This window comes from Rhinopithecus roxellana, chromosome 3 (genome assembly GCF_007565055.1).
Source record: "Rhinopithecus roxellana isolate Shanxi Qingling chromosome 3, ASM756505v1, whole genome shotgun sequence".
Classification (NCBI taxonomy): Eukaryota; Metazoa; Chordata; class Mammalia; order Primates; family Cercopithecidae; genus Rhinopithecus; species Rhinopithecus roxellana.
Window position 1 is genome coordinate 132,762,643 of NC_044551.1, and position 72,089 is coordinate 132,834,731.

At 34.6% G+C, this 72,089-nt stretch overlaps 1 long non-coding RNA gene across 1 annotated transcript; it reads left to right on the plus strand.

Annotated features, from left to right (window-relative positions):
- Positions 1-2,905: 2,905 nt before the first annotated feature.
- LOC115896551 lies at positions 2,906-34,766 on the plus strand. Its single transcript, XR_004056467.1, has 2 exons — positions 2,906-3,014; positions 34,276-34,766. It is a non-coding gene; the product is annotated as an uncharacterized LOC115896551 (long non-coding RNA).
- Positions 34,767-72,089: the final 37,323 nt, after the last annotated feature.

A 72,089-nucleotide genomic window follows, 5' to 3' on the forward strand; every position in this document is an offset into this window, starting at 1 on the left:
GTTTTTAGAAATAAAGAGGTCATATAAATGAAGGAGATTTAAGAGATATTTGCTGATTCATTAACAAAATACTTTATAACCTTTACCATCAGCTCCCAATCTAGAAAGAATCATCCTGAATATGGAATTGTATGGCTTGAAGACCTGGAGATTAGTATGGGCAGTTTAGATCAATATTTGGATTGGCTTTCAAAGTTTTGTGATATGAACTCCCCAAAATGCCCAGATTAATGCTTATTCTCACTGTAAAAATTTTTTCTGTTATGCAGCATTTCGATCAAAAAGGATTTTATATACTTATTAACATATTGTATTATAACAACAAAGATGATGCCACTTATAGTTTGCTGAGTGGGAGTAATATTTACATTCTTAATTTAAAACACTGTTTATTTAAAGAGTGTGTACTATTTGAAGAGAATGGGAGTTTAGGGCTGTACATTACTGCTTTGCTGCATGCAGTTGGAACTAAAAAAAAAAAAAAAAAAAAAGGCAGCCACAGCACTTTCTGTCTAAACTGTCATCTAGATGAAGCTCTGGTGTCTCCTTCATTTCCCAAATTGGGTAATTGCAGCCATGAAGAAATACTGAAGTTTCCTCAGTGTCAAGGAGTCAATAACATCATCTTCATATACAAAGCACAGCCCATAAATGCTAAAATTTCACTGTGATTTTCTGTGTAATTCTCTTTTCATGAAATGAACTTTTACCCACCAGAGCAAACAAACACTGAACCAGCTCTTCATATATACAGCAAGGGAAAAGCATGTGATTATTTAGCATTTGAGGCTTAGTTGTCATCTGCTCTTTCAACTATTTGTCCAGATTATTTCTTCTATGTTCTCTTAGGCTTTCTTATCAAATAAAACAAAAGCTTTAAAAAAGAAGCAATACAATTTTATGATAAACAGAAATTAAAGAAAAACCAAAGGGTAGAAAATAAAAACTATTGAAAAGCCCATCATCCAGAAATAACCATTAGTCTATTCTTGTGTATTTGCTCACATTAATTTATATGTATGTATACGGGTTTATAAAAGTTTTATTTTATTTGAATTGTTGATGACCTGCTTTTCTGTTAATAATGTACTATAAACATTTTTTATGTCATCAAATACTCTGTAGTAGTGTCGTTTTTATGGCTACCTATATCCCTTTTACAGATGTGGCTGAATACATTTAGCCAATACCTTATTTGTGGTCATTTGTGGTGTTTTAAATTTTTATTCTGTACCATACAATGTTGAATATAGGCTGAAGTATAACATATTCTTAATTTTTCTTCTGATTCTTGCCTTCTTATTCCAATTTTGTGGGTTTATTAGGGTTTTTGTATATTTATATATGTAGATAGATACATACATACACATTAGGCATAGTTCCTATGTTAGTACTAGCGTTAAGCTGGATAGCCATGAATCCATGACCCTGTATATAAAGCTACTGGGGCCAAGCATGTTTTCATGATTTAGAGTTTTTAGCACTAAGAAAGATAGTGCAGTGCATATACATCACATTGCCAGTGAGGACCGGGACAGTACCCTCAAATCAAACTTATAACCATTTCTAAAATAAAATATATGACCATTTCCACTAAGTGGATAGATGTTGATTTGAGTCAGATTTTGCCACCAAATGTGTTTTGGAGTTACCGTTTGAAAATACTTGGTTTTCAGATCTTTTAGGGTTTTAAGATTGTGGATAAAGTACTGTGAACCTGTAGAACTGATAAAATGCATTTCAAATACAAAGTGATACAGAGTTAAGTGATGAAACGATAATGCATTTGCATTTTACATTTTCATATTTCAATAATGCAATATTAAAAATTCCTGGTAGAAAAAAGCTACATAACACCTCTTTTATTTTTTCCTAAACTTGTTTGTAGGAAAGAACACCATATCTTTTTTGGTCTATATTTAATTGAAATCACAGGAGCTTCTGAGCTTCTTAAACAAGTTTTTGTTGTTGCTATTGGTATTTAACCCTAATCTATTATAATATAATTCTGTATGGTACATAAACTTTTCAGATTAGGAATTACGGTATTTAAGGATACTAAGCAAAATATATAAAGATGAATAGCAGGTAGGAGAATAGAAAACCCAGTTGAGTGTTACGCAGTACTAGCTACCTGACATGGTATGAACAGAACTTACAGGAAGAACCCCATCCACCACCCCAGTGGATGGGGCTATCATCATTAACAGGAGACTCAAACCAGTGGTCACACAAAGCTGTGTCTACTGGGGAACCCTGCAGAATGTGGATAAAGGTATGCCCTAGCTGCTGGAGTAATGAACCCAAATAAATGCCTATAAAAATAATGCAAGACACCCAAAGTGCAGCCCTTTGGAGCATCTGCAGCATCAGCAATAACATGCAATGAGAAATAGGCTCTGAGTTGCTGCTTCATGGAGCATATCCCCAGTCTAGCCTGCAGCAGAACTAAGCTTTTCAGTCCCAGCAGAAATGAATGGAAATCCTAATATTCCCAGGGATAAAATAGGGAAGATCAAATGGGCAAACAAGACTTTTTTTTTTCTTATAACTATATGGAATGGGAGGATTAGATCACTGTTTGGTGTGATAGAGATGGCATGGATCTAGAAGTTGCTCACTGTCTCAAAATAATTCGTCGTGAACATCAGAATCTCATCTAAAAGCTTAAAAAAAATCTTAAGAAAAAATAAGGATATTAACACCCAAATATCTTATCTCTTTAAGGGGAGAACTTGTTTATTCCCAAATGCAGATTTATGAATCATAGTTAATAAACAGAAAAACATTATCAATACTAATGTAAGTGAAAAGATTGAATTTCTCAAAGAAAAAATAATGATGCAAATGCCATTATCTTCTTATAATATACTATGCTACAATATAACATGATTCTATTATATTTAGAAGGGACTTTTCACCCATGTGGCTGTGATCAGTTCCTAAAGCAGAGGAATCTGCAACCTAATGACACATCAGGAACTGATGGAGCCCCAGTGGACAGCTTCCATGAGGTGTGTGGGTGGCAGATGTGAAATCAATTTAAAAAAAAGAATATGTATATATTTTTTGTTTTTGTTGACTATCATGTACATTAAAGCCGTTAAGCCTCTTCCAGTGTATATGTATGAGTAACTTTCGCAGTAAAATCTGGATGAAAAATCAATAGAAATGTAGAGTCTTTCTTCATAAGAGCTGTATGATCACTTTGGCAGAAGGAAAAATAAACACGTGAAAACAACCTCAAGTCAATAAAATGTATGATCAGTAACATATGATTAGTATGTAAGTTATAGCATGGATAATGTTGACTCTAGCTAATTACCTTTGAAATTGAGGCAGGGCAAAACCAGTTATGAGCTAGAGGTCATAAGTAACTCCAGGAACTCCAAGTTGAAAATCTCAAGGAGAGAGGATTGCACATTGGCACTCCTGTGGAATAGAGAATAGAGAAGTCATTCCAGGCAGGGGAATGACAGGCAGAGGGGAATATTGGGTAACTAGACTGGGCTCATTCTAAGTGAGCAACACATGCAATTACAAAGACATCTACACTCTTGTGTCTCCTGCTGCAGAAGTCTTGATGCTGTGAATGATGACTAATATATCTTTGGGTCTCCAAAGTGATTTAATTCTATCATTTTTGGAGGCAAGGCTTTATTGTAAGCTACACGAATAACTTCAAAAAAGGTATTAAATTAACTGTGTATTATTTACTGCAAGTGCATTTCTCTGGTATAAATCTGTCTTATTTATGCATCAGGATGAGAAAACAGTTTATTGCCATTATATATTGTTCAGGACTGAAGGTTACAATCTGTCACAATATCTCTTCAAATCCAAATTCTGGCTAATTGATTCTTTTTATGATAAATTTTATTTTATGATTCAATTATATTTTATTTTAAAAAAATTAACATAATAAATGAATATAATAAATACCATAAGAACAAATATTTATTTTATGACTCAGTTTTGTTACATGATTCAAATTAGTCATGGCGTTCCTGATAAAAGCTCCCTTAATTTTTTTAATTAATAAAAAAAGATGAGATTGCTGAATTGATTGTGATTAAGGTATAGTAAGATGTCTAAGAATACATCAGAAAGGCTTGAGTTTGAATCCCAAATTCATTATTTGCTGGTCTATACTTCGGGCAAATTACTTGCCTTGTCTTCAGCTTTCTTGTCTATACAATGGAAACAATAATAGTACCTATTTTACAGAGAGTTGCAAGGAAAGTCAAATGAGATAAGGAGTGTGTAATGTGTTGCCTTCACCATACTATTTTTAATAAGTACTAATTATTTCTTTTGTTATTGTTGTGAAGATGTTGATGATGACTTTAGTTTTATTCTCTGTTGAATCTAGTGACTTTATAAATTATTTGACTTCTTTAAGTTAAACTTTCTTCAGTTGTACAATTTTACTAGATGTTCTCTTAGGTTCCTTTGCTCTAAAGTTCTGTAAATCCATTTTGAAATTTCCAAAAGTCTTCAACAGAATCCTAAAGGAAATGGAGATAATGACGTATAATAACATAATAAATATATTTTGACATTTGTCCTTTTTATCCCCTAAACGAAAAAACGTGATTGGATGATAACTGCAACTCTTTGGGGAGTAAGGTAATAAAAATGTAAACGCTAAGTAGCTGTGAAGAATTTTTCATTGTTGTTAGCAACTAAATGTGCTCCATTCTTTGCAGGTTTTGCTGATTTTATCAAGAATCTGGATATTCAAAATTAACCTTCTTAGCATCTTGAAATGACTTAGTCAACATCATTACTCACCATACATCATATTGTTTTATTGGAAAGAAGTATCCATCAGTGTTCACTCAGAAACCTTTTATTTGGAGCCAGGCAGTATGGTGGCTTTTTAAACAAGATATTTGATTCAGTGAAATCAGTTATCGCACTGAAGAGCAAAACTACCATTCGCAGAATCAGTAAGCTTAGTAGTTGCATACACGGACCCAGGGACCAGACTCTGCATGTTTATTCCAGGAGTACCCTTTACAGTCATTCAGGGCAAGTACCTTCCTTAATATCTTTCAAAAGATACACACAGATATACGTGTGTATATATATGTGTACCTATATCGGCTTTATTGAGATATAGTTTATATACCATACAATTTGCCTATTTAAAGTATATAGGTCAATGTTTTTTACTGTATTCAGAGTTGTGCACAACCACAATCATTTTAAGAACATTTTAATCACCTCAAAAAGAGGGTATCACCTCTTCTTAGCAGTCACCCTCTATTTCTTCTAACCCCCTTAATCATAGGCAGCCATTGCCTGACTTGCTGCCTGTAAGGATTTGCCTATTTTGGACACTTCACATAAATGGAATTATGTAATATGTAGTCTTTTCTGTCTAGCTTCTTTCACTTGGCATAATATTTACAAGACTCATCCATGTTGTAGCATGTATCAACACTTTAACCCCTTTTATTGTCAGACAATATTCTATTGTATGTTGAATACATCGTATTTATTTACCCGTTTATCAGTTGATCGACATATGGGCTCTATCCACTTTTGGACTATTATGAATAATGCCGATATGAACATTTGTATAAGTTTTTGTGTGGACATGTGTTTCCACTTCTCTTGTGTATATACCTCGGAGTAGAATTGCTGAGTCACATAGTAACTCAGTTTGACCTTTTAAGGACGTCTCAAACTCTTTTCCAAAGAAACTACGCCATTTTCTTTTACCGGCAGTGTATGTGGGTCTCAATTTCTCCACATTCTGGCCAACACTTACTATTATCTGTCTTTTTGATTATGGCCATTATCGTAGTTGTGAAGTGGTATCTCATTGTGGTTTTAATTCGCATATGTGATATATGATTTGCAAATATTTTCTCCCATTCTGTGGTTTGCCTTTTCACTTTATTATAGATAGTATGCTTTGAATCTCCCTTAATGTAAAATGAGAAAAATAATGAATTTCTATCTCATAAGTTTGTTTAGGAGAATTAAGTGAGCACATTAAGTGCTTGGAATAGTGTTGGTATATAGTAGATGTGCAATAATATTAAGTACTAGTATCATAACCTTATTTGAAATTATGCTATTTCACTTAAAAAAACCTACAATACTTAAAGGCTTCATTTGGAGAAAAAGAGATGACTAAGGGAACTCAAATGCAAAGAGGAAATGAACTTGATTTTTTATGGTTTCTTATTCATGTTTAATTGTTTTCTCTCCAGGGATTATTGTAATGGGTTTAATTAAAATAAATTAATAAGAGTTTTTATACTCTTCTTTCTTTAAAATAAATTCAACTTAGTGGTTGAAAGTCATTCTAAAAATAAGCTGTTGCTGTATAGAAGAGAAAGGCAATTTAATGAATAGATTTGTTTATCATGATAAAAAGATTTTTAGTAATGGAAATGAAATGCTCACTTTATGCATATATGTTAAAAACATAAACTCTTCTGAGGCGAAAATGTTTTACTTTAATAAGTGCAACAAGCCTTTTTCTTACAACTATTCCAAGTTATGAAATTTTTCACTTCTATTTTATAAATGCAGAACAAGATTCTTTTTCAGAATGCTGACACATCATAGAAGGCATAAATTAAAGTCATGTTTACAGATGCAAGCTCTATCATTTTTAAAATAAAGTAGAATATTTTTGTTTTTAGCAAAATCATTTCCTGTATAACTGTGATGATCACAGAAAAAAGATGAAATGAGCATTTGGAGTCATAGAAGGTAAACGGGAATAGCCATTAGCTACTAATGGAAAAAAGTTCAGCAGGGGCATTAAATCTGTATCACAGAGCCACCAATTTGTATTTTATCATATTGATAATGAATATCAACATTACCATTGAAACGAAACCAGGCATTCTCTCTTTAATCCCAATGGGGAATTTAAATCAATAATGCCCACATTATCCATCTACGTGCATATCTATATATGCACATGTACTCTTAAACTACAAAATCATATAATGCGTTTCACTTTCATTTCAAATCTTTAACACAGTGATGTACTTTTCTATTCTTCCAATCAATTTATTCTGTTAGTGTTTTTCAGCATTTTAAATCCCTAAGCTAAGTCAATAATGTTGATTACTTACCATAAGCACTGTAAATGCTATTCTAATACAGGTTATTTGCAATTTGACATCCTCATCTACATGCATTATTCTGTAAGGAAAATTAAATGAAACCCTTGATTTAGAATCTGAAACACTTAGAAGTAATGATCCTGTTTACTGATTGACTGAAGTTGTGGTTTTTAAGCACTACTTAATAGAGGAAACAAAAAGCAATACTCAAATAAAATGGAAGCATCTGAGTTACTTTAGAAAGCATTTGTAGTTAAGAAATAATAGACTTTTATTTTTCCCTGTTTATGCCTCAGTGCTACTTAGCCAACATTGTTATTTAGTTTAATGTTACTCATTTTTTGAGATGCCTGATCTTTCCAAATTTAAACTTAATGAATCCTATTAGTAATTCAAAGATTAGTAGAACGTCATTCACATAAATCAAGTTTTCTATCATGTATTTGTTTTAATTACATTATTGAAAAAGATTTCTAAAATATCTTTTATAAAGGGTTAGCTTTATTTACAATATTAATTTATCTTTTAAATATCATATATTTGACAGTTTAGGGGCAGTTGTCACAGTTCCCTTCTTTCTGAATTAAGTGAAAGGCCATAAAGTAATTTTTATAAATGTTTGTAGAAATTTTCAAATCAATTAAATTGCTGCAAATCCTTCCATGAAAATTGAAACATCTGAAATGCTTTGCCTTCCTTATCTTTTATTTGGACAGTTAGTCTCAAGCCTCTATTTCAAACGAGAATCTCCTAATAAAATCAATCAATCAATCAATCAATCACTTTTGGATGGTCAGATATTAGCATTCAACTTAGCCTATGTTTGTATTTAAAATTAGGAATGAGTAAACTTATTTCAGATAAAATAAAATAAAAACAAAGACCCTAAAGTATTTCTGGTGTTTTGGACTGAAAGAAATGTAAATAATGAAATAATTTGAGAAAACAAAATAATTGAGATTTTTTTATTTGGTTCTAATTTTTTTTCTAAACAATTAACATGAATTGGGCTGAAATTTGGAATTTCCTGCTCTTTCCAAATAGTAAAATATCTTTCCTTTCTTAATATCTTCCAGCTGAAGTGCATTACACAAAAATAGAGATATTAGACATTGTTTTGTATATATGCTGCCATAAAAAATTTAGTAGACAATTGAACACTTGAAGCAACTGAAATACTAATAAAAGTATGTTAAACATCAAATGTAAAAATTATCATTTCTAGATACATAATATTTGGTTTATGTAGTTTTAATTAGTTTATCAATTTCAATAATTTTACTTTAATTTTTTTTTTAAACAAGTAACTTTAGTCTGTTCTGGAGACATGAAAACAATTCACATGACATATACTTAAATTCTGGTAAACAATCATTATGGATAGATAATACTCAGGAGGACACCTTATAATGAAGTATATGGGTTTTTTTATTTTATTTTTTTAGTATATGGTTTTAATGTTTAGCAAATATGTAGTCAATATACCTGTTCTCTCTCATTAGGATACTATAAGGAATAAAAGAATAACTTTAATGCGGAAATGTGGAATCCTCACTAAGGAGTGAGGGAGTGACAAAAAATATCATTGAACTTTACCTGTAACATAATGTTGAAAATATTTGAAGGATGTTTTTAATTTATGTTTAAATGTACTACTTGTCCATTTGGATCTTCTACTGACATTATATTGAAGTGAGAAGTTAGAGTAACTACAAGCACACATATATGTATACGTGTATGTATTTCTTTAATTTCCAATATACTGGGTCAAGAAAACAAAGATTTAGCATAAATAAGGCAAGACTTTCTAAAATAATTCAGAAGTTACACTGTACACTGGAACATATTTTATACAAACCCACATACGTATATATATGGTATATTTTCAATTTCTAAAATGGTGGGTTCAGAAAATGAAGATTTACTATAAATAAGTCAAACTTTTCTTAAACAAACAATTCAGAAGTTTAAACAAACTAAATTAGAACATGATTAGTTGATGATGACAGCATTTCTTTTCAACACCCTTAATGGAGAAAAATAAGATTAGGAGACACCTAACCATTGCACTTCAGGCTTTGAAGTGGAAATGCCTGTAGGGGTTCTGTATAATGTTAAGTACTTAAAGTTGATCAACACCCTAGACATGATAAGGAGATTAAGTGCTGATTAAACTCCTATCAGTAGAATTCAAATAAGTGATCTGGCAAGACAAGAGCTCTAATCAAGTACTCTTGTTTGTCTGTCATTGGCTCTATATCAGATACAATCAGTCATCTTTTTTTTTTTTTTTTTTTTTTTTTTTTCTGTTCTAAGCACAGCTACTTCAACTTTGATTGTTTATACATTAATTTTGAAAGTACTCATTATGGTTAGGTGTATGGATTTCATTTATCTGTGCTTAGGTAAGATTATGGCACTGAATTATAAGGAGAAATCCTTGGATAGAAGATGTCTATAAAGATTAAGTTATTTTCCCCCTTTCCCAACAATTAGCAACACTAGACTGTTTAGAAGAGATCAATTGTAATTGAGGAACTGAGAAAGGGCAATAAACAAATTACGGTGCTTTCAGTGCTTTCACTGAAGTCTGAAGCCTGTTGGTTTACAGAACCTCTGTTATTTAATCCAGAAGCCCTGTAGGTTGTAAATTATCCATTACAGTTGTCACTAGACCCTTAAACAGAAGTTATGTACTAGTTTAAAGATACAGGAAAAGAGAGTCTCCTGGTCTTTGTTTCACCCAAAACAGACTGCACAGAATTAGATCAATTTTTTAAATATTTAGGACATCAAGCTTTTCAAATAACTTTAAAAAGTTTACCTTTCCATCACATAAGAAAATATAATTGGAGCTATTTAGTTCTTGTAACCAAAAATCTGATCCAGACGCTTCTTAAAATGTTTATTTTTTGACTGACTCCATGATCTTATGATTTCACTCAAGCCTAGTAGTAAAATAATAATTGTGAATTTCAAATTGTTTAAGATTTTATTTTATTTTATTTTATTTTATTTTATTTTATTTTATTTTTTGAGGCAGGGTCTCACCCTGCCACCCAGGCTGGAGTGCTGTGGCGCCATCTCGGCTCACTGCAACCTCTGCCTCCCAGGTTCAAGCCATTCTTGTGCCTCAGCCTCCTGAGTAGCTGGGACTAAAGGTGTGCGCCACCACACCCAGTTAATTTTTGTATTTTTTAGTAGGGACGGAGTTTTGCCATGTTGGCCAGGCTGGTCTCTATCTCCTGACCTCAAGTGATCCACCTGCCTCAGCCTCCCTAAGGGCTGGGATTACAAGCTTGAGCCACAGCGCCTGTCCCAAAGGATTTTAAGTTCTATATTAAGTACAAGAAGGATAAAGGGATGATACACATGAAAGACAATATTTTTTAAAATTATTTGAGGAAGACAAATTGTATATAATAGCACAACAAGAAGTAGAGTCTGAGGGGTCTTTCTTAAGCAAAATTTGGCCACCTTGCTATTTGAACCGTATGTTTTCAAGGGTGTAAAATTAAATACACAGGACACAATAAGAAAAGCAATATATGAGTAAGCCCTCAGAGTCACAAAATAACATTTTAAATAAACGATCTGTTTAAAATACATTCAAAAAAATGGAATAATAATAATTGGAATAGTGCCATCTGCTTTTGAAATTGGTAAAATGTTCATCGTATGTGTGACTGCCATGGAAATGAAGTGTCTTATAGATGCAGCCCATTAAAAGCAGATGAACTATATATAATGTTAAACAGAAAGTTACAAAATTTTAGAGGAATGAATATGTCAGTATTCTGTAACACGTCATGTGGTTCAGAAACCCTAAAAGACTGTCTGATAATCAAAAACATCTAATCAGCAAAATGCATTATAAATAAAATTGAAAATGTATGTTACCACTTGGGAAAAATAATCATCGCACCTGTGACAAATGAAAGGTTAAAGCTTTTATATTAAAAAAAAACAACATTTGCAATTCAGGAATGAATGATGTTACAATAGAAGAGTTTGCAAAAGAAGAAATGGAAATGATCCTATGGCCTCAAAGATGTAGAAATAAAAACAGCAAAAGACTATCTTTTTTTTTTTTTTCCTTTAACTTATTTGATGGGGAAAATGGACACCATCTGCTATATATTAAGTCATGAGAAAACTAATGAAAATTAGAGGAAATGTAAATAGATTTTCCTCTGTGCAGGTAGGTTTGATAATGTGTGATAAATGTTTAAAATCCATATATGTCTCTTGTTTTAGGAAAATACATTAAAAAGTGGTATGAAAGGATGTAAAATAAAAGATAGTCTTCACAACATTGTTAATAATACCAAAAACTTTGAAACAACTTAAAAATTCATTAATGAGAAAATGACGAAGTAAAGTTATTGGTATATACTCAGTGGACTACTACACAGTTATTCAAAATGAAGACACAGATTTATATTCATAGGCATGAAATTATGTCCTTGACATATTATTGAGTTTAAAAATAGCTACAGAATAATATGAACTTATTTATTAAAAATAATTATATGAACATGTGTGTATTTTTATCAAATATAAATGTATATATATTACATACAAAATATATTAGTGTGTCTATCTGTATCTATCTATATATTGATATCTGAAAGAATCTTCACCAGAATATTGACTATGGTAAATCTTAGACTTTCAGGATTTTTTTTTTTTTTTTTTATGACAGCATAACAAGTGTTATTCACCTGTAACTTCAGCAAGATATATACATTTAGTTAAATCTTTGGAAGAAATATTTCATAGAATACCTGCTATAAAGTAGCAGATTTCAGGTTATCTTGAATGGAAAATGTCTTTGGGTGAAGAAAATGCCGTTATTTACTGTACACTAGTCCTTTTAGCTGCAAATGTCCCCTTTTACTGATCAGAGGGTTCACTTGAAGAATATTTGTTCTTAATAACAATTTGAAAAGTAGAAAAGAACTTGGATTTGCATTTACTTAGTCTTTTCAAAATTAATAGACACGCTCCTTAGAAATGTGTTAATAATCATAATAGTAAAATGATAATATTTCAAAAATTAACACAATGAGCATATCAAATAAAATCTACAGTGTTGCTTAGCTTTTTTCCCCCGTGTTACATAAAGTAAAACTTGCGGTGCCACTTTTCTTTTATAAGTCATTAAAGAAGAGCCATCTATCATCTGCAGCAAGTTCTGCTTTACTCTTTGCTTTTATTTCCCCATTTTAATTGAAAAAACAATTCATGGAAATGAGAAACAACTTGGTGACACAAGTAACCCTCTGGAATAGGGGGCAAAATACCATTCTCCAATTTGCACTGCAGGCTTTAAAAAATTTTTTAGAAACTGTGTTTTTTTTTTTTTTATTGCATATCCTTTTTCTCATCTAATATGCAGACTTGCTGTTTATTGAGGTGTAAGTTTTGTTTGTGGAATGAGTATCAGCACAATCGGGAGCCACAACATAGTTTAAAGAGTTATCCTGGGAATAGACAATGCAAAATATTACCCACATTTTGCAATATAGAATTTTTTTTTTATTACAGCAGAATAGAATAAGTAGAAGAAAGTAACTTTTTTTAAACAAGAAATTTCTGTGTCTTTGAATGTTGACTATGTCTGGGGAGAAAATACAAATTGGATGCCAGCATGGCAGAGAAGGCTGTTATAACCACGAGAGGTCTTAATGATTGTGAATGGCTGAACATTAAATTTAGCTAGGATAGTCCATATGGATTATGAAGATAGTAGCGCAGATTATGTGAACAGAGCGGGGCAGTCCATTGTTCTATTAATAATATATACATCTCTTTACTGGGTCAGTATAGGTAGTCATTTAATTAAATTCATCACCTAAGTGTCATCTTTTCACTGAATAGTGTTCAACCCTCACCTGCTGTCCCACTCTTTGGAGTCTCCAATGTCTATTATGCTACTTTCTATGTCCATGTGTACACATTGTTTAGCTTTTACTTATAAGTGAGAACATGTGTTATTTAACTTTCTTTTTTGAGATTTTTCAGTTAGAATAATGGTTTCTGGTTCCATCCATGTTACTGCAAAAGACATAATTTCATTCTTTTTTATGACAGAGTAGTATCCCATGTTATATATACACTTCATTTTCATTACCCAATCATTCACTGATGAATGCTTAGGTTGATTCAGGGAGTTTGCTATTGTGAACAGCACTGTGATAAACATATGGGTGAAGATGCCTTTTTTATATAATGATTTCTTTTTCTTTGGTTATGTGCCCAGTAGTGGGATTGCTGAATTGAATTGTAGTTCTATTTTTAATTTTTTACTTTCTCTTTTCTTTCTTCTTCTTCTTCCCCCTCCTCTTTCTCCTTCCTACAGTAGTAATAATAATAATAAGTAATAGTAGTTTATATTTTAAAGTAACAAATTCTATTTTCATTTAAAAAGTAGACATAGGCCGGGCGCGGTGGCTCACACCTGTAATCCCAGCCTTTGGGAGGCTGAGGCAGGTGGATCATGAGGTCAGGAGATCGAGACCATCCTGGCTAACATGGTGAAACCCTGTCTCTACTGAAAATACAAAAAATTAGCCGGGTGTGGTGGCGGGCACCTGTAGTCCCAGCTACTCGGGAGGCTGAACAGGAGAATGGCGTGAACCCGGGAGGCGGAGCTTGCAGTGAGCCAAGATCACTGCACTGCACTCAAGCCTGGGCAACAGAGCGAGATTCCATCCCAAAAAACAAAAGTAGACATACTATCTTCAATTGCATCTAGTTTGGAACATATTTTTCTTATGAAATAGTATTTTTGTCAAATAAATATTTTACTTGGTAGATTTCAAATAGCTTAAGAAGGAATTTCAAAAGTAAATACTTGTTTTATTGAGACATGTTTTGCGCGGAAATAAAAGATTTTGGTCATTGTGGCAAAATACTTTCTTGCTGTGGGAGCACAAAAATAGTCTATTGCTGTTAACGAGTAGTTCCGCAGTCCCTGTGAAGCGTTCTTATATGCCAGGAATGTGTGATCACTAGAAATTGAAAAGTATAGATTTGCTTGGTAAAATGTAAACAAATATTTAAAACAGAAAATTTCAAAAACATTCAACATCTCTGCTGATCTATCCTGATAATACTCCATTTGTCAATGGCTGAAAGCTGACAAAACCGTATTTTCTGAATAAAGCATGCCTTGACAGATTTTTTTTCTTTTTTGGCTGAAGTTTATATAATAAATCGTTAATATTTCTGAAACACTTTAATCATATGGGGAGATACCAAACTAGAATATGTCAAATAGTGTTGCTATTTAGTCATTTTATGATCTAAAGAAAATATGAAGCATGTGACTATATGTTTATATGTAAAATAGAGATTTAGGTTGAGATACATTGATGCATTGCTTATGTTGGGGATATATTCTGAGAAATGCATTTTTAGGTGACTTTATCATTTTGCAAACATCATAGAGTGTACTTACACAAACCTAGATGGTAGAGCCTACTACACACCTAGGCTATACTGTATAGCCTATTGCTCCTAGGCTACAAACCAGTACAACAGGTTACTGTATTGAATACTGTAGGTCATTGTAACACAATGGTAAGTATTTGTGTGTATAAACATAGAAAAGATATCGTAAAAATACAGTATAAAAGATAAAAAATAGTGCATCTGCATACAGTACTTACTGACTGTGAATGGAACTTGCAGGACTGGAAGTTGAGTGAGTGAGTGAGTGGTGAGTGAATGTAAAGGCCTAGGACTTTACTGTACACAACTGTAGACTTTATAAATACTGTACACTTAGGCTACACTAAATTTATAAAGAAATTTTTTCTTTCTTCAATAATAAATTAACCTCACTGTAGCTTCTTTTTACTTTATAAAGTTTTTAATTTTTTCTTTTTGATTCTTTTTGAATAACACTTAGCTTAAAATATGAACACATTATACAGCTATACAAAAATATATTTTTCTTTATATCCTTATTCTATAAGCTTTTTTTCTGTTTTTAGAAATTAATGCATTTTAACATTTTAAACATTTTTGTTAAAAACGAAGACACAAACACACGTATTAGCCTAAACCTACACAGGGTCAGAATCATCACTGTCACTGTCTTCTACCTCCGCATCTTGTTTCACTGGAAGGTCTTCAGGGGCAATAACACGCATGGAGCTGTCATCTCCTATGATAATGATGCCTTCTTCTGGAATACTGCCTGAAAGACCTGCCTGAGGCTTTTCTACAGTTAACTTATTAAAAAAATAAATAAATAAATAGAAGGCGTATACTTTAAAATAATGATAAAAAAGTATGGCATGGTAAATATATAAACCTGCAATACAGGTTTTTATTATCATTATCAAGGATTATGCACTAGATATAATTGTATATGTTATACTTTCATATGACTAGCAGTGCAGCAGGTTTATTTCCACCATCATCACCACAAACATGTGAGTAATGCATTGTGCTACATCATTATAATGGCTACAGCGACATTAGGAAATATAAAATGATCGGCTTCATTATAATCTTATGGGACCAACATAGTATATGTGGTCTGTCATTGATCAAAATATTGTTGTGTGACATATGTCTGTATTAACTGTACAACTCAATCTTTCAATTGAGATACCTATACTGAATAATGAATTCAAGAGAATTCACTTAGTTGCAACTCTGCTAAACTACCAGTATTGCTTGGTTCTCTAGTTCTTACTACCTTTTTTTCTTTTTTTTTAGGTTTTACACATTATTGGCATTGCATTTTTGAGTTCTTAAACTGAAAAATAACATTAAACATCAACAAAGGACAAAGGGGAAGTAATTCAATTTATTTTACTATCTCCTTCCTAGAGAGAACTACTAGTAAAAGCAGTTTGAGATTTGGCCAACATTTTGTGTTTATCTGTAAAGTTGTTTTAAACCTGTTTGTTATGTATCCCAGGCAGGTTTATTCTTTAGTAAAATTCATTATTTTTAAGAATAACGATATGAATTCCAAACTCTGGGAAACTTTTATATTGCATTAAGAGACACCAAGGAGAGTTTGTTAATCTGTTTCTTCTAGATCATGTGAGACAGAACCAAATATTTGCCTCAAGCTGGAGAAACCCTGGCTTGTTATCCTAGAGCCCAACCAGGCTAGAAGAAGGAATTTTCCTTCCACATCTATTTTCAGCCCAGGAAAGGTCAAGTTCAGCCCCTAGAGCTACCTGACATCAGTTTAAATCCAGAGCCTGATATGACAAACTTGTAGGCTTATCTGGCTGGCAGGACCCAGTTATTTTAGTTCCAAGGATCTGAAAATCTTATCACATAGTACAGACACTGAGTTAAGCATCTAAGAATTCTTCAGTGTCACTCAGGTAAATCTGAATGATATCTTCTTGGGACTCTTTCACTCAAGGAGTTCCAGAGAAGGTGTGTGTTTGAGCTTCAGAAGAGAGCAATCTAGACTCCAATCCTGAGCAGTTTGAAGAAGCTCCCATTGGCTGCCTGATGCTAATGGGAAATCCATGTTGTCAATTTGATGGAAAGAGAAGATCAGATATGTCCAGGCAGATAGGGGATCCAGAGTGAACGCTTGAAGAGCTAGAGTTGCCGTAGGCATCTAGGACCTCAAACCTTCTCCCAGCTAGATGACACTGAGTCTCTTGGAATGTTATTGGTGGATACCCAGTCAATTCCTTGGAATGACCTTATGAATAGTGACAGATCTGGAACATGTAATCATGATTTCTAACCACCCTTTGACAAAGTCTGTGATGATACTTTTGTGTGTAAATGAAAAAATGAACAGGTATTGGGATCTGAGAAGATTATTAAGGAGCGTTTTCTAGATATTCTGGAGAAAGCGAGAGTTATTACCTGGGCCTTCTTTATTAAACTCCCAAACTACAGGCAAAACACTGAGCCATGTATATTGGCAAGGATCCCCTGAAAATCTATACTTCAAGGGGTTGATGGCTGGCTCAGCTTCAAAGAAGGGCAGAGGGAGGAGGTAAGTCAATTAAAATGTATTTAATACCTACTTGATGCAAGCACTGTGCTAGGTAAGCCTCACAACTTTGTCAAGTCTTCATCATAAAGAAGAAAAGGAGGAAAACAGCAGTTTATTACTATAATAGCAACAATAAACAAAATCACTTATGATGCAAAAGGAGATAAAAATAAGTAAATCACACTCAATCTTTTAAACATGCTCTTGGATCAGGGATTTTATAAACTCGTATCATTTTCCTCCTGTCTGTTACTTTAGGTCTTAAGATGAGATTGAGACTACCTATGTAAATCCTGCAGATCTCAGTGAAGTTTCCATGGGGACTTTGCTCACTTTTTTGCAATAGCGCGTAGCTTACTGAGCCTGGAGAAATGCCGCCAGTGTGTCAGATGTCTGAGAATTACAAGGGCAAAGATATGAAGTCTTACATGGGGAACTGAGAGAGACTGGTTTAGTGACATTTAAAAAACTTAACTGGTATCAAAGTTAACAGGGTTGGATGAGGCCTGTTCTGACAGATTATTTGATTGAGTACTATATGATATTTTAGAATGGAAGTTCTAACTAACCAAACTTGACTGATATTACTCTATCCTTATCAGTAAAGCTTCATGCTCAAGACTTACTATATGTGTGTTGGATATAGCAGTGCATAGGGAAGTAGACTGGATCAGGGCCTGGGCAGAAGAAAGTGTGAATTTCATAGACACCCTCACTTAGGGTTTTTGATTCTGAATGGGATGGGTATGCTGAACTGGAAAACAAAGTCACCAGAAGTAAAAACTACATCCTTCCACTTGATCATAAATTCTGTTGCGATGTTAGTGCAGAGCCTATTGTACTGACATCTTTATTGCCATCAGCAGGAATAATGAGAGACATTAGACTGTGGACTTTGAAATTGACCTATCTTAACATTTGCAAAAAGGTGGAGAACTTCAAACTTCAGTTCCTAAACACGTCAAGCTCAGTCTTCATACACAAAATGGAAAATGTGAAAGCATTAATTGTTACTTTCTGGCTCATGAATCTAATAAGGGTTTCTGTCATCATAATAGATGCTATTATCTGAAAAACTTAACATCACTGAAACTAAATTTCTTATTTTTTGTAGTTTTCTTCTGCGCATGATAATAAACCATCAGATCACTTTAACTGAACCTCAACATTAAGGCAGTGTTAGTATGAAAGAACTTGTAAACCTGGTGATCTGGAGAGTCTGCCATTTTTTTTCTGATGTGGTTGAATACATCATCTCTCCCAACTGCGCTGATCACATTTTAGATTTAGGCCTCATTTACATAGTAGATAAGCGTGCAGAAAATATACCAAAGGTCAAATGAACACATCAAGAGTAAAATAGAAGAAATCCCCCAAATTATTATTTTATTCATTTTACTTGTCTTTTTTGGATCTAATTAGAGTGCTAGCTAAGCCACCAAATAACTTTTTCTCAGAAGTACTTTAAAATAGAAACACACTCAGTATACAATAGCTAACACAGTTACTTTCATTCATTGCCTATTTGTAAATTATTCACAGATTTCCATTTCAAGAGTATATTTCCTAGTGTTTCTGGGCAGTTCTTTGGGAGATCGTTCAAAATGAGCATGTTGTTTCAGAACATTTATAACTACCATCTTATAGAAAATGAAATCTGCTCAAGATTTTAGCCATCCTTATTATTAACAAAGACAGTACTGATGTTAAATCAATTGTGGTTCCTTTTTAAAAGCTGCCCCACATTTTCCTTGTGTATGCTTTTTAACAATTTTCAGTCCATCTCGATATCATTTGTTAGTGACAAGAAGGTTAATAAAAATTTCTGCATTTAAGCAAACAAATTAAAATATCTAGTAATTACCAAAGATCCCAACATTTTTGCCAACTGGATAAAGAGAGAAGCCAGGGGAAAGAATATTTTAGGAGCAAATCCTTAGGCAACTGGTGACAAAATCCTTGTCCTTGAAGCTTATATAAATAACTTTCCAGTGTTTTTTTAACCTTTTCTCTCCCCTCCCCAGTCCCCTCAGCAATGAGGCATGTCACTCCACTTGTTCACATCCATCTTTTTTTATTGATGTCCACTTTGGTGTCTGTACAGGTCATCAATTTGGCTGCCTCTTAGGCAGCCAGTGGGAATGTACAAGTTAAGTCACTGGACTTTGTGTGTCAGGCTCGGGGAGGAGGGAAAGGGAGGAAGTGTCAGCTTTCTTTAGCACTAACAGTCCCAATCAGATACTGGCACTGGGCCTCATAAATCTTGTGGATGACCCAGGTGAACCCTGAGGCTCAGCGCTCACTGAAAACTGATCAGGCCTCTGCTTAGTTTAACAGGTCGTTCACAGTGACAAGTGAAGGGTTCAACAAATGCACAAAACAGATATATATTAGTTGAAAAACTAATGGCTTTTAAAAGAATGTTTGACAATTGTTTAAGGCTGTCTGTAGATCCATTATACTGATAAACGACCAACATGGTGTATACTAAAGTGGAGCCAGTTAGGAGGATATCAACTTAAAGTTGGGGTTTTCTTTCTCTCTTCTTTTTTCTTTTATTTCTCTTTTGGTCATCTGGGTGTGAACTCCAGGAGCAACACATTCAGGAAACCTAGGAAAATACCTGTGCTGCATAAATCTAACCTTGCAGTCCAAGTGGAATTAAAAAGATTCTGAGACTGCCCTCAGTGACCTGCAATTGACCGCTTGAACTTCGAAGTTAGGGTCAGTTGGGGCCCAGAATAAGAGGTCAAAAGCTGGTCAGCTTTCCCTAGCCCTAACATGCTGAATAGGAAGACTTTATTGCTGTGATTTATGCAATTTGCCGAGACAGGTTAAGGAGACCTTAAAACACATCACAGGGCTCACTTGCACAGGGACACCCTCTTCTTGAAAACTAAATTTTGATTGTCCAGCTGAAATCTCTTGGGGATACGCCTTGAAGTATTTTACGCTCTGTGTCTACAGATTCATTCCCACACTCGACCCCTGAATGTGACAGGGTTAGTGTTTCCAGATTTATTTAAACAATACAAATGCACCAAATGAAGCACTTTCAAACCTGATTAATTGCAAAGGCAGAATAACTATTGGTAATGAATTATTTGGGGGAGCAGTAAACTCCTTTAAAAGTTAACTCTTAAAATCAGTTGCTTCAGAGGTCCAAACATTAATAATAAAATCTTATTACACATACTTAATATTTAATACTACAATACTTAAAGCATTCCAAATGAAAAATTTCAAGATTCAGGTTTGTCTTTAAAATTTGGTTTTTGTGAACTATTATAATACATTCTAAAGCTTTTTTTGGTATAATAGAGATACAAATTTTTCTGTTTTTATTGAGAATAAATTTTAGGACCCTTAAAAATAAGTTTCTTTTCCTAGTCTGTGCCTACTGGAGTCAGAAACAGATCATGATTTCCACTTTTATAGCAATTTGCAAGATGTGGTTTCCATTCTTTGTTTAGCTTCCCCATTTATAGCAAACCAACAATGATGATCTGGTTTTTGTGATACAAGTCGTGGTATAGCCATGAATGTCAGTTTTACTCAGGCTGAAAGCAAAAAAAATTGAACCCAGGTCTTTTACGAAGGAAAAGCTACTTGGTGCTATAAACCTTTAAGCCACCTCTCTGCCTTTTTACAGGGCATTTAGTGCTTCTGGGTGCATGTGCCTCCATAACTCAAATTGGCTCTGATCTAATAAATGCAATTCACAAGGTATTAGTCTATAATGTGGTCTAATTTCGTTTGGTAAATGAGAGAAAAAGGTAAAACTGTGAAAGATATTCACTTTGAAATATGGCTAGTCTGTAACATTCAGCAGCAAATTTCCATAAAGGTTTTAAAGACACAATTTAAAAAGGAAATATGCACGCCCCAAATATGTGTTTGCATGCTGGATTGGATGACTCACTAGGCACTCTATCAGTTTGTTGGGTAAATAATAACCAATCAATTTTGGTTGGATTTGAATCAATTTGTATAAGAAGTTTATGACAGGACAAGCTTAAAGGTTATAAATTAACAAATGTGTGGAAAAAATGTTCTGCACAAATATAATTTACCTGATTAACCTCAAGACCTCTCTGTTTTGTCAAGGTCACAATGATTTTTTCTTTCCCCCTCTTAATGCTGCCCAACGATGTATTTTCTTGGATACAGGGCCTAGCAGTAAAAGGCACATCTCTAATGTGCCTTGAAAAACTTCTTAAGAATGTTCTTTGCAAACTACACAAAATTCTCTTTTGAGGGGATAGAGGGGTGGAGGGATGGAAAAGACCCACTATCTTGCATCTTTTTACTATAATTCTTTGCTCATGGTGGTGGAAAGCCTACCTGTCATCTAGGTTGGGGACATGAGTGAAGTCTGTTAAGGATCGCTCAAGATAAATTAAGGAAGGGACAAGAAGATTCAAGCAGGGACTCTCCCTTCTGATGGAACTGTCATAACCTTTGTCTTCTCAGCAGCACAATTGTCTTTTACCAGTGGGTTCCCGCACTTTAGTGTGGCTAAAATGTTGTTTTCCTGCTGCATTTAATCTGTTGTAAAAAGGGTATCTTCATTCTTGAACAATAAAAATTAAAGCTAATGTTCCCAGTTCACTGTAAATAGCTTTTTGAAAACTTAGTTAATTAAATCTTCCATTATGAAGTATTTTCTATTACTAGAAGAAATTAAAAGTAGATAGGAGCACAGGATAGCCATTATTGAGGTTACTGAAGATCCAAAGAGATGTTGCATTGTGAGAATGATTCCAGAGAAAGTCTGTGATTAAGCAAATCTCTAAAGAAATGTAAGTTTGCCATACCAAAAATCACTATTGATCGATTGGTATTTTTGAAAGCTCTTGCATCAATCAATGAGTAATTTTATCTTTTGCCCTTGGTACTAACTGTTGATTGATTCATGGATGACTTTGTTAAAAAATAAACAGATTAATATTGAAAACTTGGTAGTAAGTAATAAATTATTACTTATTAATTTAGTGTGGTATATAGTACAGCCCTCTTCGGGCAGTTCAATCACCCTCATTCTACATGGACTAAACCTACTCGACTTTTTGTGTTATTCCTTTAATTCATGCCAATTCACTCTGCGGGATTTCCATATTACTTTTGCTCAAAATGTATATTGTTGAGTCTTTGAGAAAATGAAGGCTTTCCATTGCTTTACTTGGGAGTTGTCTCTCTTTGGGTTAAAAATTAAAATAGAAAAATACGATCTTGATCTCTTATTATCACCAACAGTTTTTGCAATATCAAGCATGTCAAGTTTAGGTATTATGGCAAAATGCTACCTCAAACAACATAGAAGTTCTGTATTTTCAAGAGAGCAAGATAACCTTACGGAGAGAAAATGGTTGTCATCTTAGTCTGCCATGAAGCACCACTGACAATAAATAATTGGCGATTGTGTTCCAGACCTGAGACACAGCAAGCTGGTCACTCCTATGCTCGGCAATTGGCTTTATTCAACAGCTTCAGGTCACCAACAGGGTCTGGGAGGATTGCCTCTATGGATGCCTTAGGAATAATTTTATCCTCTGTGTATTTCTCAGCTCTGCTGTTCTAGCATCTCATATTTAACTTATCTCAGGGAGCCTTTGTCTAACAAAGAAAAAAGTGTTTAAATTAATAGGAGGTTAGTTTTCCTTGAAAACCAATTAAATAATTACAATGGAAACATTTCTATTAACACACTCAGTTCAACATTTTGAAGGCCTATAATGACAAAGAGGATAACTTCATTCTTTCTTTATGCAACCCAGAAAATATGTTGATATACCTTTCATCATTTTGTTTCAGTGAAAATAAGAACCAATATATTAATAGTAAGGCTTCACTGTGAATATTCTACTAAGTGTTTTTATCTAAATTCACTCTTTTAAACCTCATAATAATACTATTATCTCCATTGAACAGATAAGGAAACTGAGGCGCAGAGACCGTAAAACTCAAGGACAGTGGTAATGGTGTTGAGATCCTGTGCTCATGAACATGCTATACCATTTCAACTAATTAATGTAATTGATTAAACTGGGGCAACTCTAGGCAAAATTATGCAGTAGAAAACTACTTGACATTTTTAGCATCCTCTTCTGGTACTCTCTTATATTCAGGAGCAGTCTTTTCCCCGTCCATTTACGTGTTTTCCATTTATACTTTATCTGCAAGAAAGAATGTAGTATTCATCTTTTATATATTGACTAAATCCATTCACACTAATATGATACCTTTTTCTAAGTAATTTACATTTGTGTATTCATTCATTTCACATATAGCTATTGAGGCTTTATTTTGTTCCAGAAACTACTCCTCCCTTTTTTTTTCTTTTCTTCCTTCTTTCTGTTCTGTCCTTCCTTCCTTCTTTCCTTTCTTCTCTCCTTGCCTCCCACTTTCCTTAGCTCCCTTTCTTCTTTCCTAAAAAAGTCTGGGCCTCAGCAAACAAATGAAGAAGATGGAAGGTCTTCTTGTGGCTTTTGAAATTTTGCTAAGCCACATACTGGCCTCAAAATGAACCTTCTCTAACTATTTTGGAGAGAGGGAAGCCTAAAGGGTCAGTACATCACTCATTCCTCCAGGGCCAGATAGTCCTAATCCCTGGGAGAAGCTTAAAACAATGCATGGAGACCTATCTGAAGCCTTCACTAACTCCTCTGGATTTTAGAGGCTCAGATTCATAGATGTAGGCAAGCAAGCAAGCATTTCATTCAAAGTGCACAAAGTACAATGATCTCTAGTCATAAGCTGGTAGAGCAGGCACCCTAACATTTTAAGGGGAAAGATAACAGTGGTTCTTTCGGTTGATGTGATAGAGTATTTGAATTTTGCCTTTAGCTTTGCCTTTTACATGCAAGGTTGCAAATGAAAAATTAATTGAAACTATAATATTTTACCAAAATTGTATGGCAACTATTCAGAACATGAATGAATTCATTTAAAATAATTCCATGTTTGCAACAAGATTTGTGCTTTTAATGAATGTAGTCTAAACCATGGGTTTAATGCAGAATCAAGTCAGTTAAACTTCATGCTTTTTCTAGCCCCGTTGTAAATGTTTTTTATAGTTCTAATGCTTAAGGGACTTTTGTCAAACTTTTTGGTGACAACTAGATAAAAAAACAAAAAAACAAAAAAACAAAAAAAAAAAACAGTTATTTGGCTCTATTTCTCTCCAGAGCTGGCAGTGAACAAGAATTTCAGAATGCAATTGGCAGAGCCAAATATACACAAAGACAATGTAATAACATTTCAAATGAACAATTCCATAGGGTTCTTTGTTGAAAGTGTTATCTTGTCTCCTTTTAGTGATTTAGTGTTTTTTTTTTTTTTCTAGATTCCATTCCAGAGCTTAGAAAAAATCAGACCTATAAATAAGAAGACAAAAACACAATGTTTTATACATATCTTAAACCACCAGAATACATCCAGGGAAAAGGCTAAAATAATAAAAAAAAAAAAAATTAAAATTGAAATTTGTTGAAATGCTACTTTTTGTGACTTTTCCGTGTTTAACCTGTGTTTTTATACCCACATTTATTCCAGAAATGTTTTAAGTTTCCTCAATAGCAAAAAGCAAAAGCAGCATAATATCATAAATTTAAAAGTTGCCATGAAAAAGGAATAACAAAATTGAACATGAAATAGAATAAAAATGACTAAAGAAAATGAGTACATGAAAAGATGCACAACAACCTTTAGGGAAATTTAAGTTAAAAGTTTTGGAGAAATTTAAATTAAGACCTCAGTGAGCTACTGCACACCTATTAGGATGACTTAAATTAAAATACTGACAATACTGAGTGCTGGCCAGAATGTGGAGCAAATGGGATTCTTGCACATTGCTGGTAAGAATGCAAATGGCACATCCACTCTGGAAAAGAGTTTGACAATTTCTTATAAAGTCAAACATATATCTACCATTTGAGTTAGGAATACCACTCCTGATGCTTACTCTATGCAAATCAAATTTTATGTTGACACAATGCCTGTATATGAATGTTTATAGCAGTTCTATCCCTTACTGCCCCAAACTAAAAATAATCCAATGCCTTCCAATGAGTGAATGGATAAACAAACTGTAATGCTCTCATACCACGGAACACTAAAAGGGAATAGGCTACTCATACATGCAATAATTTGGATAAATCTAAAAAAATGACATGCTGAGTAAAAGAGGTCAGTCTTTAAAGGGTACATACTGTATGCATCAATTTTTTTGACATTCTTTCAAAAACAAACTACAGTGATGGAGAATAGCAGAGGTTGCCGGAGTTGCAGTGGAGACAGAGTGTAACTAGAAAGGACAGAGTGAAGAGGATTTTGGTAATGACAAAACTCTTGTACCCTGATTGTGATGGTGGTCACACAAATTGATATATGTGTTAAGACACATTAAATTGCATACCAAATTAAAAAAATAAAATAACTAAAGATGTAGGTTTTTAATCTGGCTCTAGGTTTTCTAATGGGTAAAAGGGAATTTGTTGAGTTATGCAATTTACAAGACACATAATGGAGAAGAAAACATTTGATGCAATGAGGAATTCAACTACTATGTATGTTGATAACAGATGTAACTTTGCAAAGAAAACAATGCATGATGCAAAGGATAAATTCCTGTGTGAATAATAATAAGTATCACCGAAATGTTTCTTTTTGGGTCCCTCGATGTAGGCAGATGGCATCACAACAAAACACAGTAAAGTTAATTTGAGGTGTATCAACTCTATGTACTCTACAAAAAGATTTTTTTTTAAAATTTTGCCCATTCCAGAGTATATACTCCAGAACATATTTTCTAAAAATGTATGTTTATTATATATCATTTAATATAAATTTCATATATTAGTTTACTTCCCAAATTATTTATAAGGACTACTTTTTAATAATTATAAGCATAAAACAATGTTAAGGAAGAAGATGCAAGGTGTGAACATTAACTCATAAAGATAAAATTAGTTTTGCGGCATCTGTAACATCTCATTGCAATCATACTTTGTGTGTGGAAATAAAATATCACTTTTCAACAGTATTTTAATGTCATAAGGTTTAAATAAGAGCATGATGTTAAACACATATAAGTGATACATATTCAATCAAAGTTAAGAATTTAAATTCCCTATTCAGTCACTTCTGTTTTAAAAAACTTAATTTACAAGTTTAGTCCTGGAAAAACACAACAATAAAATATAATATATTTTACACATTAAATGCTTTTCCTCGTGTTTCGGTTATATGAGACAGAAGTGAAAATCTCTCTGGTTAATATTTGACATTGACTAAGTCATGAATGTCATTTACCGCCATAAAAGTGTGTATATATTTGTTTGTCGGCATGCTGGGAAAATTCAGCATAGTATCTCACTAACATTATTAGAAGCAGCATTGCTCTAGACTAAATCATTCCTAATCTCTTGGAATTATCAAAGAGATAATGGGAAACTCAGAAGAGGTACGTTATAGTACAATAGCAAAACTCTATTTGTTGAGTGCTTCAGTATAGATCACTGCTATTTTACCTATTACATTTGAAGTTTTGTAACCTTCCTTACAAAATCCTTACATATCTCAAAGATGAGCTTTCTTCAACTCTGCTGAATCTTTTCTAGGCAGCAATTTACCAACTCAGGTCATTCTGATTCTAATGAGTTGGGAGTTCTGCCTACCCAATGCCATTTTGTTTAAGGTTTATTGCTAATCATGGCATTCCTTAAAAAAAAAACAAAACTTAAATTTCATCACTTTTTGGGGGGAGTCTAACCATAAGCCCTATTTGCCAATATGCCCTAAATATATCATAACTTTTTTGTCCTTTAAAAAAAATTTTTAATTTTTAATTTTTGTGAATACACAGAAGGTGTATATATTTATAGAGCACATGAGAGGTTTTGATACAGGAATTCAATGTGAAATAATCACATCATGGAGAATGGGGTATCCATGCTCTCAAGCATTTATTCTTCGTGTTACAAACAGTCTGATTACACTCTTTCAATTATTTTTAAATGTAAAATTAAGTTATTATTGACTGTATTTTCCCTGTTGTGCTATCAAATGGTAGGTCTTATTCATTCTTTCTAATTACTTTTTTCGTACCCATTAATCATCCCCACCTTCCCCTCAACTGAGCCCCTATTACCCTTCCCAGCCTCTGGTAACTATCTTACTTTCTGTGTCCACGAGTTCAATTGTTTTGATTTTTAGATCTCACAAATAAGTAAGAACATGCTATGTTCGTCTTTCTGTGCCTGGCTTATTTCATTTAACATAATGATCTCCAGTTCCATCCATGTTGTTGCAAATGACAGGATCTCATTCTTTTTATGGCTGAATAGCACTCCATTGTGTATACACATCACATTTTCTTTATCCATTCATCTGTTTATGAGCGCTTAGGTTGCTTCCAAACCTTAACTATTGTGAACAGTGCTACAACAAACGTGGGAATGCGGATAACTCTTTATTATACTGCTTTCCTTTTTTTGGGGTATATACTCAGCAGTGGAATTGCTGGATCGTATGGTAATTCTGTTTTTAGTTTTTTAAGAAACCTCCAAAGTGTTCTCCATAATAGTTGAACTAATTTACATTTCCACCAACAATGTATGAGGGTTCTCTTTTCTCTACATCGTTGCCAGCATTCTTTGTTGCCTGTCTTTTGGATAAACACCATTTTAACTGAGGTGATATTATATCTCATTATAGCATTGATTTGCACTTCTCAGATGATCAATGCTGTTGAGTGCCTTTTCATATGTGTGTTTTTCATTTATATGTCTTATTTTGAAAAATGTCTATTCACATCTTTTGCCCATTTTTAATCAGATTATTAGATTTTTTTCCTATAGAGTTATTTGAGCTCCTTATACATTCTGGTTATTAATCCCTTGTCAGATGGGTAGTTTGTAAATATTTTCTCCCATTCCATGGGTTGTCTCTTTGTTGATTATTTCCTTTGCTATGCAGAAGGTTTTTCTTGATGTGATCCCATTTGTCCATTTTTGCTTTGGCTGCCTGCGCTTGTGGGGTATTGCTCAATAAGTTTTTGCCCAGACCAATGTCCCAGAGAGTTTTATCAGTGTTTTCTTGTAGTTATTTCATGGTTTGAGGTCTTACAGTTAGTCTTTAATCTATTTCACTTTGATATTTTTTGTATGGTGAGAGATAGGGGTCTAGTTTCACTCTTCTGCATATGCATATTCAGTTTTCATAGCACCATTTATTGAAGAGACTGTCTTTTTTCTTTTTGTCTTATTGACATATTTTTATAGTCAGCAAATTCTTTCCCAAGAGGAAATTGGACACAACTCTTTCAGTTTATGTGTGTACCTTTTGATATTCTGAAGAAATCATGTCACCTTGATGCCTAATGTCAAGTTACTGATACAAAGAATAATTTTGTGATCCAGTGTGGGCCAGTATGAAATAAAACAATGGCTGTTTCATATTTCATGACAATGACAATTCAAGATGAATGGCAATCTAGTTGTCAAACTCAATGAACATAATGAACATATTCCCCAAAATATATAAAGCATGTGATTACTAAGCCAGGAATACAATGTTTGTAAATTGTATCAAGGAGACAAATCTTATTGATTACATTTTATCTTACTTTACACCAGTTTAAAAACCTTTAGGTTTTCCTTATTGCCCTAAGGAGAAAACTCTAAATTCTTAGGATGGCATAAAGTTCCCTCTAGTATTTGTGTCCTAGTTATTTTTATAGTCCAATATCTTACTTGCCTATATATACCCCATGCTATAGTTGTCTACACTATGTGAAGTGGTTGTTTGTGTGTGTAGTTCTATCAGCCTGAAACATTTCTCCTCCCTGTGTGGTGGGTAAACTCTTCAAAGTCCATCAGAACTGGTCATTTAGGTCATTTCTATGAAGACTTCTTGTTCTAAAGTAGACTTAGGTCCACAGGATGCTGTGTCCAATTCTAAAGAGAAGCTGCAACATTGTTTTCAATCATTCATTTATTTGCCAGTTGCCTCCATCTTACTGAAGTTTTGGAGAAAACTTTTGTATCATCTGACCTTATCAGACTGGTATATAGTTGATTTTCAATAAATACTTGTTGACTGAACTAAATGTGTGTGGCAGTGGTAATGGTGGGAGGGGATTGCATTCAAGGCTGGGAAGAGGAAAGGTACACACAAAACAGCTTTCCCTCTGAGGACTAATTTGAGAAAACTCAATACACAACTGTGAGAAAGATATTGCAGACAAGACTATTGACTGGGATTTATGAACTGTGCCCAGAGAACAGCAGGATTTTTAAGGCTCTATGGACATAAGTGTTCCGTAATGTTTTAGAAGTGAAAACAAAAGAATTGGGAGTTACTAAGATGTCCACACCTTTCAGTGTGAGTCTTAAATTAATTTACCCATTACACTTTTTTAAAAACCCAATTTAAACTGAAAGACTGCTATAAAATTTCTCTGTGACCTTGGGAAAGTCATTTAACAAGACCAGGCCTCAAAGTGCTTATCAAAGAAATGAAAAGGATTTAGTATTCACACCAAAACAATATTTTGTTCTTCAGTGACATCTTAATAGATTAACAGAAGCCATATTTTACAGGATTAACACATAGAATCTGACTTCTTTCCCTGACTTAATTGATGGGTTGCTCAATAATCTCCCTACCCAACTTGTTTTCTCTCATCACCTTGCTACAATATTTAAAATTCCCACCAGGACCTTGTTGAGTTCAGGATTATCTCTAGAATGCCTTCTTTAAAATGCAAACAAATTATCTGGAGGATAGATACATAAACTCATTAATACATATTCAATATGGATTAGTGATCTTTAAAACTTAAATCTGATCGGGTCACTACCTGACTTAAAATCTTTCAACAGCTTCCCAGTGGGCTTAGAATAAAGACAAACTGCTTAATGCGGGCTCTGAGCCCCAGCACATTCAATTCCATCTCCCTGCTCACCTCTCCAGCCTCATCCGCACTGTTCTCCTCCTGCTCTGTGAGCTCCAGCCACTCTGCCTTCTTTCATTCTCCTGCAGTCACCCTGCTTCCACCTGCTGCAGGAATCTTATATTTGCTGTGCCCTTCCCCTGAAATGCTTTTCTGTAGTTTACCTACTTAGTGCCTATATATCTTTCATTTCTCACTTAATTGCTGCCTTTTCAGGGCAGTGTTCCCTGACCTAATTTATGACTACGTCAAGTTCTCCTAAACCGGACTCCCCTAGCACCATGCACCTCCGTTTCCTTGTCTTCAGAGTCCTCCTCCTATAATTATCAGATTGCTGGCTGCCTTCCTCACTAGATTGTAAACTCCTTGAAGACAGGAATTACATCTGTTCCTTACTGCCTATCATGATGCTTATGCCCTTCATAAATATTTGTTGAATGAATGAATACAGGATTAAATGAATGAATATATAAATATATCATTCAGATTAGTCAGCTCTGAGATTTAAAGCATGGAACTTTGTGGAATAAGATTTAAGACAAAGTAAAAGCCAGTCTTCCCAGTGAAAGATCCCAGGATCCCCACTCCTCCTTTAGGCTGTTTCTCCTCTTCCCTCTTCTCTTTGTCTTCTCCTTCTTCTTCATTACCTTTCAGCCATGCTGACTTCCTTGTGGTTCCTGGAACGCACCAAGCATCCCCTGATCTTAGGGTCTTGGGGCATAGGTCATTTCCTCGTAGGAACTCTCCTCCAGGAGTCTGCATGGCTAACTTCTTTACTCAGAAGCCATCTTCTCAGTGAGGCCTATCTTGACCATCCTGTTTGAAAGTACAATCCTCTTTCTCTACTTGCCATCCCTTGCCAATAACTCACCTTCTTTACCATGCTTTATTTTTTTTCCCTCATAGCCATATTATCTTCTAACATCTCATACAATTTACTTGTTTATTATATTTATTTACTGTTTCCCATCTTAGAATGTAAGCTTCTGGAGGCCAGGGATCTCTGTTTGGTTCATTGATACACCCACATACCTGACTGGAACAATACCTAACTACATAGAGTGGGTGCTCAACAAATATTTGTTGAATGAATGAAGGGAAGGCCATGGGCAGGAACCTCATCCAGATGAAGTGTACAGTGAAAAATACCAGGCAATTAGCAGTCCCAATGGAGAGCAGCAGGAAGGAGGCAGGGTTTTAAAAACAGTCATCTGCTTCTCCATTTTGCATTAGGCCCAACCCTACTTTTTATTTAGTGAACATAGTGAAAGATTCTAATCTACTCCAAAATAATTTATATAATAGATAGGCTTATGGGCATGACCATGCTTCTGACAAATGAGAGATTTCTGCCTTTGAGTTCTGCTGTGTAAACATGACAGATGGTTATATAAACATAGTACTTAAGAACTGTATTTGGCAAAGGAGCAAGAAATATTCTTACAATGACATTCTGCACTTTTCTTTACAAGAACCAGAAAATTGTATAAAGACATGAAGTCCCTTTCCCTTAAATCTGTAAAAAGTATCTATTACCGTGTTCACCCAAGTCAACCATATTTCCAAACTGTTCAAACTGTATTGCTCTTTCTGTAACTGGACAACAAAGGCTAATTTAATATTTAGAAAAATGTATTTAAGCTTTGATCTTTAATGTTGACTAATTATTTGATATTTATTTAACTCCTGAAAATCTCAAGACTCATGAAGTACAACAAAGGAAGAAGAAAAATGCAAGTATCTTAAAAAGTTTTATTAATATTAATATATTGAATTGGGAAATTTGCTGAAAGTTTCCATTCAGTGGACAATTTTAGCTGAGTTAGGTTTAAAACTTAATTATATCAGACTTAGAGGATGTTATCTAATTTTTGAGGTCAACCTTGAGATCATAAGGAAGATAATACAGACTTTATTCTCAAATACAGCTCCCAGGAATGTATTTAGTTTATGAATAAACAGATTAAGAAGGATCTTTTGTTTCTTCTGTTACTCTTGCTCTTTGAGTCAAGATTCAAAGATCATGATTTCTCTGCCTACACTTCCTCTAAGTTGCTTTTCTCGCAAAGGATGGTTTTATATGGTGGTACCCCTCCTACCTCTACCCACCCCCGAACCGCCCCCAGCCCCTCATCTGTCTCCAGCCTTCAGTCTTTTCAAGAGAATAGAAGGAAAAGAGAACTAATCACACACAGTCCACACTCTGGCCTTCTTAATGAAATGATTTAGGTTACTGAAGTTCTCTCTATTAATGTTGTAGTTGTAAAAACTATGTGTATTTCATTAAAATTTCTTACGACTTTTGTTACATTGGTATCGATATCTCACATTTTATAGGAATATTTCTAATTGATATCCATGATCTAGATTTCAAGTACCTGGACAATGACATGTGTTCTGTAATAATGGCTATTTAAAGCAATAACTCAGAAAAGGACCAAACCAAACCAAACCAAACTGTGGGTAGGTGAGATCATGAGATATTTGGCTTGAATCAGAGAGTCACAAACCTTGTTATTTAAAAACTGGAAAAACTGGGAAAGCTTCATTGTCTCCATGAATTTTAAAGAGTGCACAAGCTTAACCCACTGAACACAACTCTGAAATGTTTCTAATTCCCTTGTTATCAAGGAAGATAGACAAGAGAGTGCGGAGAGAATTTTACCTTAGGGAAATGTACTGCTGCGCATTCTCAGTAACTGTATAGTCCATTTCTGCCTGTATGCTTGAAAATTAACAGCATGTTAACAGGACTATTGCCTACACTTGTGACACTGTCTGCATAGGATTAGGCCATTAACTATTGATGGAGATAATTGTTCCTGCACTTGAACATCAGAAAGATGGAACTAAAAGTAGTTTAACTAGCATTTGCCTTTATGCTTGGTAAATAGAGGGCTGGATTTCAAAGTACAGAAGGATAAGTATTGCCATGTACTCAGCTCCATAGCCAAAGCATCATTGATCAGAAAGTGTGGTTTGTAAAAATGTTATAGTAAAAGTTAAATGAAACAATTCAGCTGAGCCTTGTTGAAATTTACTGGAATAGAATGCGATATAACTGTGCATTTAGAACATGCAAGCATGATTTCTTGCCATTTGTTGAATTATTTTTTATTTTAAAATGAAATTCACATGTGCTATGGGAAGAACTGCTGTTGTAGTTAGTGTATTTTATAATCTGGAAGATTTCTTATACTTTTATCAGATAATGCCTTAGGCAGGCCAACTGATTGAATAAAAGTCTCTAGGGCTTACTCTATTTTATTGCTGTGCCTTGAAATTGTTTGTCTTCCAAACTAGGTTTTTTCTTGAAAGATTGTGTCCTGTTTATCATCTTAACCTCAGTGCCTAGCACAGTGCTTAACACATCCTAGATAATCAATAAATATATGTCCAATGAATGTTTGTAATATCATCCATAACCGTGATATTGCTACACAGTCTTAGATATATCTCATCTGATGGAACTGAGTTTCACCAGATTTGAATGATGACACTGGAGCCTCATGTAGTTTACATTATTGGTAAAAACAGGGATGTTGGCGACCAGCAGACTTGTTTTTGGATCTAGGCTCTATTATTTACTAGCATGTGATTTGGAGCAGATTATCTACAATTTTTAACTCTTACTTTTTTTATTAGTAAAATGGGGATAATATTCCCTATCTCATAAAGATGTTTTGATAATTAAGTAACGTATTTAGAAGATCTATCCATAGTGCCCAGAACACCACAGCTTCTCAATGGCAAAAATTACTTTCAAAAATTGCATTCAAAAAGAATTTGAGTGATTTCAAGGATCTATCCAATGGGTCTGTCTTTTATCCAGAATGTGGTAAACAAGGAGAAAGAAAATAATGCAAGTGTCCTGAAAGCAAAATACTAGGGGATTATTTGTTTAATTAAAATGACTTTCAGTCTTATTTAAGTTTATCTTTATTTATTTATATATCTTTAATATTCTAAGTCTGTGTGGCACGAATCACTTGCTGGGTAAACTAAACTTACCTAAAATTAAATCAAAATGTATCTCTGGATTTGGTTATAACCACTGTTATTATGGGCTGAATTTTATGCTTTTCCCCAACCCCCAAATACGTATGTTGAAGCCCAGTATCTAAGAAAATGACTGTTTTGGATCCAGAGTTTGTAAAGAGGTTATTAAATTAAAATAAGGCTGCTAAGTGGGTCTTTATTCAATCTGATTTGTGTCCTCATAACAGCAGATTAGGACTCTCAGAAGAGACACAAGAGGCGTGGCCACACAGAGATAAAGATCATATGGGGACTAAGTGAAAAGGCAGCCATCATAAGCCACAGAGAGAGGACTCAGAAGAAACCAACTCTGCTGTCACCTTCATCTTGAAAGTCTAGCCTCTAGAGCTGTGAAAAAATAAATACCTGCTGGTAAAATACCTGGACTGTGGTATTTTGTTAAGACAGCCCTAGCTAACTAACACAATTTTATACACTACATAAAGTCCAATTCAATTTTAGTTTTGTAGAAACTGAAACAAATAATTTAAAGATTTACTTAGTAAATTACTTCAGATTGGGATCAAATATATACATGATATATGAAAATGTAAGAAATGGATATTTAAATAAGTATACCAGTACATAAAAATTCTAGTGCCTGTGTTTGTTGTTGTTGTTGTTGTTGTTGTTGTTTTGAAAGCCACTTATCCCAACAATAAAACTGATGCTCAAAATATTTTGGGACCTATCTTTATACTCTGTAATTATGCACTCAAGAAAATAAGTTTGACTATATTACGGTCACTCCATTTTTGTTTATTTGTTTATGTTATTCAGCTTATCATTTAAACATTTTTTCACTGCAATCGTTACAAGTTTTGTTGTTTCTTAGCATTGAATCTATTCTCAACGGATGATGACTTTTCACCATGAACTTTGAAAACAGTTCCAAAGAAAACTTCAAAAAGGTTTTGAGTGCTTAGGATCAATGTCGATCCAGTGGGTACCTTGATGTTTTACCTCATACAGTCTGAAGCTCTTGTACCCACTGGTATAATCTCCTGCATAGGTGTCCCTGGTGCTATTCTATTTCCTTTGGTAGCCTGCTGGGTGCATCTCCCTGATGCTGTGTTTCCCAGGGTTCACAGATTTATGGTATCATTTGATTTTTGCTTTTCAAATATCTTGAAATATTTCTTTTGGCTGACCTTGTTTAGGTGTGCTTCATTTTAGCTGTCTGTCAACTAACTTCCCTGTGCAGGCTGTTTCTAAGCCTCCTTATCCCCATCCTTTGCTTTGGTTGTTACATCCTGCTACCTTTCTCATCAAATTTTACTTCCTTAGATTCAGTTATGTTACTTAAGCCGGTTAAAATTTCTCTTACTTTCTGATACTATCAGTGCAGTGGAAGGGAGGCAACAGTGTGAGAGTTAAGTGAGGACCCTGAGGTTGGACTGTCTGAGTTCGAATCTCAGCTTTGCTTGTTGCCACTAACTGTGATTCATTTGACTACTTACCTTTCTGAGGCTCAGCTTCCTTCTTCTTAAAATGGTGTTTTCAGTGATACCTACATTATTGGTCATTGTGAGATTAAATGAGTTGATAAGTGCAAAGCTCTTAGCAGAGAGCTTGGCACACAGTAGGCCCTGAGGAAATGTTAACTGTTGCAATCATAGAATATCTGTTTCTAGGAAGTAACAATGTGCATGCCTCAGCAATGGCTGACTCCTGTGCAAAAATGCATGCTGGAAATCCAGTTGCCTCTGAAAAGCTGTGAGTTGTTACTTTATTTCAGAAGCCACGTGAAGATGAATTTCATGTCTCCTATCTTTGAGTGAGGCCAAAACCAAAAGCAGCTGGTTTTCACCCAAGAAAGTGGCCCTGAAAATTATCATTGCACATTTCTCTCCCACTTTTGTTTCAAATTAGACTCCTCAAAGTCTCGACGTGGATAGGAGGCTATTTAATATTTCATTTGATCCCATTTTGATACTAGAAGCATGTAGACTTTGGGTGGGAGAAGCAGAAAGTAACCGAATAAATTTCAACAACCTTAATTTGGTCCAGCTCAAAACTACATCTGTAACGACATTTCCATTGAAGTTCCAACTTCTATCATTCCCGAAGAACAGGACAATGTGAACCCCAAAGGAACAAATTCATTAATACTAACTAGAAGTGCATTTTGGCATCTGTGAGATGAAGAATTACAAATTCAATTCATCTGGGCCATTTTTAAAAGTTCTTCTTACCTGCTGGTCTCAGGAAGGAAGGAGTCATCATTGCATGACATAAGAGAACACAAATACTGCGGTTGAAGCCCGTGGAGGTGCTCAGTGTGTCTGTCTTAACACATATTCATGGTGGGATGAGTCATATGCTCACTCATTTTTAGTTACATTTATTGACCAAGCTAAAAGTGTTACTTAAGATATATTAAAAACAGATGTTAAAGGCTAGACACCATTTTCTTTTAAAATTATTTTTAAAGGAAGGCTTAATGCATATTCATATTCAATTTTATAATTCCTTTCATTTCAACTACACCAAATTTCTAGTGTCCATCCTAGAGAACCTCTGTAGAATTCGAAAAGCTACAGTTTTTACTTTGAACTTTTTTCTATGTAGATAGAGTTTCATTCACAACCAGATAAAGATATCTTTGTATCCTACTTATTGTAATAATAGACCGGATGGATTCTTGGTAAAACCTGAATATTTTTAAATGCTCTATATGTTCTAGCTCTAAATTGCATGTTTTAAGCATATTGCTTTGAAATCCTGAAAAAAATGCATACTGAATTTTGATGTGTTCTAAAACAGTCATGAAAATTAACATCTTCCCTCAGCCCAGGGCCAAACAGATTTTTTTGCAGGGCCAAATTAGAATCTGCCTACAGGCTTCAGATAAAAAAAGGTAGCAAGCAGGCAACTTTTTAAAGTCAGAAAAGGCAAAGTAATCTTACATGGCTATCTTTTTTGGTAATCTAAGTAGCTGGGGAAGGGAACAATCTTTTAATTTAGCCGTAACCCTCTAGAGTATGTGGATGTTGGTTGATCTTTGCCAGGATTTAAACAGGCATAATGGTACTGTATATCCTTTAGGCAACTAATGGTTTTAATGGACCTATAAGTTACTGGGAGTAGAACTTACAAGGCATGTTAACTAGGTACTCTTTAAAAAAAATTTAAGATTCACATTTGAGTAGACTTAACTTATTATATGGAACTGGGAGGTCAGAAGCCAGAACCATAGATTACTGATTACAGATCACCATTTCTATCTGCTCTGAAATTCTATAGGTGAAACTAACAGCATGGACTGCAATAGAAATTAGATTGAGTGCAATAGCACAGAAGCAATCCCTATGACACCAGGAAAGGAAAGAGAGCATAGTGCAGTCCAGAAATAGAAGGTCTGGGAATAAGAACATGTGAGCTTGGAGACTCTGTGATGCAGAAATGTGGATGTAAATGCATAGAACCCAGGACCAGTTCATTCAAGAGACATTTATGGGCACCAACTACACACCCAGAAGTATGCTAGATATGGAGGGTCAAACATAAATAAGACAGTCTCTGTTCTCAAAGAGCTCAAAGTCTGTTGAAAGGACCGTAAGAGGATGAAGGGAAAACAACCTAGAAGAGCTAATATGAATAAGAATGAGCAAACATTTTTTGAGTACTTAAGATGGCCCACTCACTATTTTCAGCCTATTAGCCTTTATTTTCAATTGTATAGCAACTCAATAAGTTAGGAACATTTTTTATTTTCATCTTGCACTTAAGGGAACTGAGACTAGAAGAAGTTAAGTAACTTACCCAAGGTCACAAAGCTAACAATTGGTGCCACAGCCAAGAAAAGGAAAATAGAATAGGAACAGAAAGAGAAGTCATTTATATATATATTGATCATTGATAGATACATATCATTGTATATGTCTCATTATATACATCCTCACTCCTTCCACACATACTATAAATATGCCTTATATGTTCCTGCTTCTGTAGTTTTTTTGTATGCCATTATCATACTTGAACCATACTTAATACATTTCTTCATTCTTTGTGTCTGTCCACCTGTGAAGATCAGCTTAAATTCTACTTCATTTATGAGTCCTTCTCTGAAGACTCTTAATGGAAATGCTCTCTCCCCACTCTAAAACTTTATTACCTTTATTTTTGTTTGCTTATTCATGACATGTTATTTTATAGAGTGTACTATCGTTGCTTTTCTTGAGTGTAGCAATTTAGAAAGTATTTCCCCTCAGGTCTACACATATAAGGCATACTGTGTTTCTTGATGTGTCAATGGATAGATTGAAGCAAGGAAGCCCCTGTCATTCAGGCACCATTGCTGCCTTATACCAATGTCTGATGTGCTATTGTTTTTCATGGTTCCATTATGATTTATAGTTCTAATCAAGGATTGTAAATGAAGTCTACTTGACTATCTTCTGCTGATAGAAACTCTTCTGGTAGAACTGACTTCCAGCATTCTGTACTGCTGGGTCTTTTGCTGGGTCACTTCTTGGTTTACCCTATCTCACTTAACTGTTTTGTATTCTTTTTAGTCTGGTGAATAACATCATACAAGGAGAAGCTGGGAAGAAATCAGCTAACCAGCCAGGATGTTTCCCTTGCAACAATATTTTATGACCCTTTACAAAGTTGCCAAAATGGGAATCATTCTTTTGCAGCTCTCTCATCAGATTATAGTTCTAATGCCTAGGGTGCTGGCCATGCCCAAAGCCAGAGATCCTTGGAGTAGATGGGACCTCTCTCTTCTCTGGAGCCCCAGATATGCCAGGGTTGTAGGATGGTCATTTTAACTGATAGAGTAAACAGTATTTTCAGCTTACTTTGAGTTAGTTCCCTGAGCAGCCACCTAGGAGTAGGATAAGCTCTAAGGGATTGGTAAAATACCCCAATTATTCTCCATCACACTCCCTTATTTCCTGTGCTGACAAAGTCAAATGACTCCACACAGACATCATGTTGGCTGCAATACCCACCCACCCCACTCCCACTGGGGAGGCTGAGGCAGGAGAATCGCTTGAACCCAGGAGGTAGAGACTGCAGTGAGCTGATATCATGCCACAGCACTCCAGCCTGGTGACAGAGCGAGACTCCATCTCAAAAAAATAAAAAATAAATAAATAAATAAATAAAATATCTCTTGAAGGGACTCTATTTGACTGAACTGGTAGTTCTATGTCTGACAATGCTCAGGTTAAATCTTTGTATTTTCTAAATTGCTTCAAGTCTTTGAGGAGTGAGTCCTAGGGGAAGCCAGACTTCAGAATTCTCAGTCTAGCCAAATGGGGTTACACAAAAATATGAAATTGTGATTATGTTATTCTTGAGTGGGGGCTGGCTAAATGTGAGATTGTTTCTCTGGGAGTCGCCGGATGTGGATGCGGTGGACTGCAATAGAATCTCATGGTTCGTTCAGTGAAGGCCAATACTCCAGGTGTGCCAACTGTGAAGGAGAGTTTCAGGATGAGAGTGCCCATGATCCACTTTGTCAAGAAAGAGGTAGCACAAATCTTTCATTCATGGTTCCTATGGGGTAAAGTGTAAGAAGTTTGAGAAAATGCATCTGTTAACCTTTTGTATCTATGTGGCTTGTGAACATGCCCACTGGACTAAATGTTGAAGAAGTGGTAGGTTTCTGTGTTGCTGGTTCTATAAAATACAAGGATCTCTATGGTTTATCTTAACTCATTTCCCCATCCAGTTGATAAATTATGCTTGCTAGTTATTGAGGGAAGAAAAATGTCCTCTTCAAAATTCTCTCTTTCGTAAAAAAGAGAATTTGCTGTGTATACAAGGCTTTATGGGATACATATAGGTTGTAAAATAGTTACTCTAGTGAAACAAATAAACATGTTCATCACTTTAAAATATCTGTTGTGGCTGGGTGTGGTGACTCACACCTGTAATCTCAGCACTTTGGGAGGCTGAGGTGGGTAGATCATGAGGTCAAGATATCGAGACCATCTTGACCAGCATGGCAAAACCCTGTCTCTACTAAAAATACAAAAATTAGCTGGGCATGGTGGCGGGCGATTGTACTCCCAGCTATTCAGAAGGCTGAGTCAGGGGAATCCCTTGAACCCAGGAGGCGGAGGTTGCAGGGAGCTGAGATTGCACCGCTGCACTCCAGCCTGGCGACAGAGCGAGACTCTGTCTCAAAATAAAATAAAATAAATTAAAACAAAAAAACATAAAAACATCTCCTGAAGGGGCTCTGTTTGACTTAACTGGTAGTTCTATGTCTGACAATGCTCAGGTTAATGCTAAAAAAAAAAAAAAAAAAAAAAAACCTTAAAAAATAAATGCATAAGAGCAAAAGAGAGGAACATACATTCTCTCTTCCCCTCTCAATCACCCTCTCTGTCTTTTTAAGCAATGCCAGATGACATAGTGAGGAGTTGAACAGAGAAAATAGCCTTTAACATTTTGCAGTGACGTATATTAAGCATATTTACTTTATGCCATGTAATGTGTAAGGAGCCAAAGAAAGAAAAAAAAGTGAGGTACTGTTGCCACCCCAAGTCAAACGGAATGAGTAGAAGGAAAAGAAAAAGCCCATGAAAAAAGATATGATAAGAAGAGCAGAGAAAAGATTAATCAGAAATCATAATGAAAACGTAATCATGTGGGAAGAAAGAGTTTTCACAAAAGACTATACAAATTTAGGAAAAAATTTGTCCTTTTTAAAAGCTTACAACAATTTATAAAATTGTTTATTATTATTTTTTTTTTTGCTCTCTAAAAGAAGCATGCCAATTTAATCCATTATGGTAGGACATGTGTTGTTTGTTAGCTTTTGTTTTTGTTTTTATGAGATAATGAATTGTACTCATCTCCCTTGTGATTTGGAGCATAAGGTTTCATATATGTGGGATGTAACAGTGGAATAGTAATATTAGTTGTTCTAAATAGAGATCATCCTAGCAATGTTGGTCTCATTAGCTGAAAAAGAGAAATCCCAATTCTAGAAACAGTGAAAGAAATCAAACAAGGAAATGAAGCTAAGCAAAATTCCATTGAGGTATTTTCTTTATGACAATTAATATTAATTCAGAGGGCTATAATAAACACTATATTGTTTCTACCAAATATTGTGATATGTATGATTCCTTATCATGATAAATGGCTACAGATAGAGGTAGAAATAAGCCAAATTTTATATGTTTGAAATTTGAGAACGGAAGGTATTATAAATAAATGTTTTCTAATGTAGTCCAAACAAGACTTTTTCAATTATAATTTCAAAGAAAAATGGTTACTAATTAATCCCTTACAAACGCATTGACATACAAAATGTAAGTGGTAAATATTATTAATTACCTTACCAAGCACTGCCTAAATCCAGTTCTTTGGAACTTACAAGATTTTCTCAAAACATTTAACAAAGCACACATATATTTAAGATTTGAGGTTTATGTTAGTGTTCATAGTATGGTATTGATGCTGCTCACTCATCATCAGTAATACATTAATTCATTCCTACATTCTTCATGCATTTAGTATAGAGATATAGATAAGGATAAGGCATAGTTTCAGATCTCAAGTAATCACAACCTTTCAGAGATGATGAAGTCACCACAGTTTTCGAGGAGCCTATTCCCTTTCATTATATATATTCAAAGTGTAGAGTGGTAGATAAAGGATAGAAGCCTTGGCTCTGAGTCCTTCTCATACCAGTGGTCCTTCTTTTAGCTGTGCTCTAAGGAAAGCAGATTCCCATCAGTAAAATGAGACAGTAACCCAATTAATACTCATTGAGTTAAGAGAATTATGTGAACTAATACATGGGAATCACTTAGCACAGTTCCTGGCACACTCAAATTGCTTAAAAAAATTTAACCTCTTATTATCATTACATTATTTGAATCTGGATAAGAATTCCTTTCTCTTTTTGCTCAGGAAAATGCCAAGCAATTTTTATGGATATACAGATCCTTGGTAGAAATACTGGGACCAAAACTTAGGTTTTGGTGCTAAGTGATTTACATGCTTAGTATTTTTCTTTCTGCTACATTAGACCTCTTCTGAAATAGCTTAATTTTCATAAATTCCTGGAAAGAATAATGTTCATAATTAATATGGGAAAATCATTCATGCAGTTCTCTCTAAATCTCCTTTTTTTTTTTTTCTGGCCTGTTTTGCTAAATCTTCTATAAGAGCTACTAATTCTGTTCTTTCACAGAAATACTTCTAATATTGCAGCATGATACTTGCAACTAAATGATTAATAATTCCAGAATAAATTATTCACTTTTTCTCAACCAATTATCACCACATTATGAACTCATCAACTTTAGACCCTTGATTAACTCTTATTTTGTAGCTATTAAACTTAGTTTCTTTAAAAAAAAAAACTTAAGAAAAAGATGTTAAGCATATACTAAAGCTTTGTCAGTTCTGTTTTCAGGCTACGGTATTTTTTTTAACTGCTATGTTATACACCCCATTGGAATCCATTACCGTGGCAGGTTTTTCTAGGCAAATAGCACACCAGAGGGAAGTTTGGCTTTACGTTTTCTTCTTTCTGATTTAGTTTATTCTTTGGTTGCTAATTTGCATTTTTCTCTGAGGAAGATTAGAATTATAATACATATGCAAAAGCATAAAGCAAGGAAAACAATCCCCTCCCCCAACTAAAAGTATGACCTTGGACAAATCACCAATTTCTGTCTCAGTTTAAACATCTATAAAAGGGGATAATAATTCCTATTGTAAAGCTCTGTTTTGCAGAAACAATGTGATGATGTGCTGGAGCTAGCCAATTGTTAATGGTTCAGGAATATTGCAAATTAGTTGTTAAAACCTTGGTAGTTTAAAATTGGCCATAGGGGTAGTATCTACACCGTGGAAATTGACAAATACTGTAAAGTAGAGTTTTTATTTTCCTTCCCAGACAGGGGTTTACCAGCAGCACATCACGGAATAACACTTGTAAACCATTTAGCCAAGCTCCAGATCTGTATTAAGAATTCAAAATCTTAGTTCTTAGGAGTATGATTATGATGCTAATTCAGAAATCTGCATAGGGGGGAGTGTTTTTTTTCCCCCTATAGTTACCTCTCCAAAGGCTTGTACCAATTTATATCTTTATGCTAACAATATAGATGTCAAGATGGTTGTGTTACAAAATCTGCCTTTCAGTACTAGCTCAATAGAATAAATTTGAGGAATATGCAGTTTCATGGGAGAACACTTCTTATAAGTTGATAGCTAAGATGCTTTAATAAAAGAGAGATGCAGAAATGCTGCGGCCTGCAGGTCATTGTAAACTTCTTGTTTTGTTCTTCCTCTTCAGTGGTAGTACAGGAAACATTTCATGAATTAATCTGGACTAATATAAAAAAATAAATATTTTCTAATCATAATGTAGGTCCTCAACTCTCTGTTCATCTTGTATCTTCTATTTCTTGTGTTTTTTCCATGCAATGAACTTTGCTTACCTGAAAGTAAAGTGTGCTTGGAAATTACATACAAATGCAACATGTGTTTTTAATGACAGGGCCCATGGCTTTACTCTGAGAACATCCATATATCAAACATCCTTATGGCTTTGCATGCCACTTGATCTGGACATTGGAAAAACAGGAGTCCAGGCAGAGCAGAAGGGTTTCACAAACCTTGCTTGTGCAGGTGATTAGAGGTGGCTGTTTGAATTCACATTTCATCTGGTGAACTCAGAAATGGGCCACACTTTTCATTAGGACTGTTTCTACGAGAAAGGTGTGGGAGTCTGCAGATAGCAGATGTTAGGGATAGAAAATTCTCCATTAAAATATAAAATAGGATGTTTTATAGGATTTAGAGAACAATAATTAAAATATGTTGAAGGGGCTAGGTGTGATGGTTCATGCCTGTAATTCCAGCACTTTGGGAGGTTGAGGCACGCAGATCACCTGAGGTCAGGAGTTCGAAACCAGCCTAACATGGTGAAACCTTGTCTCTATTGAAAGAAAAAAATTAGCCCGGCATGGTGGCAGTTGCCTGTAATCCCAGCTGCTCAGGAGGCTGAGGCAGGAGAATTGCTGGAACCCAGGAGTTGGAGGTTGTAGTGAGCAGAGATTGAGCCATTGCACTCCAGCCTGGGCGACAAGAGTGAGACTCTGTCTTGAAAAATAAAATAAAATAAAATAAAATAAAATAAAATAAAATACATTGAAGGAATACATTTACATATTTACAGTCAATATTGACCAACAGAAAAATATGTTTTGACCAAGGCAATTTTATTTTTAATGAACACGTTCAGAAAAGTTACTGTTCAGATCCAGTTATATTTCCTTTATTTTCCTGTTATCTTATTGGTATATATTGTTTTGTCTTAAAAATATAATGGATGTACAAATTAAATAAATATGTATTGTATATACATATCCTCACACTATTTTTCTTGATTATAAATGTTTTATAAATCAATGTAAAAATTGAAGAAATAGAGCAATGTGCAAAGCATTGATGATTTTATCCCTCAAATACAACTACTGTTAAAATTTGGATAATAATCTTTTAGGCTTTTAAAAAAATTTATATAAATATAAACCCATATGAATGTAAGCATGCATATGTATGATTGTTCATTTGCTTGTTTGTGTACTTATTTTAAATATGGGGAAAACTTGCCTTTTTATTTAATATAGTGTAGTTATTTTTCCATGCCAGCACATATAGACCTATTTCATTATTTTTAATCTTTATATATAATTTTGCTGCTTTCAAGCACCATAATTTGTGTAACTGATTTGTTGATGGAAATTTAGGAGTTTGTAATTTTCAACATTAAAAATGATGGCCCTTCATATGTGTATCTCTTCTCTATATCTATAAATAGTTGTATATTTGCGAATCCTTCTATAGAAAAAAATACCCAAAAGCAGATAGCTTTTTACCATTTAAAATTTTCAAAATGATACCACAATGGGCTACTGTTATTATGCCCATTTTATTGCTGAGCTAACTAAATAGTAAAAGGGTTAAATCACCTATACAAGGTCATGTAGCTAGTCAGTGGAAGACCCAGGCTGTGTCCCCACACTGCACCTGCACAATCTGACTACAGAGCACTCTACTAAGCTGTTCCCTTATTTCTGTCTCTTAGTATTATACTTATTCACATATTTTAAAGTTTATGAAATTGGAATCTGTCTCCCCATTGATGCCATCTTACAATTATTGTCAAACAGGAAACAACGTGGCATTGATGTCTTTGCTGACATACGTGCATATTCCGTGGTTATTACTGATTCCATGACTAGACATCTGTAACTCTTCAACAAAGCATGTAAAGACTGTTGAAAGCAGGAATATGCATCCTGGTTGTTGTTTAAAAAACTTCCACTGATATCTTCATTTAAATTAAAAAGAACCTACCAGTAACAAAATTCATCAAATGGGTGTCAGAAGTCTGGAAGAAACCCCTATAAATGATGGTAGAGAATTCTACAAAGAAGTATTGCATCACCAACAGTCTTTCCAGAATAGTGGCTAACACTTGGCAGAAAAACATAGATATTCTTAACTCTGTGTCAAAAAAATGTTTAAGAAGAATTGGACCCCAAGTGTAATCTTATCGTAGTTCATTTGGGCTGCTATAACAAACTACTATAGACTGGGTGGTTTATAAATGAGAAAAATTTATTTCTAATGGTTCTGGAAGCTGGGAAGTCCAAGATAAAGGCTGGCAGACGTAGTGCCTGGTGAGGGTCTGCTTTCTGGTTCACAGCCATCTTTTTCCTGGGTCATCACATGGCAGAATGGACAAGGGATTTCTCTGGGGTCCCTTTATAAAGGCACTAATTCCCTTCAGGAAGATTCTACTCCATGACCTAATGGAGGCCCCATCTCCAAATACCATTGTAATGCGGATTAGGTTTCAAGATATGAATTTTAGGGGGCATATTCACTCTGTTGCAAGTCTCAATCAATTGGTTTAATTTATATATTAATTTTTGTGTGTATATAAGAAGGATACATCATAAAAACCAAGTCTAAATGTAAAAGACCTCTTTGGGTGAGTAAAAATAAAAACAGTAAATGACAAGAAAATATTGTACATAGTATAGTTCAAATTTTTTTTCTTTTCTATTAATATATAATTTAATGGTACTTCTCCCAATCGAAGGCATTTTAGATTCAATAAAATATATTAGTACCTATCTTATGGAGTTGTTATAAGAATGACTAAATGCTTAGAACAATGCTTAGTATGAGATGAGTATTTTATAAATAATAGTTATTAAAAATATTTAATAGAAATTGCAAATTTTCTTCCAAAAAGGGCGATCCAATTTACAATACTAATTTACAATTTTATTACATTAACTTATAACCTAAACATAATTTTCTATAATTCTTCATCAAAGAAAACAGAGTTCTTATCTCAAACTATCATGTGTGACTGTATAACTTCTGCACAGATAAGCCTAAAAGAAAAAAAAAAAAACCACCTTCTACGTAGTCCCATAATCAATAAATTCTACCAATTATTTTCTCAAGTAGATGTTTATAACTTCTGGGTTTCATATAGGAACTAAGATTGTACTTTTACCAATGACTCTTTGACCTCTAGGTAATAATAATTATTATTCAGCAGATGAACTGTATAGTTTTTCTTCAGTATCAGTGAGAATTCATTCCGGGACCGCTGCAAATACCAAAAGGCATGGATGTTTAAATTCTTTATATAAAACTGTGTAGTATTTGTACATATCTTATGTATATCCTCTGATATTCTTTAAATAATCACGAAATTAGTGGTAATACCTAATATGATGTAGATGTGGTGTAAACAGCTGTGCACTGAATTGTTTAGGAAATAATGAGAAGCTAAAAGAGTCTGCATATGTTCAGCACAGATGTAACCACCATTTTTTTTCTGACTACTTTCAATTAGCAGTTGGTTGAATTCATGGATATAGAACCCACAGATATGGAAGATCTACTATATTTTAAAAAATTAAGAAAATGTTAAAGGAACTTTCTTGACTGCATATATTTTTTAAAGTAATGAAGACATTGTATATAACCAAATTCAGGAGTATTTTTGATATATCTGAAGTGAGTCAGTTTTCCATGCAATTTCTTTTTGAGATCATGGCCCTTTATTGATTCAGTTTCCTCATCAATGCAAACTTGATATTACACTTTGACTTTAAGATATTGGAATTGTTACTCTCTACTTAAGTTTTCATTCCAAATGTAGGGGTATTAAACAGCTATAGGCAAGAATTAGAGAAATAAAAAAAGTTTCCATAAAGGGATGACGAAACACTTTCCACCTGTTATATTCTCATGAGTCATCTCCTACTTGAGATCGTTTTCTTATGATTTTTTTAGAATCAGACCTTAGGAGTTCCTGATTTCCTAACTTTCATGCTAGAACCTAGGAATAGTTCTATAGGCACACGAAGATGTTGAAAGAAATATTCTGAATCTTCCCAATTTTCTACAAAATCTTTATGTTTCCAATAATTAATATATGCTATCAAGTATGGCTGGCATTTCTGATGCAAAAAGGTACTACCGAATATATTTTAGTTTTGTTCCCAAATAAAACTGATGGGCTTCTCTTTCCCTTTTCCATAAGAGGACACATTTATTGAACTCTTGGAATCATTAGAAGGTTTTAGTTTGAGTAGTGGGCCAGGCACTGGAAATTAGGACTACCCATAACCATTGAAAAGACCAAGTCCCAGCTACACAGCTGACAAACTTTCACTCTGAGATCCTTGAGAGAATGAATGAATTATTGTTCACCTCCATCTCTTCCCCACACTGTCCCTTCAGCTTCCACAAGACTAAAATAGCAGAGTCTATAGGCATACACGCACTTCTTAGGGTCAGAGCTAACCAGAGGTAATTACAATTTAATTTGGTGCAAAGCTTATTTTCTGAATTATTTGACTTTTTCACATAACCTGTAAAAGAAAGTAAACATTTACACTTTCAAAACAATTTTTAAAACTTTGTGCCTATTGACACCTCCAAGAAAAGGAGGATTCTATTGGTGAGAAAAATATAGAAAAGCACATAAAGTACATTATTCATCTCTTTAAGTATTCATCACTTATTGCTAATATACTCATGTAGGAGAAAGCGTATTGCACATTACGTGTGGAATTGCTTTCTTATGTATTTTCATTCAGTCATCTTTTTAAATCTCTGTTCTCATAATTGTTGTAGATATTCCAAGGAATGAGCAAGTCAAAGCTTGAGTTGTTCCAAAATTATTCCAATGGAGATTTCAGTTGTTTGAGGGCTATCTGGGGAAGAAGTTTATCTTCATGAGGGCGGCCAATAACTGGGTCACTCATGGATATCCACTTCAAGTCCAAGAAATTATCACATCTACCTAGCGAACAGCATGGCTCTACTTACCTGAGGAGGGGTGTTGTGACTGGATAGTTTAAGCTTAAAGATGTATCAGAGCTTATGCCAGTATATCTAGTACAGTGGTAGTTAAGATATGTAAACAACTGTAATTGAAAGTGGAGTCAAGCATTTAGAGACAGAAACACTAATTAGAACTAATTGACAAGTGTTATAACACTCACCAGGGTAGCTCTTTACATAGGAAAATGATAGTTGTGTAAATACAGTGATTAATTGTATTCACTTAGCCATTGTTTTTCTTCTTGGCATCAAGCTGGCCCAGTACTTGGCCACTGATCATAACTTTAAATTTATAGTGGGTTTCTAAGTGAACATTTCTGTTTTTCAAGCCTGTCTTCCCTCTGTCATTTATATACATGTGTATTTGTGTATGTATATATATTGTGTGTGTGTTTTATCACATTTATGTGTGTGTGTTTTACTCTAACATCTCTGTTGGAGCTAGACATGGGTTGTAACTATCTTTAATCTCTGCCTTAGAAGCTACTTTCAATCCATGAACTTGTTAAAAAAATTATTCCAGGATGGTAAGCATAAATATAATTATTTCATGTACTTTTTTTTGTAACTTAAATATTCTGGTAGGAATTTGAAAGCAAGTCTTCAAGTCTGTCATCTAGCATTTGTTCAAATACTACAATTCTCTTAAGAGAAAGAAGTGTTATGCTGAATTTATTATTTATCTACAAGCATATTTTACCATATTAAAAATGTAATTGGAAGACTACTAAAATAGAGGTTTCACTGAGAGAAAAACAAAAGAAAACACATTTGCCAACTCCTCATAAAATGAAAATGGTGAGGGAAAGTTTGTTAGTGTCTGGTCAAAGCCAGACACTACAGATGAGCACTGGAGTGGAAGGGCAAGAAGGCTCAGGAAAGTTTGGAGAGCTGGTTCCAGCTATGAATCTATTATTAATGATAATTATAACCAAGGAAAGCCACTTGAGCTCTTTTGATCTCAGGTTTCTTGTCTTTAAAATGAGAGGAACGAAGCAGATGTTTTCCAAGGTCCTCCCTTCCTTTAAAAAATTAGTCTATTAAGAATTATTTATTTTGAAATATTTCCAAGGTAAGTACAGCAGACTGAAGTTTGGTCCATTTTTATAAGGAGTGGTAAAGAGCTTCTGACAATGTTAATAATGGCTCAGACATAGGATTGAGTCCCACCCAGTTTATAACCCTGTAACCTTTATGGGCTTTACCCATTTTTCAGGTGTAGTGGTGCGACTGGGATAAAGTTAAGGGGATCTGATACACTTGGATTACTCCATCCAGTTCTTTTTTTTAATTACATAAGTATTACAAATCACCTTCTCAAAATGGATTTATTTTTACCATTTTAGGGCAGAGAAGAGAATAAATTTGAGGGTGTTGGTGATCCACCTGTACATAAAATTATACACACATTTTTCTAAAGAATATCTGTCTGATTTTTGTAACCAAAGTCATTACAACCTCTTTTGCCCTCAGAATAAGTTAATATAAACAAAATTTTATTACTATATTCATTTCCTACATCTGCTGTAACAAAGTACTGTAAACTGGGTAGCTTAAAGTTATTCTCTGGGTTCTGGAAGCTAAATCAAACTGTCCGCAGCGCCATGTTCCCTCTGAAGCCTCTAGGAATGAATCTGTTTCATGCTTCTCTCCTCGCTTCTGGTGGTAGCCAGCAATCCTTGACATTTCTTGGCTTGTAAAGGCATCACTCCAATCACTGTTTCTGTTGTCACATGGTGCTATCCTGTGCTTCTGTTTCCTTTTGTCCACATTTCTCTCTGTCTTTTTAAAGAAACCAGTCACTGGATTTAGAGTCCAACTTGTCCTATATTATTCTTAAATATGGCTTGTGTTGGCCAAAACACAAAATTACATTAAGTAATATTTTTCCTGATAAACTTTACATGTGTGAATTGATAGGATAATAATAGAAAATTTAATGTATGCCAAATGTATTCAGTTGAACAATTCTGAGGAATCAAAATTACTATTGAAGGTGTAAAAGAAAAATGAAAAAGAGCATGAGATAATGTTGATTTCTTTCACTCCTAAATTGTTTCCATGATGGATTTTCCCCTCTTTTTCAAAATATGTCTTTTAAGTTCTCCATTTGCCTATAATCTTACATAGCTATTTTTCTGTTTTCTTTAGTTTTTTTTTCTTTTTCTCCCAACATATTGATTCTTATAATCTATTTTTAGTTTTGATATGAAAGTAAAAGCTGGTTGGTTTAAAGGTGATTTATTAGACTTGACTATCACCAGTGGAACTTGATATAATTTAGTTACATTTTTTTAAGGAAGTTACCATGACTCATGTATTGACATGTTTTAAAAAATTCTTCTTTTATCATCATTTTTCTGAATTTCTTACTTCTCTAATACATTTACAATTATATTTTAGTTAAGATATTAATAATAAAAGTATAACCATGTTATTAAAATATATAAATAATACATCAAGCTCAAAACATTAATGTATACACTTCATTGGAGAGAAATATGAAGCCCAATGATAGAGGGCAGGGCATGTTCAATGAAATATTGAACAATGAAGTGACATGATCAAATCTGTGTATACATATTTTAAGGATTTATCTTTTTAAATAATGAAAGAAAGTAAGAAGTATAGTTCAGGCATCTACATAACTAAGGACTATGGTCTCTAAACCTGACAGTGCCAGGGATTATTAACTAGAAGAGTATATATTTTATAAAAGTGTAGAATGTAGAAATGCTAGTATATATTTGCATAAAGAAGGGAGTATTTGATGACACATAAGTCTCTGTATTGGGTCAATTTAGTAGATGATGGTGGCTTTAGCACTCTATGGAACATAAGTGATAAGTTAATAGAATTTTGCAAAAAAGATGATTGACTTTGTCTTCATAATTTGAAATGCTTGTGGGCTATCAAAGAAGGCACATCCAGACAAACTTGATTCAAACGAAGCTCAGGAGTAATATCTCAGGGTGAGTGAATTTACTTAGTGAGTATTTTTTTTTCACTTTTTTCCAGAAGAGAATTTTCAGTGGTTTATGAACAATAAAATAAAATAAAGTGAAAATAAGGGATGAAAATGTAACAAAATAGAAAACAAAGGTAGGAAAATTAGAGAGAGCCACAAGTGAAATTGGTTAACAAAATGTATTATTACAGGTCTTATACAGTTGTTTAACATAGAGTGGCAATGTTTCTCTAAGCTTTGCAGCAGCAACCATGAGATAGGGAACTCCATTAGTGTTAAGAGGGCATGGAGTTCTATGTTTTGTATATTGCTGTGTTATGTTCCTTGCACCTGGAAGAATGTACAACATGTAGTAATTTTTCAGCAGTATTTGTTGAATGAATGTATAAAATAACTCATAGATTCTTAAATCATTTTTATTTATAATAATTATTTTCCCTAGTCAAAAATATTTAGGTGTTTGAGATAGATTTACAAATCTTTTATTCCAAGGGCCTTAATATTTAGTTGATTCTGTTGTCCACAAGGGATCAGTATTATTTTCACTTTGGGGAGGGAAGAGGATCTAGATTTTCTTGAAATAATTTTTTACTCTTAATACTGACCTGTCCATGGATGCTCCAGGAAAGGTTTGCTCATGAGGCTTTTACTTCATGAATGACCTTAGAAATACCTTTCAAAGGAAGGTGCTTATTCTGATTAAGTTCACAATTCATGGGGGACAAAAAGGATAATTATCGAACTTGCTTCTTCTATTTTTCAAGATACTATGCAGGAATTTAATTCTCCCTACCTAGGCAAAAGTTGCTTTCATTGCATCATTTTCCTATTTCCTATGAGTGTGCAGCCATCCCGAAAATCCCTGCAACTCCTAGATGAACAGAGAAAGCCAAATTCAGCTGATAATTGGCTAGGGGAGGATGAGATTCAGAGTCCACTTAGCATGACTACATAAATTTTGACTACATGTACGACCTCGTACGTACTACCTCGTAGTATCCTGATTTGAGAAGACAGAAAAAAAATCATATACTGTGTATTAAATGCCAAAATCTTTCCAAAGAAAGGGGGAAAAAAACTGCTACATATTCTTCTTTCATAAACACAAGAGACCTTTATCGGATATTCTGAATGTCCTTGAGTCCTAGGCCATTCCTTTGGCATCTCTTTGGTATCTCTCCCTGATACAGTGACAGTATTTCTCTGCAATTTCAAAGATTTGTGAATCTTTCCTAAAGAGCAGGTGACTATACTTTATTGGAACAGAGGCTTTAGTAATTCCGAAGAAAAAAATTCTCTCTTTGCTCCGTCCTTACCAACGTTTGTGTCTATTTGCCCTTATAATTGGTTGTGATTCTTTCTATCTGCCACTTTTCAGCCTCATGCCCTACCCTCTTCCCTTATGCATTTGAAGGAATAGCATAGGGAGAGAAGCCAGATCCCCAGATGCTTTCTTTCTTTCTTTCTTTTTTTTTTTTTTTTTTTTTGAGATGGAGTCTCGCTCTGTCGCCCAGGCTGGAGTGCAGTGGTGCAATCGCGGCTCACTGCAAACTCCGCCTTCTGGGTTCACGCCATTCTCCTGCCTCAGTCTCTCGAGTACCTGGGACTACAGGTGCCCGCCACCACGCCCGGCTAATTTTTTGTGTTTTTAGTAGAGACGGGGTTTCACTGTGTTACCCAGGATGATGGTCGCAATCTCCTGATCTCATTATCCGCCCGCCTCGGCCTCCCAAAGTGCTGGGATTACAGGCACGAGCCACCGCACCCGACCCCCCTCCCCAGATGCTGTCTAAGGACTCTCACTGCATCTGGTTCGTGATGGCTCACATGTGATCATTTCATATAATAATTTATTTGAAGATGCGAATACCCATGATTCTTCCTCCTCCTCCCTCTCCCCTCCTCCTCCTCCTTCTCCTCCTCCTCCTTCTTCTTCTTTCTTCTTTCTTCTTTCTCTTTTCTTCTTCTTTTTTCTGACTTGAAATCTCCCTCTGTTGCCAGGCTGGAGTGCAGTGGCACGATCTTGGCTTACTGCAACCTCTTCCTCCTGGGTTCAAGCGATTATCCTGCCTCAGCCTCCTGAGTCGCTGGGTAGCTGGGACTACAGGTGCGCACCACCACGCCCAGCTAATGTTTTTGTATTGTTAGTAGAGACAGGCTTTCACCATGTTGGCCAGGATGGTCTCTATCTTCTGACCTCGTGCTCCACCCGCCGCGGCCTCCCAAAATGCTGGAATTATAGGCGTGAGACGCTGCGCCCAGCCCCATGCTTCATTCTTACAGGCAGTCCAATTGTATCCTGCACTTTAGATGGCTATGTGTCACTAATTAGATGACAGTACCCTTTACTAGAAGACACAGCTTAGCTTTTCAAAAGACTTTCCAGATGCCCGCTCTCCATTGTGCAGCATGGTGGGTCAAGAGTCCCAGTTGTCATGAGTCTCATGATTCTCTTCAGCCTGGAAGGTGTGGTGAAGAAGACAAAGCCATGATGTCAAAGCTTATAACACTCTTATATACTCAAAATCTGAGGCCAAAATATAATGTGGATAATATTTTTAACAGTGTGTGTGTGTGTATATATATATACACACACACACACACACACATATATATATACCTACATAGCTATATTTTATCACTCTAGTTTCTTGGAGACTTCCCACTAGATAGCACTTTGAGTTTTTGTGCTGCAGGGGAAAGGTACGTAATTTCTAGAACAAGAGGGTCTTTATTCGGAACTTATTTTCCACTTACATTTTTATTTGAGAACATAGCAAGAGAGCCAGCTTTTTGAGAAGATATATAATTGTGAAAATTTCTTTAGTAAATCAAATTAAGCTTTTGGAATCCATATCATGAAGTATTCTTCATAATCTAGAAATTGTATCTTTTGCTGGCCAGGATTCTAGAACACAAGCTTGTCTGCCCTAGAGTAAAAAGAAGATATGATAGAACTGAAACACTGCTCCTTATGGTCTGTAGAAATTATGGGGAAGGGATAGGAGAGATGCACAGAGGAAAAATGGGTGAAAAATAAAAGTTCTCCTTCTTAGCATCTTCCACCTTACCTCAATCAGGGTCAGGCTCCAAAGGAGGGAGGAGTTTTGGGAATTCAAGTATTGGAAGATTTAGAACAAAGGAACTAATAGTGGGCTTTTACTGGCATACTAAAGGGGGTGTTGCTACCCTCAAGGAGTAGCCTCAAACCAGACCACTTCAAATGTGACACTGAGGGGGCAGAAAAGGGCTAGATTTATTAGCTTGGGACAATGTTATTCCTCCTCCATAGCATGTACATAGGAGGTAGACTGTGTGCCTTAATGAGGGGAAACGGCTGCTGATGCGGCTGGCAAGCCATCAGGTGTTGGGACAGAGTACAGAAGTCATCGTGTGTGGAGAATTTTGACACCACAGTGGTGGGTGGGTGCCAGCACATCGTAATAAGAGAACCAGATGGCCACAGTGGCTTTTTGAATGTCACCAGTGCAGGGAACAGCTAGTCCAACCTCTCTGCAGCCAGAGACTTCAAGAATCCAGAATGAACCACACACATTGGAAATCCCCTCTTATTGTCTAACTAGTGCAAGACTGCATGCTACCTTTTACACCAAGATACTCATTCAGAGAGGAGCAAAGGTAGGGAGTAGAATTTGGTAAAATGTAATATTTTCTTTAGTCATCCAGGCAGAAAACCAGCTACTCATAAAGGTTGCTTTAATCATTGGGCTGGACTAAAATTAATTGGACCAAATTGCAATCACCTCTAGCCATATCTCCATTCCCCAGAAGAATTAAGAATTTTTAAGGAATATTGGGTCAGTTATAGAAAAATAAAGGTATTTTCTTTGCACACTGGGATGTGAGTGTATTGGAGACTGTTCTTAACTACATTTTATCTTTGTCCAGATAATTAGGAAATGGGTCAATCCAAAGAACTTTTTGTATTAACATTATGCATATCTAGTGTTGCACAGTACAGAAAAGTCTTAGGACCATGGAGCAATAAGTATTGCTCCATGGCTGATACTGTTTAAAAATTCTAATCTATTGATAGTTTCAGAGGGTCTGCAGTGACAGTGGACCCAGAATCTCATTTTAGAATAATCCCTAGGCAGTGAAGCAAGAAAGATCTGGTTTGAGTGTGAGTATAAATGAACTGAAAAATTATATTTCCTCCACTTTAGGGAAGTACTCAGGCTCGGGGTGCCCAGCACTTGTCAGGGACACAGCAAATTCCATCTTTATTTTGATGGAGGAAATGAGAGATTAAACTGAACAGCTGATTTTTATCCCAGTCACTCCACAAACTGTTAGTGTTTGTTTGAGATCTCTTTCTAGTAGGCTGTTTATCACTCTGACTTTCTTTGTTCTTCCTGGCTTTGATCTCAGTGGACCAGATTCTTGTTTTAAGTAACTCTAGGGGAATTCCAGGACAAGGGCAACATTCTCTGATTTGATGTTTGGAAGCACTGGTTTTGCTTTCTCCATCGTTCGTCTTTGCTTCTTGGTGTGCCTCTCTCATTTTCTTTTTTCACTTTAGTTCATTTTCAGAGTGCAGAGTATCAGAAAAACAAGAAGAAGATGGGTCTTCCACAGAGTTTCTCTTTTGGATTGATTTTTCAAAGAGCTGCCGAATAGCAATAAATGCCTTGCTCTGGTTCTGCCACATGGGAGTTAGTCCAAAGAGAAGTGTTTATTTCCTTGGTGAAAAATAATATCCAAGCTGGATCGTGAGCAGTGGTTACAAGTAAACAATCATATTAACTGATTTTTGTGCTACCAAACCCTTTCTAGACATGTACATTTAATTGTTGTAAAATGTTTTAAAATCATTGTTAATTTTGGGAATGCTTATTATTATTGTTTTTAGATTACTCATAGGTGTCTGGTTGTTTTTGACATTGTATGTGTATGCTTTCTGTACATATTCATAAATAATACCATAAGTGCTATTCTCTTTTGCAGAGTCTCCCCCCTTGAGAGATATGTCCTTATACATGTGCTGAGGACTGCATCTGAATTTGTTATAAAGCAACTTAGAATCAATATCCTTTGGGGGTCTACAAAAGTGTTTTATGAACCCATTTTTAATACATATCACACATATATATATTTAAAATCAAATAAAAAGTGGATATATATCATATTTAAGATGGTTTGAGATAGCTAAAATGATACAGCTGGAATTATAATAAATCAGTGCAGTGCAATGATCAGAATCATAGAAAGTCTTTCTCCATCTAATCATTAATAAAAGGAACATCAATTTACTGTTACTTAATAAATGCAGTATATTTAGCAAGAAAATAATCATCCAAAAGTAGAGAAGAATAGAAAAAAGGTGGGAAAAAAAGATCTTGTATTTGAAGATTGAAAGAATTAGTTTAGGTGACAGTTGGATGCCATCTATTCTGGGAAGCCTTCCTTCACTGCCCTGTGCATTCAAGTTGTGTCATTCTTTGGTTGAAAGCAATGCCGCTACTTTGATAATACCATCCTTTGGCTACAGTAGAGTTAAACTCTTTTAATATGACCTTAAAAAGGCCCATACTTAGAGCCAAAGCTATTGTCATTGTCTGCAGAAAAAATAGATGATGGTAAAGAGACTGAAGAAGATGTGTCTCTGTGAACATGGCAACTAATACAACAACAATAAACTGAGTTTGTTACCTACTATACTATAAAAATAATATTTATATGCAGAACTAGTTGTCTTATATCTTTAAACCATATGAGTCTGCTTATTATTATATGCAAAAAATCTTCATTCTTCATATATTACTAGCTTTATTTATTATCCTCTCCTCTTATGGTCTACACAAAATAAAGATATAGAAAACCCTTCAACTAGCTGAAATCCTTAGAGAATTTCCAGTTGGAGGCATTTTCTATAAAGAGGGGAAAGAAAAACAACACTGGGAATAAACTTTCTCTGGAAGTTGGATATTTTATCCCATGAGTATACTAACTTCTCACTTGTGATGTGGAGACATCATTCTTTAGCCACTGCCCTTTAAGAAATTTTTGGTCCTTTTCATGTAGGAGTTTGACCACAGCAGGTATCTGTAATGCAGTCTTATTAAACTTATCATATCCTTACTGAATTTTCAAATCGGATTTTACTAGTTAACCAACTAAAAAGTTGGTGAATCTGTATAATTTATTATCTTTATGTCTCAGTTTACAAGTTAACACAGCACAACATATTGATGGCGAAATGTAAAACATCACATAAACAAAAACAAAAGGCGAACAGATGGAAGCTAAACACAAAGGAATATAGATATGGGGTACAGAAAATGTATTTTTTTCTTATTTTCAGTTAGCAGTCTACATTGTGAAATTTTTGGCAATTATATAAATTTTGGGCCAGAGTTTTGAATGAGAGATACAATTATTCAAACTAGTTTTCATAATTTATGAAAATTAAATTTTCATAAATTTTCATAAATTTCATAGGAACTTTATAAAGTTTATTAATTTGGTGTCTTGACCTTAGAGAAGATATGCTGATAATACTTGAACTCATTTCAGAGAATTCAGCAAAGCCACATACCAGAAACTCTCAGAAAGAGGGTTAGTTCTGAGAAGACTGGATCACGGAAGGTGAACCTTAGATAATTACAGGGTTCACGTATTTCTGAATCCACCCAAATATTAACTTACATCACATGAAGAAATGATAGAACTTGACACTGAACTGTACAAATTTACTAAACCTGAAATTAATCCTATAATGTGCTTCTTTTACTATAACACAAATAAAAATAAATTGAAAACGGAGTCAAACAAAGATAGTGAATGAGTCTCAAAATATTCTTGAATTTTAAACCTAAATGAATTTAGAACCATGACCTTCAGATATGTAGCTAAGACAGGATTAAAAGGACTCTGACAGCCTGTTCTTTAGCCTTGAGATTTGGTTGGTACATGTTGCCAACAACCATGCATTTGGAGGATGATTTAAAAAGGCACATTTCAGAAAATCGATGCATTATTTGAAATCTTGGAAGTATCAATTTAACACAATCTGTGCTTTAAACAACCCTATTTTCCCACCAAACACATTTTTTTTTCCTTTGCAATATATGTGTATTATTTTCTCTCTTACCAAAGTATAAGCCCCCTTGAACCAGGGAAACTGGTCTGCAGTGTAAGCTCTATTTCTCTGTACTTTCCCGTTCCAGATGTTTTACAATAATTTTAGAAATTTTATGGAAAATATAACTAGTGCATCTATGTGGAATGTGGTCAACTTCATGAACTGAAATTTATTTAACTAACATTAATAATTTATTTAACTAACAAACAGTTGTTGAGTTAATAGGTTCTTAATAGGTACCACTCTAGGTTGGACACTGGGGATAAAATTTAATGTTTGTATTCCTCAAGGAGATTATTCTCTAGAACTCTGTTAAATATCCCTATGTATTAAGTACTGTTTAGGGTGCATTGACTATTTTTTTCTCATTTAATTATCATAGCAGTTTATGATCTCCATTTTACAGGTATAGAAACTAATTCTTAAAGACGTTAAGTAAATTGCCTTCGAAAAGCCAAAACCTCAACCAAGAGCTGTCTGTTTTCCAAATCTGTGTTTGCAAATATGGCCATTCGACATGATTTTATGGACATCAGAAACTTTATAAAAATAAATCAGTTTCAAACACTTAAATTTTGGCAGATTTCACAGAAAAGTAGAAATATTTGGATTCTCTTGAAAAAAAGAAAAACAGAAAATATGACAACAGTAGGCCTACATTCCACATAGCAACAATTGGCTACAACTGAGTAGTAATGACTCATTTTACACTGGCAATTATCTTTCCAGTCTGATGTAGTTTTTCCCTGGCTGGCTCCACTTGTTTATGCTATTTGCATTATTCTCACAGGCATTTGAGTTTGAGATTTCTGCATTCTTCCATGTTTTCACATGCTAATTTATTCTATTTAAGAAACAAACACACTGGGATCTAATTTAAGAGTGATGTAGGAGATTAAAATGGTGGCTTTATTACTGATAGAGCTATCAAAAAATAAGGTCTGGGTATAAAGCAACAGTTGACTTCCCATTCCAGACCTCCAATATTAGACAGCCTTACCCACAATGTAGAAAAAAAGACAGATTAATGTAAAAAGGAGTCAAAGAAAATATTTCTGAGTTAAAAACTAAGTTTTTCAACATAAAAACTATAGGGATGGGTCTAGATATAGCTGAAGAGAAAGTTAGTGACCTGGATGGTAGATTTGAAGGAATCACCCAAAATGATGACTAGAGAGGTAAATAGGTAAATAACATGAAAGATGATTTAAGAGATATGGAGTACGGATTATGAAGGTCCACTACATGTTCAGAGGAGTTTTATATAGAGCAAAGGGGAAAAAAAGGAGAGAGGAAACATTCAAAGTAGTAAGTTCTGAAGTTTTTCTATGAAAGAAAGAACATGCAAATCCATAATTTCTAGACACAGTGAATCCAAAACATGAAAAATAGAAACAAGTCCACTCTAAGACACATAGTGGTGAAACTATAACATCAAAGACAAAGAGAAAATCTTAAATGCAAACAGAAAATACAGACGATTTGCTAGGTGACAAGTTTTTCTCATCAGCAGACTAATGTCTTTAAATAACTTAGAGAAATTAATTTTTGCCTCAATTTCTATGCCTAGCCAGATTATCATTCAAGAGTAAGGGCAAAATAAAGACAGTTCCAGACAAGAATGACTGAGTACATTTATAATTCACAGACACTTTCTAAAAGAATTTTAAAATAATACATTTTAGTAAGAAGAAAATCAAACATAGGAAGAGGAAATGGGAATAATAAAAGTGGTGATGATCAAAACAGTAATATATGTGTTTATATTTCCATAATATAAACATACAAATAAATTGACAATCATGTCAGAAGCAAACCTATATTTGAAGGATAGGAGGTTAATAAATTAGAGACCTAAGTGATAGATAATAATGTGAAAGATGGATGGAGATTGTTGCATTCAAAGGTTTTCAAGTTCCTGGTATTGTTTGCAAAGAGGTTAGGTCTATTTTTAAAGATGGATTTGGGATAAAAATGTGATAAATATTTAAGGGAGAGATAGACAAAAATATTTAACAACTAATATGGTCTGGGCAAGAGCTAATTATAAAGGGTCACTGACCAGTCAGAGGGGGTGGGTACCACGAACAACGAGGACTGCTATTCTTATGCCGAACAGTTAAGTATCGGCCCTGATTCAAGGGTAGCCATTAAAATAATGGAAAATAATGCATAGCATCAAAAAATGCAGTTGGGCAAAAGACAATACAGAATTTAAAAATCAATCTTGTAAAAATTAAAAACTGAGTCTAGAGAAATTAAGTGACTTGTCCCAGGTTGCACTGTGAGCCAGATGGAATTAAGACTAAGACTAAGACTAAGACTAATTAAGTCGGGTATTGCTCTGCTGTAGTATTCTGTCCCACAAATTCAATTTTCAAATCAATATTTTGAATGTATTTACTGTATTTACTTTATTTGGGTATTTATATGCTATTGTTTTTATTAATGATTCATATTTTACTGCTTTTAAACATCTTTTATGCTTTACAAAGGATTGTAAATATGTGTATCTGTAAATGATAATGTGCTGTAAAGATATCACCTACAATTTTAATATTTAAAAAATGTGTATGTATTTTGCCAAACTGAAAATACATAAAAATAGAAAAGAATTCTTGCTTCTATGAAAATTATTTAAATATTAAATCATTTAAATGTTTGAAAATAGACATTATTTTTTAAATGTAAGAATTTATTCTCTGTATTTATACACATAATTTATTTCTAACGTTTCAGTTTTTCTGAGGGAAATAATAGTTGTAAAATTATGTCTTTCTTTGTAATATGATTTCAAAAGGTAAAATATGATTTTTTTAATTAAATGATTTTTGGTATCCAAAGCAATAAGTTGAAAGCTTAAAAAAAAGACAGAAATATGGAGTCTAGAAATGATTCTCTGACTTTAGCAGCTTTTCCTTATCTTACATTTATTCTTTGATCCTGAATACTCCAGACGTAGTGTAAGCTAGCCTCCCCTTTCAATAGAAAAAAAACAGTAAAAATGAATCTTTAGGATTCCATTAAAATCATTTGATAATACACTGGAGAATTGCTATTAAAGTTTGATAATGGTTTAACTCTGGTTTGTATGTTATCCATGGAGATTTTAGTTATAGAAGTTTAAAAAGTCCAGTTAAGTCACATTAAATCATTAAAAATTGAATTCCCGTTATCTAACAGAACAAACATTTTTGAAGACCTACTGAAAGTTGCTACTTTTTAACCACTATTTTATAATAGATGATTGATATAATATTGAATAGTATTTCCTTGAACATGTTGCTATATATCTTACACAGAAGTGAAAACAAGAAAGAAATCCAGTAGAGTTGTCCCAGGAGAGGAAAAAAAATTCTGGGTCAGAACTATAGGGACTACATTAGACCAAAGTTGGCTATTACCTACAGAAGGACTTGATAGAAAATAGTTTCTTTTCTTATGAGTCAGCCTAGCTTTAGAGAAAAGGAACATTGTCATGGGATGACTATAAATAATAAGGGACCAGAGAGAAAAGGTGCTAAATATCTTCCAGCACAAAAATAAAGGATTAAGTTGTCCAGTCACAAGAGATTAAACCTAAAGCTACTGGAATTATGTTTATTAAATTCCTGAAACCCTGCAGGCTGGTTTATTTAAGTGCCTTCTCCCTAAGTTTCACATCCTACTTGCATGTGTACAGTGAATTATGCATTTCTTCTGGAAAAATAAAGAGAAGTCTAACATACTCATAAAAATTTCTAAAGATGATTAGCCCCTTCTCCTGACCACCAGCATGCATTACTTCCATCACCCTGCACATGTCTGACAGGACAATAGGCACAGCTGCAACAGTCAACAATAATGTGCTCCAGGGGTGCGGGCTCTGGTCTGGCCCTGGGTCACCTTTGAGGATGATGTCATGTCATCATGCTCCATTATATCTGGTTATTAATCCTCCTCTTTAGACTTGTCAAAGAGAGGATGCAGAGCTTTTGCAAGGCAGAGCCAGCATTTTGGACGAAGGTTGTGTTAGTGACATAGATGACATTGAAACTAGGACATTATAAAAATTAGTTTACAATGAAAATCGTTCTTTGTCAGGAGTCTGGGTCAGACAGAGGATGATTCATCAGCACACAGACCACCTTTGGCCATAAAGCAGAGTGTATTGCTTGCTTGACACCACAAAGAGTTTTATTTAAACAGATCGCCAAGATGTTATTTTTGGATCTGATCAGAATCCCATTGAAATTGAATTTTAAGACATCTTTATGTTCTACTTGATTTCCTCAATTATCGAGCTTTACCTCTGGTATCAACTATTTTCGATTACGTTTTCACACTTTAAGTTTGCCAGAAAAATTCATGCTGGTTATTATTATTTTTATGAGTTTATACACACAAATATGAAACATACAAAATAGGCTAGAATTTATTAACATAAAACATTTAATGTGCAAAGAGATAGGGCATTATAAAGTTATATGTCATGAGCATATTGAATGTACCCAATTGCTTTTAAATGTCTAAAGTATAACCATTATGTGCTATTATAGGGATTATAAACTATATTGAAGTAATATATTTAAGCATCCAAAAAATCAGAGTAAATAAAAATAATTCTGTTCATTGGCTCACAGTTAGGAAGGAATGAGAGTAATAACAATAAAATAATAATGTGCAGGGAAAGACAAATACATCCTGCAGCAGCCTGAGCTGCAGCAGTCCTTGATTCAAGAGAGGGAGCCGGAGGCTTCCAAGTCATAAAATGAATATTTGTCTGCCAAAGAAAGGCTGCACATGTCTTTTTCCCACTCTTGCCCTCCAGGGACCTGTCCTGACCTCCCTTTGTCCCCATTGAGAGGGAGAACAGAGGATATGAATATGGCTAAGAATATTTTGCTCCAGGAATCTGTGACTCTGGGAGTAGTTCAGCACCTGCATCTCACAAGAGAGTAATTTAGCACCTGGATAACATGGACCTTGCGGAGTGGGATCTGGAATGAACATCTGACTTGGGCCTTACCTTAGGGGCTGGTCTCATTAGGAGATGAAGTGACGTATGATTTCGAGTCTTATCACTTAACAAATGGGAAAACCGAGAAATAGATAGGTGAAATGATAATTTATTCCACTTCAATTTTTCCTAGAGTTCCCTAGCTTGAAACCGAGAGACACAATTTTCCATTCTGCCAACTATAGACTTGTTTTCTCAGGAACACAGGATAGATGAAAGTATTCTAGGTCAATGGTCCTGGCTTGCTGTCATATCCCAGCCTCTCTGTCATATTATTTGAGCACTTACATGTGCTGTTTCACCTTGTAGCCTTGGGAGGGTGAGCAGTGGAGGACAGGAGTCAACTGGGTGGGGCAGGCTAGTGCTTGGAAGAGTGGGGAAAGGCAGAGGAATGCCTCCTTGTCAGTCCTTGCTAGGGAGAGTCATAGCCAGTACAGCAGAAGATCAAGCTCATTACATAGAAACATTTTTTCTTATGGCAAGATGTATGAAAATCTTAAAGGTCAAACTGTATGCTAGAAATTGTTGAGAAGCTTTGAAGCATTTTCTAACTGAATCATGAATTACAGTGTATGTTAAAATGATTACGTTTAAAAATAGGGCACATACACAGTTGAAAGTGACTTTGAACATTCCGCTTATCGATGTACACTTGCAATGTTAGACATGTATCTATTCATTTTTGTATGTACTTTAAACAATTTTTTTATTTTAGGATAGTTTCAATTTGTAAAAATATTGCAAAGCTAGTACAGAGAGCTTGTTTTCATATAACCCAAGCCCAACTTCCCCTAATATTAGCTTCTTACATTATTATAATACATTTGTCACATGTAATGCATCAATATTGATATATTATTAATTAAAGTATTACTTTATTTAGATTCCCTTGGCTTTTACCTATTTTTTTTTCTTCTCTTCCAGGAACCCATCCAGTAAACCATGTTACATTTTAGTCATTTCCTCTTCAGCTCCTCTTGGCTGTGATGGTTTCTCAGACGTTCCTTGCTTTTGATGACCTTGGAGTTTTGAGAAGTACTGTTCAGGCATTTTGTAAAATATCCTTCACTTGGGATTCATCTGATGTTCTTCTCATGTTAGACAGGAGTTATGGAGTTTTGGAAGAAGACCACAGAAGCAAAGTGACATTCTTGTCATTATATCAAGTGTTAATACTATCGAAATGAGTTATCACTGCTGGTGTTGATATTAATCACCTGGCTGAGGTAGTGTTTGCCAGGTTCCTCCACTGTAAAGTTACTCCTTTTTCCCTGTTCTTAGTGTTTGTACTCTTTAGAAGGAAGTTGCTCTACTGCCCCATGTTTCAGGAGTGGCAAGTTATGCTTCTTCTCCTTGAGGGCAAAGTATCTACATCAATGATTCAGAACTCATCTGCATGTGGGGTGTGTCTGTTCTCCCCCAGTTATTTATTTACTCAATCATTTATTTATATCAATACAGACCCATGTATTTTTATTTTATGCTTTGGTTTATAATGTAATACTACTTTATTTATTTTGTTGCTCCAGTTGTTCCAACTTTGGCCATTGGGAGCTCTTTCAGTTGTCTCCTAGGTCCTGCTGACGTATCCACATCGTTGTGGGTTTTTTGAGAACTTCCTTACTTCCTGGCGATACAAAATGCTGAAGCCTAGAATTAGACATTTCTTCAAGGGTTTTAGATTTTTTAAATTGAAGAATGGTATTGGAATCCAAGATTTGGCTGTTAAGTGTGCTTGTTGCTATTGGGGTGTCATTGCTACTAGGCCCTCTCAGCTGACAGGGAAAGGAAATACATGGGTATATAATAATAACCCATGTTGATGCATATATCTTTAAGTATTTCTGTATGTAACCAACATCACTATTTGCATCCATACAAGCTAAACATGAATTCATACTGAGGTCTCCAACTTTAACCCATTACTACATGGACCATTTGAGCCTTTTCCCTTTGCTCCATTGTAAATTATAACTTCACTAATGAGAAAACTGTCTTCCACCATTCACCATTTATTTATTTAATTGTTTAATTTATGAACACATGTATAATGATTTCATAAGTATTAATTCATAGCCTTGTGGAGAATAACATTATCGATTAGAGTACATTGTTCACATACAGTCCCTTTTGTCTTTGGTCTTACAGACTTGACTCATTTCCAAAGTCATTTATGTGAGCCCTTTCCTACTGCTTGATCTCCTTCAGTGGTTCTGATTTGTAGTACAGAGACATTCTTTTGTCGCATTCTGCAAGCCATCCTTTTATCCTCATGCTCCTAAATGATTTTGAAACCATTGCATACATTAAGATTCATGTTTTGGGCTTCCTAAAACATGCCTTGTACTTCATCTTCTGAACTCTTCTTCATTTTGAAACTCTGGCAACCACTGGTCTATTTATTGAGTCTCTGTAGTGTTTTCTTTTTCCAGAATATCATATAAATCACATAGTATGCAGCCTTTTCAGACAAGAGAATTCAATTCTTGTCTCTTTTAGCTATGCAGGCTGCAGGTATTCCTCAGTTTATGGCCAAACAACTTTAATGTCTGTTTCCTGTGTAACATAAGCTTCTGCTGTAGTCAAATTTCCCTCTGCCTCTCTCTTAAAATGACTTCTGTGATTACATTGGGCCTACCTTGCTAATCCAAGATAAACTCTCATCTGAAGGTTCTTAATTACGTCTATATGCTACCATATATATGAGGTAGTATACATATGAGGTAGCATAATCACAGGTTCTAGGTATTAGAATTTGGAGGGTCGGGATCATTATTCAGTTTACTACCACATTTAGGAAATATATTGAACTGCAATATCCTTCTTTGGTAATGACTTTGTCTGGTTTTGATGTTAGGGTAATATTGACATTACAGAATGAGTTAGAAAATCCTCCCTCTGCTTCTGTTTTCTGGAAGACATAATTGGTTTTATTTCTTAAATATTTGGTAGAATAATCAGTGAACCCATGTGGACCTGATGCTTCCTTTTCTGGAAAGTATTAATTAATGATTCAGTGTTTAATAGATACAGAGCTATTCAGGCTATGTGTTTTTCTTTGTGTGAGTTTTAATAATTTGTGTCTTTCAAGGAAATAGCCTATTTCATCTAAATTGTCAAATTTGTGAGTGTAGAGTTGTTCAAAGTATTCCTTTATTATTCCTTTAATGTTTATAGGATCAGTAGTAAGAACTCCTCTTTGATATTGCTAATTTACTTCTTCTCTTTTTCATGTTTGGACTAGATAGAAATTTATTAATTTTATCAATCTTTTTAAAAATCAGCTTTTGGATTCATTAATTTTCTCCATGATTTTTTTGTTTTTGATTTTATCAATTTCTACTCTAATTTTAAGTTTCTTTTCTTTCTTAAATAGCTTTACTTTCTTTAGTTTTCTAAAGAGGAATCTTAGGTTACTGACTTTAGTTTTTTTCTGATATATGCATTCAGTGCTACAAATTTTCCTCAGTATTGCTTTTGTCACTTTCTGCAGATTTTAATAAGCTGTACTTTTCTCTTTATTTAGCTCAAATATTTTTTATGTCCCTTGAGATTTATTGTTTTGTTTGTGGTGGGTTATTTAAATGAGTGCTGTATAATTCCGGATACATAGAAATTTCCATCTGTTTCTGTAATTGATTTACAGTTTAATTAATTCCATTGTGGTCTGTGGATATACCTTGTATAATTTATACTTTTATACCTTTTAAGATGCATTTTTGCTTGCTATCTTGCAATGACTTAAAAAGGAATGTGGTGTGTAGTGTATACTTTCCAACTATAATAGCGGATTTACCTATTTCTCCTAGCAGTTCTGTCAGTTTTTGCTTTATATATTTTAACATCCTGATGTTAATTACATACACATTTAGGATTGTTGCATCTTTTTGGAGAATTGTCTGCTTTATCATTATGTAATGTCCGTCTTTATTACTGATAGCCTTTCTTGCTTTGAATTCTACTTTTTCTGAGATAAATACAGCTACTCCAGGTTTCTTTTTGTATGTGTTAGTATATTGTATCTTTTTCTATCCCTTTATTCCTAGCCTATCTGAGTCTTTTAAAAAGCACGTTTCTTGTGGACAACTTATTGTGGGTTTCATTTTCTTGTCAACTCTGTACTTTTCTCTTTATTTCTTAATTTCTGACATTTGATTGGCCCATTTATGGTATTCACATTTTAGGTGATAAAGTGATTATTCCTATAGTTATTTGTAACTAGCAAGGTATTTTCTTTTTCTTTTTCCTTTTCTTTTCTTTTCTTTTCTTTCCTTTTCTTTTCTTTTCTTTCTTCCTCCCTCCCTCCCTCCCTCCCTCCCTCCTCTCCTCCTCTCCTCCTCTCTCTCTCTCTCTCTCTCTCTCTCTCTCTCTCTTTCTTTCTTTCTTTCTTTCTTTCTTTCTTTCTTTCTTTCTTTCTTTCTTTCTTTCTTTCTTTCTTTCTTTCTTTCTTTCTTTCTTTCTCTCTTTCTCTCTTTCCTTCTTTCCTTGCAAGCTCCGGCCTCGTGGGTTCACGCCATTCTCCTGCCTCAACCTCCCGAGTAGCTGGGACTACAGGAGCCCGCCACCACCCCGGCTAATTTATTGCATTTTTAATAGAGACAGGGTTTCACCGTGTTAGCCAGGATGGTCTCAGTCTCCTGACCTAGTGATCTGCCTGCCACATTCTCCCAAAGTGCTGGGATTACAGGCGTGAGTCACTGCGTCCGGCCCCTACCAAGGTATTTTCTTTTCTGATTTCTCACTTTTTCTTTGTCTTGTTTTAATTGAGCATTTTATGTAACTCTGTCTTGTCTCCATTTTCATGTGCAAATTATACTTTTTTAATATAGATTTTAAAGTGCTGTCTTAGTTACAATGTACATTTTTTAAGGAATGTAAGTTCCATCTCTTGTTACATTACACTCATTCATTGTATTTATCCCTATACTATATTTACGAAAACATTTTTACTATTGTTATCTTAAACACTGTTTGCATTTTAAATCGTTTAAAAACATGAAAATAAATGTTTTATCTTCACTTTATCTTTATCCAATGCTTTTCTTTTTAAAATATATAGATCCAAGTTTTTCATAAATATTTTTCTTCAGTTTAAAAATAACTTTCAAGATTTCTTGCACTGCAGGTATATTGACAATAAATTCCCTCAATTTGCGTTTCTGAGGAACTTATTATTCCTGCTTCAGTTTTGTTTTTGTTTTTTGAGACGGAGTTTCGTTCTGTTGCCCAGGCTGGAGTGCAGTGGTGTGAACTTGACTCACTGAAACCTCTGTCCCCCAGATGCAAGTGATTCTACTGCCTCAGCCTCCTGAGTAGCTGGACTACAGGCACCTGACCTTAAGTGATCTACCTGCCTCGGCCTCCCAAAGTGCTAGGATTACAGGCATGAGCCACCACACCCGGCCTCCTGGTTCAGTTTTGAAGAATAATTTTATTGAACCTAGAATTCTAGATTGGTGATTTTTTTTTCTTTTAGCTCTTTAAAATATATCACTCCACTCTCTTCTTGCCTCTATGGTTTTTGATTAAAAGTCTATAATTCTTATCCTTGTTCCTTTATAGGTAAGTTTTCTCTTTCTCTGGCTTCTTTTAAGACTTTCTCTGTCTTCCATGTCTGTAGTTTAAATGTAATATGCCTAAGTTTTTTAAATTATTGCTTTGTTTTAATATGTAGTTTAAGATCTGTCATTAATCTTGGCAATTTTACTTCAGGTATTTCTCTTTGTTTTCTCTTTCTTCTCCTTCAGAAGTATTACAATTATGTATTTGTTGTACTTTTTGAAATTATCCCACAGTTCTTGGATATTTTTTCATTATTTTTCTGTTTATATTTAAGTTTGAGTTTTTATTGACCTATCTTCAAGTTCATGGATCCTTTACTTGACAGCGTCCAGTCTAACGTAAGTCAATTGAGGGCATGCTTCACATCTATTACTATGCTTTAAATTTCTAGCATTCCATTTTGATTCTTCCTTAGAATTTCCATCTCTCCACTGAGATATACTACCTATTTTTGCATGTCATCTATTTTTCCTGTTAAGGTTCTTAACAAAATAATTATAATTATTTTAAATTCCTTGTTTGATCATTCCAATATCTGTGTCATTTCCCAGTTTGGTTCTGATGATTGCTTTCTCTCTTAAGATTGTGTTTTTTCTTGCTTTTTGGTGTGATTTGTAATTTTTGTTGAAAGTTGAACATGTTTTGCAATTGAGCAACTGAGATCAATTTCATTGTGAGGATTTAGAAAATCTGACTAGAATTTTGACTGTGTTTAATATGTGCTGTTACCAGAGGTACCAGAAGTTCAAATTTCTCTATTGTTATTTATTTTTTCTCCCTCCTTGACTTTGGACTTTCCTAATACTCCTCCTCAGAGCAACTGTGTATCTTGCAGGTCTTTCAGTTGTAATGCATTGTTATCATATCAAAGTCCTATTGGTATAGTGGTAACATGTGGGGAAGGTGAAAAATTCTATTGTCTTCTGATAATGGCTTGGTGTGTCAGTGGACCTTTGTCTTTGGAATCTTCAGAAGTGTTTCTCTAGTGCCCTAACTCCTCCATCCTCTCCCCTCTGTTCTCTTTCCTGACTAAGGAGTTTCCAATCTATTTCCTTGAAGCCCTAAATGTTTGAAATGTTTTCTTTCTTAGATAAAACAGGGAGGCTATAGGGCCTAAGGTGGAATGAATGCCCTTCCTCTGACTGGGATAAGTCCCAGACAAGATCTTTATTATAAAGAAGGCTCTAAGAATATTTCATAATGATTACTCTTCCTCCTGCTGCCACAGCTATAAGTGTAACTTTCAGATCTTTGTAGTGAGACCCTGGTGGGGTTCTTGGAAGTAAATCCCGTCAAAATGTTCCCAAAAGGTGACTACTCTCCAGCAATCCAAATTTAATTCGTGAAAATTATCTTTTAAGAATTCATATTAGTTTATGGCTCCAGTGGCTTCTGCTCTGCTTAAGTACATCTCAGTTGTAGTATCTCAGGATATTGTTCTTCAGATATCAGGATGGTGAGTTTCCCTGTAACCTTGGTTGTCTGAGAAGTCCAAGGAAAGTGATGGATTTTCAGATTGGCCAGATCTTTTCCCTGTTGTATGGAAAGGGTGATGACTTTTATGCTCCTTATATACTGGAGTAGCAATTAGAAGTTTGTATCTATGAATTTAATTTTTTTCTCTATGTAATTCATGGCCTCAGTGATACAGGTTGGATTTATACCATCATCATTATTTCTATGGTTGTAAATTTCTTTCTGACTTTTTTTCTTTGCCCTTGTTGGAAACAGAATATCTACTCATTAGAACCTCCATAAGACTTAGTCTCTTTGCTCTGGAAGGCTTTTCATTTGATAGGTAAAAATCAGCTAAATAAATTCTAGGCAAAACACAAACTGGAACAAGTTTTCTACCCTAGAAGAGTTCAAGGTCTAGTGTTATAAATAGACAAGTACCAGAATAAATGAATGAGTAGGGTGCTAAGAGAGCAAGAAGGCATTAGACTCCAGGTCAGGGAAGGGTTCTGGAAGAAGTTGATGGAATCAAGAGTAGAGCTTAGGTAGGTAAAATGAAGGTTGAGGAAGAGGGGAAGAGAAACATTTAGGTTTGGGAAACACCATATGGAAGCATGAAGGATCAACAAAGAAGCATGAAAATCACTAGGTACAGTGTGAAGAAGAGTACCATCTGTGACAGAGTGGTGGGCTCCTCCAAGGCATTTTAATTTTATCCTGAAATCTATGTGGGAGCCATTGAAGGCTACTGAGCTGCAGTATGCTTGACACTGCATTTTATATTGAAGACTGTCTATCAAAGGGAGGAGAGGCAGGTTCAGGGGTCAGGGCCTTTGTGGAGAATTCAAGAGGGTCTGGATTAAGACAGAGACAAAGGGGTGAAATAAGGTACAAATATATAAGATATTAAGGTGCACATATTGTATATGTGTGGGAAGTGGGAAAAGAAAGTGTACAGGGGTTTAGGTGAGTCTCAGGTTTCTGTGATTTCAGTGATGGGGGATATTGTAGTGCCATGCACTGAGATGGAGCACAGGAGGAGGAGCAGGTTCTGTTTGGAAAGTGAGGAAGAAAGGCATGCTATTGCCTTTCCAGTATTATTTCTATATATTTCAAGAGTACAATAAGAATTTCTTATTTAGGTATTCTAAAATAGACTATAGGGTGAAGAAGAGATATGAATAGAAATTACTGCTGTCATTTTGACAAATCAGGTTGCACTATATTCTACTCTTGAACAGAAATTGGAAACCATTATTGTAACTAAGTTCCAAAATCAAATGCAGTGTCTTATTTCAGACCATATCTTCACAGAGAGGTCATGTCCTACTCATCTATGGTAACTCTAGTAAGAATTCCCTTTTGGACAACAACTTATTACTGGACTCGAAGACCTGCTTGAAAGGATAAGAAAATAGGCAATGGAAACAGCCACAGGTTAAATACTTTCTTTGACTACTTTCTAACTGATTAATGAGGGAAATTGGTAAGAAAATTTCTGACTTTGGCAAAAATTCCATCAAATATACAGAATTGTGAAAAAATC